Here is a 72,089-nt window from a genome sequence, read left to right as displayed (position 1 = left end):
GAAGATAAAAGGTGATTAATTTGACTGAAATTATTTTAAATCACTTGGAGACTATTTGTAATTTTGAGTAAATATTAAGGGATTGATTGCTCATTGTAAAGATTATGAGTCACATTCTAAATCAGGTGATTTTTTTTTTCCTTCCCTGTCTTTATAGACAATGTTATGAGTTTCGAATAATTGAGATGATAGAGAATAAATATATCAGTTGTGACTGGGTATTCAAGTTCCACAAAGGTGCCATCTTGCATCCTTGCTGGTTATACTGTAATATTTACTATTATATGCACAAAATCATAACTTGAATCTACATGCAGATGGATTGGAATTCTATTTATATCCCAATATTAGCTTATTTGATTTGATGATGATTACCACCAAAGAAGATATAAAAACGTAGTTTGAAGATGAGCTGATCAGCTAGCTACTTAAGGCCAATAGCTCGTGAGCACAGTATGGGTATGGCTACGAATACGTGTATGATGTGACTTTATGAGCATTTTTTGAAAAATTATAACATGACACAATGGTATAATACAGATATAACATAAGTACAATACTCCAAATGAAATGTTCGTCCTTCCTAGTCAGTAGTTAGTAGGCAATAACAAATTACAAATACGATGACCTATGTTTTAGTGCAAAAGCTGTCATGTTAGGTTAAAACACTCGAAGCAATTAAAAAATTAATTTTTATAAAGATGTAGTGTATATACAGACATTTACATTGTCCAACAAAAGAATGTCCCATAATTTTTTTCCCTCATGTATATAGAAGAACAGAAAATATCACATACAATCATAAGTTCATAACCATATTAAATGTTTATTTGCTATATAATATTTATATTTGTTTTAAAAAATATATGAATGAAGAAGAATTAGGGTAAGAAGGCTTAATTGGAGTTCATCTCACAATGAGGTGTTATATTGTAGGGATGTTAGGAAGATAATATCTATGGGAAGACTGTGATTAAGGAGTTAATATAAAACATACAGGGATGCTACATGACCAAAAAGTTTAAGATAATGAGTTTGAACCTAATTATGTTATATTAAGTTATTAGCCATTCTGTATCCAAAAAAAAAAGTTATTAGCCATTCACTCTTATTATTATTATCCAATGTTCGATTTCACTCTTATTAATACTATCGTCATCCCTCAAAAAATAATACACACACACACACACTTTCCATTGCTTAGTGTGCCTTATCTTTTAAGCATAATCGAAATGAAATGAGTGTATTTCTAAAAATTTCTAAAAATTCCTAAGTGAGAATGTTAAAATATTCTCCGCATTTTTATTTTGAGGTAAGAGAAGTACAGAACCAATTATTCATGTTTGTTAAACTAGAGCGATGTTCATCATTTAAATTCCAGGTAGTCATCAGTTGGCATTTGCACGAGAGGATCACCTCCAAAATTAAAACCTCCAGTTTCCTCTCATTTAAAAATAAATGAGTGACACGTGTATCTAAAATGATCCAATGGTTAGGAAAAACCCAACAATTTCTCATCTCTCTATTGCCTCTCCCTTCACCATCTCTAGAGCCAAACTGATCTACCAGACATCACCACCGTTCAACCTAAGACTCCCGCTGCCTTCACCACCTCCACAAAGCTTCTCCACCACTGCCTCGCCGCTATCAAAAGCCACAACCGTCACACCATCGAGTCCGAGCCTCCCTTCAAATTTGTTAGTTTTTCTTAATCCTTACACGAAACCAACGCCGCAAATCTCTTCTTCGGCCTCCGATATGCAAAACCCAAGAGTCCAATCTCCATCTTCCCACACACACTGTCACACGCGGTGGCCATCGATCCACGAGTCATCACAGTTTCTCTATCGACTGGTGTTTCTCGAAACCAACGCCATGGTTCTCTTCATCAGCCTCTGATATGTAAACCCAAGAAGCCAACCTCCATCTTCGATCTCATGTGCCTCCACGCGTGGCCTGATCTAAATTTGGCCACCAATCCACTCACTGTCAAAGGTTGCCATCAACAACTATTCTAACTCCAATGAGATCATGCCTTCTTCTTGCACTTTTTTATGTCAAAAAAGGTTCCTTTTGCATCTTTTTTTAAAAAAACACAAATTGCTAATTTTCTAACCGTTTGATCATTTTATTTACACGTGTCACTCATTTATTTTAAAACTTGAGGAAATTGGAGGTTTTAAAACTGGATTTCATTCTATTTCATTCTCATTCTTAGATTTTGAATCATAAATTTTGACCTTCAAAAATTGTGGAACACACATATATAGCAAATGGAACCAAATTTTTGTTTTTACAAGAAAAAAAAATTAATTTCGAAAGAAAAAATATTATATGATTAAAGGAATGTGTTGTTACATAAAACCGTCATCATAACATTACTCAATCGTATAACATACTTGTTCTCTCAATAGCATGAAATATATATTATATAATCATTATATACGTTTTTTCTTAAACACGTTTTTTCTTGAATTTATTCATTCATATGTTGGCTATATTCCGTGCCAAATTTGCTTGTATTTTAACAATTAGATACTCTGTATTTAGGTGGGAATTATTTAAGGGTAGTGTATGAGAGAGTGTGAAGAAACCTCAAATGTGTGAACTCAAGAAGAGCCTCGCGACTGGATCTTACAACTGGCTCGCAATTGGCAAATCGCCAAAGGTGGCATACATGTGGAGCATGCAGGGGAGCTGAAGGGTCATGACAACTGGAGCACTACAGAACAAAACTTCCAGTCTGGCCAGGCAATTAGCTCGCAACTCAAACTCGCAACTCGTTCTAGTCACGAGGTCAAGTCGCCAGAATGCCTTGTTTGGATAAAACCTGACGTTTCACATTCCTCATACGCTCTACTATAAATACCCTTATACCCACGAAATGTGGAAAGCTTCCACAGAGAATTTTGAAAGAGAAACCCTAGAGAAAAACAAGATTGACTCATCCACAATCTTCATCCTTCGATTCTCCAAATTCCTCTACTCTCACCATTTCTATTGATATATCCTTGAGAGGTACATTTAGCCAATTCCTTATCTCACCATACCCATATCAGTGATGAGGTATTTTGGTGCTTGGGAAGCAGTTCAAAAGGGACCAATTCATTTTGGTTGATACAATAGACGATTGCGGGATCCGGTAAGCTAAAGAAGACAAGGTTCAGCATTACCCTGTTGGAGCAAGAAGCTTGGAGGGTTTAGGTGCACTGGGTAGATTAGGCTTGGAGGGTCTTCTACTATTCATGTATCCCAACTTCATTCTCTAGTGGATTATTGACCACTTGGAGGGCGGCGGAGAGGTTTTTCGCCGAATTCTTCGGTTTTCTCCTCGATAACACATCGGCATGTTATCTTTGTGTTTGCATCCTTCTTCCCTCTCTCTCTTTACCTTTTAATTGCTGCTGTGTGATATGAACTTCACCAACAATTGTGATGAAACCCTATAACAATGATGGTTTAGAACCCCAAGATCGTGTAGACAAGATTTGTTGAGCCTTGACCCATCATCTAATCAGATGAAAAACCAAGACTACAATGGATTGAAAACGCCACACCAAGAATTCCCAAGAAACTTTCAAGAATCAAGGTGATAAGTTTGGTTGTTTGAATGCCACAAGATTAACTTGATAAGTTCAAGAGTTCTTTTAAGAACCAAGAGGAACACAAGACCTCACAAGGAGAATAATTTTTCTGAAAACCAAAAGTTGATTTTTAAAATTCGTACTACCCATCTATATACCTGGAACAACCCTCCAAGAATAGGCAAAGTCATAATTACAGCTTTAAAAACAGTACAAAAATTAACCTAAACAAGTTCTCACGTTTTTTTGGATTCTTGGACTTTTAAAGGCAGTCAAACATAGCTAAATGACTAGATTTACTATATTTTAACACCCTTTAATGGTCAGACCATGCTGGGTGTGAATTTACATGCTAATTAGCCTCTTCAATTGCTTTGATGACATGGACTAAGCCTTGATTATTATCTAAGCCCATCTTGGTCTTTTCAAAATCAGCCCAATTCTCTTGGACCAGCCCATTTAGTGCTTCCTTGAAACGTTTGGCTCTAAGTCTTGTAATTGGGCCACTAGGAAGTGACAAAGGGTCATGTGCAAATTCAACCCCATTTCCACGTGTATGATCAACATGACCAGCTCCTTGATTTGCATCACTGTGTTTGTGATTAAATATGATTTAGAGTGTGTTACCAAATTTTTTATAGCTTATATTTCATTTTCCACACATATATTGTTTGATTATAAGCTTGTGTTGGTTATTTTGTTTTTGGGGGTCTAAACGTTCATAGGTGTTTTACACACTATTTGAACTCTCAATAACATCACTCAATCATATGACATACTTGTTCTCTCAATAGCATGAAATATACATTATATAGTCATTACATACGTTTTTTCTGAAACACGTTTCTCAATCCGTTTTTTATTTAGTATTGTATTTTCTAGATTTGACTTTGTTTTGGTCTAATTTCATTCAACAGAAGAGACAACCAACGCTGATTTATATGATTTGTTGACCCCCTTTTATTGAGGGAGGAATTATAAAATTCCTCCACTATCAACAACAACCCATTCATCAATTCCTTTGAATTTAAAGTTAAAGAAAGTAAAAACGACCAAGAAATGTTGGAGGGGAAATATACTTTCCATTGGTTAGTATGAGAGACGCACATGAGTTTACAAATCAGCCTATCTTTTTCTATTTCCTGAATTCATGTCCATTTGATTGGTTTTTCTTGGACAAATTTGTAGAAATATAGCCAAAAAATTGATAGCTGAACCAACACCTCCAATTGTTTTCAACTGAGACAACAAGAGTTCAAATATTCTCATGTTTTTTTATTAATAAAAAATGAGAAGCTTTTTTACCGAAAAATATGGGAGCTTGGGAAAAAATGAAAACTTTTATCTAAACTTTCCATATTAAGCCCACTTATTAAGTTGAGTTGTAACACCCCCAACTTAATTGCATAATTAAATTTATGAGTTTATATGTTTGTTATTACCTTAATTATTTTAAGTGCATTAAAACTTTGCTATTGTGATATTATAGAAGACATATGCTCTTTTAATGTTGTAGAAAAGAAATTTTATAAAGATAAGGATATATATATATATATACACACACACATACATACATATATGCAAAGTTATATTGTCATTGGGCCTTTCTTGAAATATAAGTTTATATGAGGTGAAAAGTATAAATGCCAAAAAGTGGAAAAAAGTGGGTCTTGATCTTTTTCTCCTTTGCTATACACGTACACCCCCTCAAAGTCAATTCCTCATCTTTTCTTTTGCTGTACTAGAAGCTTCTTGCTTCATTTCTTTTGCTCTTTCTTTTCTTTCTCTCTTTGCTTTCACACGGCAAGACCTCTCTCTCTCCCTCTCTCACCAAAACAATAAATCTCACTCTAAAGAAGGAATTAAGAGCCTAAAACTAAAGTTTCAGCTTCAAATTTGTGGGTCAGTAATTAAAACCTTATTTGATTTTAGAGTATTTTGATAGGTTAATTGTTTTCCCTTCTTTGTTCTCAAATCTGATTTTAGGGGCTGAACTTGTGATTCTGTTTTTCTAAGTTGAAAGTTTGATGGTGTTATGGTCTATTGGATGCTTAATAAGTTATTTTAATGTTTATTGTATTGGTATAAAAATACCCAAATGAATTGAAGACCATTTGCATTTAGTTGATGAATTTTGTATCAACATGCACTGAAGCTGTCACTGTGACAGATTTGATGTTCACTACAAGAAAATTCTGTATTAAATCATTTGCTGTGAATTATGATGCTAGGAGTAGTTTTTATGAATCCTAAGACACATATGGTTGTTATGGAAGTAGTCTCACTGCATTTGGATTAATAAAAATAATAATGGTTTAATTTCTAAGTTGCATAAATTTCTGTCAGGACAGATTTGAGCACGTTTCCTTGTAAGATTTGTAATAAATTATGCTTTTATTATTTGACTTTGAAATTTATACGGTATATATTAGACATACAGGGTAGTAGCTCTGTAAAATTTCATGACAATTGGATGTGTTTTGACAGCCCATTCGTATTTTACAAATGGGGAATTTGCTACTAAAATGATCAGTAAACAGTGTACGATAACTATGACTTTGTAGATTTAATTTTGAAGTTAGGGTAAATGTTTTGAGCTATAATTTAATGTGCTTATCTTTTGGTATGTTTAGATCATATATGAATTTTTATGGCTTGTTTTCTCTGTGTTTTGGTATGTTATGAGTTTGGTGATTGTACCTTGTTTTAGGGGAAACTCTATGTGATGGGAATTAAGTTTTTACTAAGTTGAGAGTTAGGTTGTGTTTGAGGTATAAGTTTATATTTTAGGAAGAGTTGTTAGTAATAAGTTTTGGTCTTTCATTTAGGTGACGAGAACGAGAACACGGACACTTGAGCTCCTCTAGTACAAATCTCTCGCGTCTTCTGTTTTCAGGTAAGGGATTTGTGACATGTGTGTTTGATAAGTATAAGGACTATTTAGAAAACTATAATGCATTAAAACCTTTTAATTAGATATATTACATATAAGCATGATTCAAGTAAAGATTTATGTTCGTGACTTATTGAATCTTATATATATGATAATTGTAGCATATTGATGCTATTACTCATATCACGAACATAATGTTTAAAGAAAGAATTGGATATGCTACTGTTATTAAATAGTTATGTAAAAGTATAGTATCTAGAAAGTATAGTTTTTAGTTATTCCATTGTCATGATCTGAACTCAGCCAGTAGGGGTTATAGTACTAGTATTTCCATGGAGATTTTGTTTGGCCATTTAAAAGTGGGACTGGTTCTGCTGTACCCGCCCTTGTTGGTAACCGCCAACTTGTGGAGGATGTCAACCTACCCCCATGGTTGAAAGTATGTATTATGATATGATTCCGGAATTACCTAGCATTGTGGGGAATGTTGGATGCCTGACACTAAGTGCTGGAAGCCTCCCAAAGTTGTGACAGACTTACAATTTGACTAACTAATATGTATTATAAAAGAGCTATTAAGCTATTTGAAAGTTATAAGAAAAGTATGATGATAAGAAAAGTATGTTGAATTATGTTTAAGTTCTTTATCATGTTCTTTTATTATTATATGAAAGGAAAATGAAGTATTTTCATTTGAAAGTTCATAAGTTAATTTAAGAACAATATAAATTGTATGAAGGCTATTTTATCAAAGCTGGCATATCCATAAAGTATTTGATTTACATGCATTCTTATCAAAGGCCCATGGAGCTTAAAAACCTTACTGGGCTTCGCAGCTCACCCTATTATATTTCAGTGCACAGGTTCTTCCTGGAAGCAGCAAGAGTATTAGAGGTGGCAAGATTCTGTGATTCTCTTTTGTTTGGATTGTATAGTTTTTTTTTTTTTTTTTTTTGTATAGTAGTTTAGCTCTTTTGTTGTATAAAAGGAATCAAGATGTATTTGATCCTTTGAGCACAGATGTAATTCTGAACTTTAGTTTGGTTTGAACCCCAGTTGTATGTCTTTGGGGTTGGGTTTGTAAATAAGAGTTTTTGCTAAATGTTTAGCTATGTAATATTTGTACGAATACCTGAAGTTTCAGCCAAGTGGCAATCTTGCAAAGTTCAAATGAAATGAATTTTCAAGGTTTTCACATTTTTTGTATATTATGGCTTTTATGCAAGAAAATAAGCAGGTATACAGGAAACAATTCTTTATAAGCACCTTCTGTTTAAGTTGGTTCGTGTTAGTATTGAGGTAAACTTGATATTAACATGCCGGTCATGCTCTAAATTCTGAAGTACAGGTTTGGGTCGTGACATGAGTCATTTACCAAGCACACAGAACATGCCCAAAATACATTGGTTTGGTAGCGAAAGTCCCCAATGTAATAGCGTCCGGAGACCCTACTCCCAAGTAGGGCTATCCATCCAATTTGACGACTCGACCCACCCGAAAGATCCGATCGGATCCGACCCAAAAACGAGCGACCCGATCAAGTCACCGGTTGGCGGTGGGTCATTTGTTCCAAAAACCGACTCCGGCAGGTCGGTCTCAGTTTTCCTCCCCAAAACTCAAAAAAAAAACCCGATCCGACTAATATACTAAGAATTTCTAGCAAAAAAATTCCCGATTCCAATAGAAATTTCCAGATTCTAGTGAGATTTTCCCATATTCCGGCAAGATTTTCCAGATTTCGGTGAGATTTTCCAGATTCTGACTTCAAATTTTCAAATTCTGGTAAAAAATTTTCATATTTCGGCGACTTATCAAGTAGATCTAGTGATATTTCGTCCAAATTTAGTGAAATCTCACCGGATCTAGCAAAATCTCTCTAGATCTGGTGAGATCTCCACCGGATTTGGCTTTTTTTCACCTGAAATCAACTATTTTGGCTAGATTTTTCACCGTGGACGATTCCGACCGTGTTTTTGGTGCAAAACTGACCGCACCGATCCAAGTCCCTCGTCAGTTGGCGGTGGGTTAGGATTTCTTCAACCTGATTCTATCGGATTGGGTACAAACCCGACCCGTGGACACCCCTACTCCCAAGTATTGTTGGACATAGCCTCTATGTAGGGAGCACGTGTTTTCTGTACGGCTATACTGAATTCGTAATACAAATGTAGTCTTGACAACAATCGAATAAAATTGGAAGTTTGAACCTTTTATTGTGTTTGTTTGTTTGATTATATATATATATATATATATATATATATATATATATATATATATATATTTTTTTTTTTTTTTTTTTTTTTTAATATGCAAGAAAATGGTAAGACCGTGAGGCAAGTCACATCCTACCCAGTGAGATGCACTTTTGACACATATGATCTCATGGTCTCAAGTGTTAATTGTGATTTGGATCCAAGCATTAATTACGAGCAGGAAGAAGGACAAAGGTCAACCGCTAGACCTCCCACATGAGGTTGTTTGATGCTTAATGGTTAACTACTTGAGACAATATATCATATATTTAGTGGTTACATATACTGAATACATTTTCTTCTTCCTTGTTTTTTTTTTTTTTTAGAAACATATCCTTTTTCCTAATTACCCATTATTGAATTCAAGGTTTTTCATTTGTTTCTAGGTTCACTCCTCTTGTCTTTTCCTTCTTCTTTTTTCAAGAATATCATGCATTTATGAGGTTAAGGGTGTGATCTATGGTTTTAAAAACTGGACCAAACGGTTTAACCATAAACTGGATATTTATATATAGGATTAGTCCAGTTTAATTAGTAGTTCAGTTGTGAAAATTGATAGTTCAACCAATAAAAATTAGAAACTGAACCCATTTTCAGTTCATTGATCGTTCCAATATTTAAAACCTTGGTGTGATCACTTATGTATAAAATGGTAAGGATAGATTTTCCCAATTGTATTTACAAATAATTAAAGGTAGGAAGTTTTAAAAATGACAAAAATAAGGGATGAAATTGAATCAATTGAGTTGATAAAAAAAGAAATTGATTTATGTTCGTTTGTTAATAAACAAATCAAGCTTTAGCCTTTGTTTTAAAAAAACAAGCAAAGCCCAAACAAAAATAAGGTTCAATACAAAACAAGCTGAGTTTAAGCTTGTTATGGGCTAAATAATAAGATTTTATGGGTTTGATACTAAACCCATTACTCATATTTGCATATAGACAAGGCCCACTACTTGGACAATTTATCAAAACAACCCAATCACTCTAAAGCATTTGCATTAACTCATATAAAAATTTATGTATATTTTAGCTTAAGAATTTTTTTTAAATACTCACTTTTCAAAATAACTCACATCAAATTATCTATTTTACGTTACATTTCATTAAAATATTATTTCCTTACCAAAATTTTTTATTATTATTATCTCAAACCACATCCCTCTCTTCCTCATGGGGTAAAATAAAAAATGATTAAAATATGCATTTACAAAGCTACAATAACTGTATGTATTTACATGGTTACTATAGTAACAATATAAATATACACATTTATAGATTAATTAATACAAGTACTTTTAGGTTTAAATGCATAAACTTGAAAAAAATTTCAATTATACATACTCTAATGTGAGTGCTCTAATCATTGTCATTTTCTTTTTCTTTTCTCTCTTAAAAATTAAAAATTAAAATAAAAAAAAATCTTCCTAGCTAATTTAACTACATATTACAGGTGTGCAAAGGTGTTGATTTTGGTTTACTTAAGAAACTAAAAGGTGTCAATTAAAAAGTAATTAACAATGTCACTTATAATAGTTTCTAGATTTGGGTGGGTGGGGGAGGTGGAGAGAGATTATGAAGAGAAACCCTTCAAACTAGGGATGGCAATGGGGTGGGGTGGGGTAGGGCGGGTCCGAAGGATGGGGTCTTTGCCCCCACCCCGTATGGTTTTGTCTTATCCCATCCTTGCCCCACATGAAGGGAAAAATTTTCTTGCACCATCCCCACCCCTTAAGGCACCGCAAAGCCCACCCCACCCTATAAAACTCTACTTTTTGTTAATTTGCCTACAAGTATTGCAATTTTTTTTTTAAGAAAACTTGTTTTATTAATAAAAATATATTTGAAATTAAAAATAAATTTATCCCATCAAATCAAACTAATTTTTAGCAAAAATTGAATAGTATTATTAAAGTGTTTAACAAGACGATATCACAAAAAAAAAAATCTCATAATACAAAATCAATGATTCAATAGTATATAAATTTGTTTATAATAAAGACAAAAGAAAATATTAAAATTGGTACCCTATTTCCAACCTTGCTAGAGAAAGGAAAAAAAAAAAAAAAAGAGGCAAAAATCCTTGTTGAGTAGAATAAAATAAGTTTATGATATGTTTGATTAAATAGTAGGATTTTAGGGTTTGAAAATTTTATAATCTAACCCTTATCAATGCAGGGCGGGTTAGGTCTAAAAAGTCTAAACTTATCCTCATCCTACCCAGTGATGCATGTCTTTATTATGTATACAAAATAAATTTATTGATTGAATAGTGAATAACATCTAATTTGATTAAAATTTGATATGCATGTTAAGAACATAAAAAACATGCAATTCAACAATGGTTAAATTTTTAATATTCACATTCAATAATAAAAATGTGTGTGTATATATATATATATATATATATAAAAGAAGAATTTGAAGAAAAACCTTGTCCTTTTAGGGCACACCATCTCACTTAAACATGGTGTAATTTATAGTTGAAATAGGGAATTTTCATTCAAGATACCTTCTTCAAAAATATTAGAAAGTGTCACTTAAATTAGAAAGTTCTTAGAGCACTAGCATGAAGTGTGTTAAATGCCAAATATTTGGCATTTGGCAAACCAAACACCCCTCTATATATTAATTAAAATATTAATAACTTGTGTGCATGCAATAAGTTAAATATATTTTTACAATTATCCAAAATATGAATTATATTTGTATAAAAATTATAATAAATATTTTTTTAATCCCACTTTATTTAATTTTTTTAGATAAATTAAATTAAATTCATTATTTTATATAATAGTAACACTTCTTATATATATATATATATATAAAAGTTTTTTAAGAATTTCGAAATACCTTAAAACGTTACGCTGAAATAGGCCAAAACCGAAATATTCTATTCTACTAGACAAACCAAAACATGGTCCGAAACGGAATTAATAATATTATTTGACAAACCAAAACAGGATCCGGAACGAAATTAATAATATTATTTTTACCATTCTCTGGTCTTTATGGAAAATGAATGTTTTATTGGACCTTTGATGTTTGCAAGCCAATTCGCTCATGTTCGGCTTATACAATTTATTAGTATAAAATTTATGGATACAAAAAAAAAAAAAAAAAAACAAACAAACAAACAAACGCAATGAGGAAAAAAAAAAAGAAAAAAAAAGTCAGACTATCAAATATCAATTAACAACAACCATATCCCAAAATACTAAAACCGAAACATGTCCTGATATTCTTTTAATTCAATTAAATAAATAAATAAGGCATCCAGATTCAAAAACATAAGGCAAAAAACAAAGAAGCTAAAAAATGGAAGCAGGAGGGAGTAAAAAATAGAAAAGAAAATGAGTTAAAACTAGAAGTGAAGAAGAAAGAGTTGAAAAAAAATAAAAATAAAAAAACAAAACAAAACAAAAGATAGAAATTGAAGAAAGGAAGCAGGTTCACAGGAGCAAAAACTAAAGTAAAGAAAAACAAAAACAAAAACAAAAACAAAAAAGAGGAGTCAAAGTGAAGAAAGAAAGCAGGAAGACCAAAAAAAACAAAGGAGCCAAAGGACCAAATGGTCTTTACCTACACAACTTTTTATCTCTTGTTTTCTCACTATTTTGGAGAGATTGTGATTTGGTAGGAAAGAAAACAATCACTCACAAGTTTTATCTCTCCCTTCTTTCCAGCCAAATAATCTCATATAAACATCTACTTAGTATTAATAAATTATTAATAAATAAATAAAAAATCATTGTTCCACAATACATTACAAATTTATAATACAATTAAAATATATATGTATACTGGTTAGAGAGAGAGAGAGAGAGAGAGAGGAGTGTGTTTGGAGGAGATAGCTGATAGCTGGGCCCTGGGCGAGAGAGGCACAACACAGGAAGAGAAGATTGGATGATCTGTTGTTGGAAGAATTGGTTGATGGGTCTTCTTATAAGAAGCTCTCCAATGGCAAATACGCCTGCCTTGTTTGCTCCCACTTTCCCATCCTCGATTCTCCTCTCATTCTCTCTGCACGAACCTTTCTTTCAATTCTCAACTTTCATCTTCATCATCACCATTATATGTTGTACTATTTGCTTGTGTTCTTTCTTGGGTCGTAGTGGTAGTCACACCTTTTGTTTTTAACCTTTATTGCTAACAATTGTTCTAAGCTATGTAATTGATCGGACAATTTCCAAGCATGAGTATTGTGAAAAACCTTTTTTTTTTTTTAATTGTATTTTGGCTCTCTGCTCAAACTAGAATAAGTTTGTTGTTCTAAGGCTACTTACTAAGCCTTTAGTCATAACTTGGGGGTCGGCGATGGATTCTTTACAGATTAGTCCGAGTCTGCTGCATGTATTAACATGTGATGGATGATGAGGCAAATCCTTCTTAAAAGCACTATGAGTGGGGGGCACCATTTACTATATTTCTAGGATTTTAGAAGAGAAGTTAACGCCTAATGATAACACAATGGACAAGTGTCCTAGAAGTCAAGGATGATGCACCACATTGCACAAATAACCATTGAAATCTCTTAATCTCAAATATAGATAGAAGCCACATTCCATGCAAAAGATGTCTTCTCAGACTATGAACTCTTTTATTTTGCTTAGTTATTTATTGTTCAGTGCGCTTTGTAAATTTTTTTAAGGCATAGATGCAATTAAGCAGTTTTATGTATTGTAGTTAATTAGTTTATTATGTTCACCTTTATCAGTAGTAGTGACTTTGTCTAATCATTCTCATGATATGCAATTTCCTTAGTGCCACAAGCATTGTTCTAATGTTAGTTCCTAGCAAATCTTAGTATCAATATTGGTATTAGTAGATTATTTTATTTATTTGCTGAGTAGTGGAGTAGTTTATTATACTTGAGCATAGTTAAAGGTTTTGCATTTCATCAATTACTATAGCCTACCATCAACGTAGTTGTTGCATTATATTACAGGTAGCGTAGTTAATGTAACCATAGCATAATAATAAAGTCCTCTTCATGAGGCAAGTACGAACCTGTAGCCTTTTAGAGATGAGGTCAAATTATATGATTCAGACATACCAAGACTAATCTTAAGCAGTGTGCGATCCAAACAATGCATAAATTAAAAATAAGTGCAAACATGTACTGATCGATCGTCTTTGTGTACATACTTCTCATATACCTGTTGCATTGTGCCGTTGAGGATTTTCTACCCCCTGGGACCTTTTCTCTTCTCCCAAAGTTTCTTTCCTAAACTGTTGAAGATCCATATTGCAGATGCAGACCAAGGGATCATGCCATTGAGCTGCGGAGTCCAAGCTAAAGGAAACAGAGTTGATGAGACAAGACGAGATAAACAAGCGAGTAGCATTGTCAGACTCTTCTACTGGCACTACAAACTGTAATACCTACCATCAAAAGTTTAGGTCAGTTGGGAAACCATTGATTGAACAGACACGAAATGTGGCTTCGGAGATACTTAACAACAAAACTCCTCAGCAGAAATCCAGCAATTCAAACTGTGATTTACAGTTAATTCTGGATCGCCTTACTGATGGAATTCTAATGAGTCAAAATAGTTCTTGTCCTGCGATTCAAGCCACTGACAAGGTGGTTGTGCAGCCGCATTTGGATTTCCAAGAGCACCGAGAGAGGGAGCTCAAGTTTACAGCTGCAGGTTGGAAGCGTGATTGTCAGGGGAAGTGGTTCAGAGATGAAAATGTGAGCCTATTTTTTTTTGGCATCGTTCTTGATACTGCTTGCTGGTACTAAATTTGACAGGGTGTTTTGAGATTCTGAAGTCAACAAATAATTTTATTTTGGATTATACTATTTTGATTAAAGCAATTGATTAATTCTTTTATTTATGATATTATTTTTCATGATGTCAAATGTAGTGAATTATGCATATTATTGCTTGTGGGTTGAGTTTGACTCTGATGAGGATGATCCAAATGTATGCCTTGGATGAAAAGATGTGGAAGAATTTAGCTGATGGACATTCAATTTGATCATGATTGATGATGGTGGTATAGTTTGCTAACTTGGCATGTAAAGTTACTGCTAGTTTATTACTGAACAACCTAGAGTTGTACACTGATTAGCCTTTAGGGAGCCCAAGAGTTGCGTCTTTGTGAATATAGAAAGTTGGTGTACCAATGCTTGAATTAAGCACGGTTTCAAAAGGATTTTTCTTCAAAGGTGTATCACACAATTGCATTATTTATCAGAGGAATTCTGGCAGGTGTGCAGGGATATTTATGTGTTTTGGAAAATGTAAGAGAAAATTAATTGATTCTACATTTTTTTCTTATCTTGACCTTTGAAGTACCTATAGATTATTTATGTAAGAACCTATGGTGCTGGTTTTGTTATTTATGTAATTCAAATTCTCTTGGAATGGCAATTGTAAATGGGTTAAAAGTTCTAACTACTACTTCTTTGTGTTCCTTTGCTTGGATTTTACTCACAGGCATATATGCTTGTCACGGAACCAACTGCCTGTTTATGCTGATTTGTGACGGACTTGGGCCAACCCTCAGCTTGGTTTCACAAGGCCATTAGCATTAGCCTTAGATTAATGGATAAAACTAGAAGCTAAAAAGCCTCCTTGTTAATGAGAGACAAATTCGATAACATGATTTTGTCCTCCATCTTCTTGTTTTTTTATCTTAGGTGAAATTTGAATTACTGTGTTACAACCTTTTTTTGTTGTTGGATTAATGATTGAATTTTAATAAAGAAACTAGAACCTACAATAGAAAACATGCAATGAAGGAGCTGCCCACCAGTTACAGAGTTCAAGACCAGCAGCAGCAAGAAACTGCGTAACTACACAACACACCAGACCAAGTAACACCTATCACACCTTACACAATCATTATTGAAAACAGAAAAGTTGATACTCCAATTACAACAGAGAACTTAATTAACTAAAGAGTTCTTTACTCTCATTCCAAACTCAATCTGGGCCTTGAGCCTTGAGGTCTCTCCTGATTAGAGCAAGGATAGTCTCATCGGATTTGATATCTTTGCAAAACACGAGCGCTCCTTTGGAGCCAGAGGTGGTACACAGCAGCAGTTGGTTGAACACCCTAAACTTTTTCCTTTCCAATTATCAATCCTCCATTGAACAATCTTTTCCCAACATTAGTCTAGATTCTTCACTAGACATCTCTTCTTAACTTGCCAAGTCCTCTTAGCAAAAGGGCTCTAGAAGCACCAAGTTTAATAAACACCAGCATGTAATCTACGCAAGGATCACAACGGTAATGGGAGGCTGGTACAACTTCTCCCTTGTTGCAGCAAGCCGGCAACACATGCCATGATCTTTTTTCTTTTGGTTTTTCTATCGAACACTGTCTCATATTGATGAGTTCTAGTTCAAATGGTATTTCCTTTCCTTGTAAGAGCAAGGTATGGGATGAGAGTGCATGAATAGCTTATCCCAAAACAAACAAAGACAGAGAAACAAACATCACATCATTGTGTTCTTAGAAAAAACATACTGGAGGGAGGGGTGCATACCATGACCATAGAACTTCAGAAGACCTATGAGGCATATGGAAGCAATTTCTGTATTCCTTAAGGGACAAAACTTAGATACAGTACCTTAGGTATTGTTCTTTAGGTTCTTCTTTTAAGATTCAGCCATATAATTACTTAATTAAAAAATATACTTTCATCTCATGAGCAAAAATATACATGACAGAATCTTAAAAAATGAACCTAAAGAACAGCACCTAAGTCTTGCCCTTCCTTAATATAGTAATTGACCTTGATTAAATAATATTAGAAATTATTATCCCAAAATTTTGGGACTAAACTATTACTATTTGGTAGAATTCTATATAGCATATCTACTTTCTATTCTTATTATCTTAAGATGCTTCTTTCTAAAAAAGTTAGAAAAAAGATTCATAAGCTTAAGGAATGTATTATTAATGTGTTAATTGCAACTATTTACCTTAGAAAAATATAAATGATTTGAATATCCAACCTGTGACATATATATATATATATATATGTGTGTGTGTGTGTGTGTGTGTGTGTGTGTTTATTCAAGATTTATTTATAATATTCATCATGGTATCTAAAATTGGTGTCATAGTTAACAAATTAAAAGATTGATTGGACGATGCAATGCAATGTATTGGCAAAGTAAAGGAGTTCCACAAATTTTTCTAGAGAATTATCTCGTTTATGGGGGGTTTGAAAAGCTCAATTTTTTAAAAATTTTGTCCTAAAACCCTTTAAAGACCCATTTAGGTTTTTACCCTAAAAAGAAACATGATGCTTAACGACAACAACAAAACATTAACCATAGATCGGATTAAGAAAATATCAATCATTAGTAGTAATATTGTAATGTCTTCTTCTCTATATTTCTCACATCAAAAGCTTTTTATTGGTTTGGTTACCAATTGAATACAAAATTATTAAAGAGCTTTATAACAGTAGTTTACCCAGTGATAACATCATTCGTAATAAATCTTTTTTCACAAAAAATTTTACAATTAAAATTACTCTACTCTTGGCACGAAGGTCACTCCATAAGTATAAGTATTTGTGGAGTATGGAGAGCAAGGTTAGGGTTCAACTTTCTAGGAGGGAGTTTTACACACATATAAATTTAGATTAGAATAAAGTACAATTTTTATCTTGTATTAAAAAAAAAAACTTTCGAAAAATGCTATGTCCACAATATTTTTCTAACAAATTCTAAATGAGACTGCTGTGGATTGGTAAAAAAATAATTTTAGTGGTTGGTTCAAATTAGAATCAATTACAATTTACCACTTATGATTTATCGTCAAAATGTTGTGAAAGTAGTAGCACTTCTTAAAACTTTTTACAGTCTCTATCTTTTATCTTAAAAAAAAAAAACATTTTACAGTCAAAACTCTACTTCCTAGTTACTTCTCAAAACTTTTTACAGTCAAAACTCTACTTCCTAATTCCTACTACAATCTCAAATGGATAGTAAATATCTAACAAAAAATTGAACAGCTCCATCTAATATTTGATTCTACAATTTACTGAGGTATCCAGTTATTTGGAGTAAAATTTGAGAATTATTCTAAAATCCATGAAAATTTTCAATTCACTTAATAATGAAAGGGCTCTCGGATATTTGTAGTAAAATTTGAGAATTTTTTAAATCAAATAATAATGAAATGGATCTCGGCTAGATATGCTTTGTTTAGTTTCAGTCTGAAAAAATAGTTCCTTAAAAATGCTAAGCAGTTCTAGGCTTAAAAATTATGAGCAAAATATTCAACACATCTATTGATCTAATTTGATATTGGCTGGGGTTCCTATAGAGTATAGAATTCAAGTAAAGATTTAAAAAGAGAAATTGGAAAAGCAAAAAAAAAAAAAAAAAACATAAGGACATGAGACATTCAAGTTAATTTTGGCCCAACAGATACAATAATTAAACAAATGAGTCATTTTAAATTTTGATTATTTTATAAGAAAAGTAATTGAACACGTGATTGGTGAAATTACACAGAAAATTTTTATTCATATGACAATATTATACTCCAAACCCCGAAACTAAAATCTCATAACAAAGCAACAGATGAACCAATTGCATACAATCTTGGTTGTATATTGTTCTTTTTCCCCGAAGTTTCATTTTCCAAATTCCAAGTATCAAATCTAAACAAATCTCTTAGTTGGTTGGTTGGCTATCGGAAAATTGTACGTGGACCATATTTGTGATTACAATTTACAGCAAATACGTACATGGTACCTATCAATATTTTGTGGATAGTTTTCTTTCTTTATCAATCCAAGTTATCTTGAAGTTAATGCAAATGGAAGCTTCCGAGAAGATTTTGTTACCTAATTGTCAAGCTATCTAGAAAACTAGATTACTTGTTACTCGTTAATTATGGGCGGTGATTTTAAAACTTTTATCAATATAAACTTTATGTATTCGTCAATTTTAATTAATTCTTTAAGAGGAAAGATATTAGCCTGAAATTTACATTTTTTATTTTTTAACTCCATTTTATATACCAGTATAACTTCAACACTTAACAAAAGACATTATTGAAAAGAATTGTTTCTATACATGTGTAGCGCCTACCAAAACATTATGAATCCTATATAATAGAGCAAAACTTAGGTCAAGTGTCTAGTTACACTAGACTCATCATGATGATAACACATATCTATTTTTAGTCACATATTTTCATCTCTAGAGGTTCAATGCACTAAATATTACTAATTCAAGCCAAGTAATATGTACTATTAATTTGTATAATAAATTAATTAAGCCAGTAGCCGTATTTTTTCTTAGGTATGATATTTTAAATTTTAAAGCCTTATTAATGATTGATTTAATGACTTGTGACTTCCTCAAGAGAGTCACCATCGATCTCCAATACTCCAATGATAAGACTTCTTCAAGGGTTTCTCTATCTCCAAATAAGGACTAAAAAGAAAATAAGGCTAAGCAACAACAATGGTTATTGATGAAGCAGAAACTCGTCAGTTGTAAATGAGTTCGTCCAGATGGAGTCGGATGTTCCCTTGCGTCGCAGTCGAAGCAACAATTCCCTAGAATGGACACCGATGTGGTGCTTGACACAACGCCTCCGATGCCAAAGTCAGTATATGGAAGGCTTAAAATAATATTCAAGAAATATGACAAGTAGTGTTTTTTGTAATGTTCGTACCTCTTGCTAGTATTAGTGAGAGCCTTATATATGTTCCCATGGCCTCTAGTTGTTGCAGCAGTGATTGCATCTATAATATCTCTGTTGGTAACACCTTATACTCTTTTAATGCGGCTTTTAATGGGCGACCAACGGTCTGTACAGTTGTCTTTTGTAACCGCTCGAGACGTTATTGCTTTATTGAATGGCTGACTATCTTCGTCACTAATGTGGATGCTTTGATATGCTCGTCACAGGGGATGACTCCATCGGTTACATTAACATCATCCATATAAGCTGAAGGTGTCAGTCCCATCAGTTGCCCCCTCGAGTTCCGTGGTCGTTGTGTCGTGTCAAGACGATCATGGAAGTTTAAAAGTTTTCTGCGGCTTTTGGGGTTTTGTTCCGTATTTAAAGCGTAGTGGCGGCGTTCTGTATCTTGTGGCCACATGGCGTGTTTTGAATGGGGCGCTTTAATGCTCCCATTGTGGCCCTTGGTTTTCCCGCTGGTTTTCAGTTTCTGGTGTTTATCTTTTTAAACTTCTTCCTTTCTCCTTTACTTTCTTATTTTCTCCTTTGCTTTGTGGTTTCCGAGTCACCACCGCTGTCGCCATTGTTGCCGTTTTCCTTCTGCGATTTTGCTTTCTCTCTCCGTTGCTTCTTGAGGTATGGCCTTTTTCTTCGTTGTTTGCCTTCCTTTGGGTAGATAATATTGCAGTAATTTCTGATTTTTCTTTTGCTTTTTCGTGTTTTCTCTTCTTCTCCTTTTTTTTTATAGCTCGTTTTGAGTCCTATGCTTAGTAGTTCTGAGGTTAGGGCCCTCTGTCCTTCCATTTCTTTCCTTTTTGCCCATTTAGGGGGGTTCTTAGGAGCTTTCGCTCACTTTGAGAAATACGTTTTAGAGGGTAATAGGCTGAGCGTAGTGTTAAGTGATTTGCTGCCATTGCTACGTCAATCCCTTAATTGGTTTGAGGACTTGGTGAAGGAACGGGGTGTGATGTTGGAGGTGAGGTCGAGTGAATTAAAGACCGGGCTTTCGTCTAGCGATAGACCCGTAGAGCGTGATACGGCCGTCTCTGCCTCTCGGGAGATTAGGGCTTTTCATGCTCTTGAGGCTGTGTGTAGTTTAGACGACGAGACACTTTCTAGGTTCAGGGATAGATTTCAATTCCCAGATAGGGTTAGGGTTTGTCTGCCGAGTGAAGAGGATCGGGATTGCCATTTTTACCCTGGGGAGGTGTGCTTCTACGAGGCTGCCTTCCTTTGTGGTCTTAGGTTCCCCGTCCATCCTTTTCTTATGGAATTGTTGGGTCATTTTGGTATCGCCCCGGGGCAACTTATGCCCAATCCGTGGAGGATTGTGGTCAGCTGTATGGGAATATGGCTGGCCATTACAGACGGAGACATGATTAGGGTGGACGAGCTCGTTTACCTATATCTTTTGAAAGCGTCTAAAGAACATGGGTATTATGAGCTGGTGCCGTGGGAGAGGAGAACTAGGATCGTCCAGGATTTGCCCTCATCATTTAGATATTAGAAGTCCCGATTCTTTTTCGTGTCTGGGGACGATTGGGAGACTCCCTCTAACGAGGTTTAGGGTGATCTCCCAAGGATGCTCCGTCGGTGGAGTACCCTGAACCTAGGTGCGTCATTATTCTTCCCAACCTTTCAGCTTTCTGTTTATTTGTCGTCATTTAACTTTTACGTCGTTGTGTTGTGCAATTAAGAGACGACCTAAGCTCAAGAGCAAGTACAAGGATCGGGTTAAGAAAGCGATCAAATACGCCCAAACGATCGAGGATTTTGACGACCTGGTAAATCCTCGCACCCTTGGCTTCTACTTTCTCCGTCCCGAACCATCCGCCTACATTCTGCGAAACTTGGAAATAGAAGAGAAAAAGAGTAAGTATTGAATTTGTCCATATTGATGACTTTGCTTTTTCTTTTTCTTTTTTTAATTGTTTCTCTTTCGCAAGAATGACTACAAAATTCAAACGAGGAATGTATGCCCAAATGAGGGCTAAGAACAATGAGCCCTTTTGGACAAGGGGTGTGCGGGTGATGGAGAAGGGAACTCATGTTGTTACAGCCTCGCCGTCTACTCCTGCCATCAAGTCTGCGAGGATCGCTTCTCCAGACGTTTCGATCAAGGAGATTCCTTCTCAAGGACAAAAAGGCAGAAGACTGGGGATTGGTAGAAGGAGAAAGTCAACTCCCGATCTTCTAGCGTCTAGGACGATGCTGAGGTGGCACAGGCTCGGGTGCAGGACTTTTTTACTGATGACGACATGAGAGCATTTTCGGGAGTGCCAGCTAACGAAGTTGTGGGTCGTCATATCCACAAGCTAGTTCAGGTACCAAACTTGTAAGATTTTACCTTTTTCGTCCTTGGGTGTTGTTTCCTGATATGGGTTTATTTTCAGGTGCTCGGGGAAAGTCTTCACATCACCTCTGAGTACCTTGCTCAAGATGCAAAGGTTGTTTCATTTGCGTCTAGAATTGAGGCCCTAGAGGCAGAGAACTCTAAGTTGAGGAAGGATTTAATCTCCTCCATGGACGAGGCCAATTCTGCCTAGGAGAAAGCTAAGACTCTTGAGGATGATCTTCAGGTGGAGAGGCAGCTCATTTTGGAGAAGGACGAAAAACTATCCACTGCTTGGGAAAAGCTGAAGGTTATTGCTGCTAAGGCCATTGAGGGCTTTTAGCAAACAGAAGAGTATAACTCCATGCTCTTCAGTTGGTACTTAAGGGGTTCGAGCTTCTTCGTCGGTACATGCTCAAGCATCCCTCAGGAGTAGACCTTGAAGGCCTCGATATGGAGGTGGTCAACATTGAGATGGCGGTAGATGAGGCAACCCAATCTGCAGCTTCTGAAGACGCTCCCGGGGATACACCTTTGCCCCCTCCAGATGGTGAAGACGCTACCGCTAATGTTTGATCCTGTTTCAAGTTTGAAAAACTGTTGTTTGTTCTCTTCTTCTTTCTTCTTTTTTTTTTTTTTTTTGCTTGCCCGGTGTGTTTTAGGCTTTTTAGTTAAATTTCCAGAACAATATTTCTGGTCTAACAACAATGTTCTTTGCCCAGCGTTTATGGGCTCTTTATTGTTAAAGCAATGGTATTGACTTTTTATTTTTTGGGCTTTCAAGTTTACGATTGCAGACTTACCTATACATATCAGTAGTTTACGCTAGTCTAGGTGGACTTGCACTCCTTTGGAGATCCTGTCCATAGCTTGCATCTGCCCTTAGTAGCTTTCCGTCTAAGCGGAAGCTTGCTAGTTTTGTTGTCGTGAGTAACTTACATCCGTCGAAGCGGAATCTTGTTACTTAGCCATTTTTGAGATTACCTTTTGGTCTTGTCAGTAATGTACATCCGTCAAAGCGGAATCTTATTACCTAGCCATTTTTGAGATTTTTTTTTTTTTTGGCTTCGTCAGTAATGTACATCCGTCTAGGCAGAATCCTATTACCTAGTCATTTGGCTTCGTCAGTAATGTACATCCGTCTAGGAGGAATCTTATTACTTAGCCATTTTTTAGATAATCTTTTGGCTTCGTCAGTAATGTACATCCGTCTGGGCGGAATCTTATTACTTGGCCATTTTTTATTTTTGTAACTTACATCTATGATCCGACCTGTTTACACGAAGACATTAGATGAACAATGCTTTTATTAATTTCAAGAATGGATATATTAACTTGTTACATCCTTTGGGGGTACTTCTTCAAGTGCTCAATGTTCCATGGTCGAGGGAGCCTTTGTCCGCCTACGGTTTCCAGGTGACAGCTGCCTTGCCTGGAATAATGGATGACTCGGTATGGTCCTTCCCATGTGAAGCCGAGTTTTCCTTGGGCGGAGTCTTTAGTCACTGTAGTGACCTTACGCAGGACAAAGTAGCCTATGTCAAGTCGTCTGAGCTTCACCCTCCTGTTGTAGTATTCAGCCATCTTCTGCTAGTACTTCGTTATCCTGTTGGAAGCTTTGTCTCTTACTTCATCAAGGCATTCTAGGTTGACACGCAACTGGTCGTCATTATTTCCTTCGTGGAATGCCTCTCGCCTAATGCTGGTCACTCCTACTTCGACCGGGATTACTGCCTCAGTGCCGTAAGTAAGCTTGAAAGGGGTTTTGCTCGTCGGGGTTCTCGCCGTGGTTCTATAGGCCCACAAGACATTGGGCAATTCTTCTGACCAGGCACCCTTCGCGTCATCCAACTTGGCTTTAATTATCTTGAGCAGTGTTCGATTCGTCACCTCCGTCTGTCCGTTCGCTTGCGGATGCCCTGGGGATGAGAACTGGTTCCTTATGCCTAGGCCTGAGAAGAAGTCCCTGAAGCCTTGGCTGTCGAACTACTGCCCATTATCTAATATGATCTTCATTGGGATCCCGAATCTGCAAATTATATTCTTCCACACGAAGCTTCGGATTCGTGCTTCGGTGATAGTTGCTATCGCTTCTACTTCAACCCATTTTGTGAAGTAATCAATTGCAACCAATAGGAATCTTACCTGACCTTTACTTAGGGGTAGTGGACTGACGATGTCGATTTCCCATTATGCGAATGGCCACGAGGATGATATCGTCGTCAGTCTCTCTGCTGGAAGTCGTTGGACATTCTTGAACCTCTGATACTTGTCACAATTCTTGACAAGTTCCACCGCGTCAGCTTGTATAGTTGGCCAGAAATAACCTGTTCGAACGACTTTGCTTACCAAGGATCTAGGGCCAGTATGGTCTCCACAAATTCCTTCATGGATTTCTTCCAGGATGTATCTGGCTTCTTCTTTGTCGACACACTTCAGGTAAGGCATGGAATAGCCCCTCTTGTATAAGTTGTCATTTAGGATCATGAACCTAGTTGCTCTCTGCTTGATTTTCCTAGCCTCCTTGGCGTCCTATGGGAGGTGCCCATCTTGGAGGAAAGACACGATTGGTGTCATCCAGCTGTTTATGCCCTGGATTGCAAACGTTGGGACTTCTTCGATGCTGGGGCGTTTTTGGATCTCCATGCTTAGCTCCGTGCCTGTTGGCTCTTCCTCTGACGAGGCCATTTTCGCAATTTGGTCCGCTGCCACATTCTGGCCTCTTGGGATCTACACGAACTCCAATTTATCAAACTCCCAGGCTAGATGTTTCGTCAGCTTGAGGTATTTCTGCATTCTTTCCTCCTTTGCTTCATACTTCTCTTTGATCTGCCTTATTACTAACTTTGACTCGCTCTGGACGAGCAGGTGTTTTGCTCTAAGTGCCTTCCCAAGTCTCAACCCCGTCAATATTCCTTCGTACTCCGCTTCGTTATTGGTGGCTGGAAACTTCAGTTGAACTCCGTACCTGAGCTTTTCTCCTCCAGGGGTGACTATGATGACCCCTACTCCCCCCCTTTTTTGGGCTGATGAGCCATCAATCTGGATTGTCCACTATCCTGCATCGTCGTTGCGATAGTCATCTTCCAGAAGGGTGAATTCGGCAATGAAGTTTGCTAGAGCTTGCGCCTTGATGGCTGTTTTGGGATGATACTCGATGTCGAATTGGCTGAGTTTGATTGCCCACTGGACCATTCTCCCTACTGCCTCAGGTTTGTTCATGGACTTCCTGATTGGTTGGTCTGTCATCACCAGGATGGGGTGTGCTTTGAAGTACGGCCATAGCTTCCGTGAAGCCACTATTAAAGCGAATGCAATCTTCTCAATCCTGGGATACATGGCTTCTGCTCCTTGGAGAGCTTGACTGATGTAGTAAACTGGGAGCTGCTTCTTTTCCTTCTCTCAAATCAGGGTTGTGCTCACGGCCATGGCTAATGCCGCCAGGTATAAATAAAGATTTTCTCCCTCCTTCAATGGACTCAAGAGGGGTGGATTGCTCAAGTAACATTTGAGATCCTGAAATGCAGCTTCGCATTCGTCAGTCTAAGCGAAAGCTTGCTTTAAAGTCTTGAAGAAGGGTAAGCATTTGTCCGTTGCTTTGGAGACGAACCTATTGAGTGCAGCAACCCTCCCTGTGAGCTTTTGGACTTCTTTGACAGTCTTCAGCGACGTCATGTTGAGTATTGCTTGTACCTTCTCCGAATTTGCTTCTATCCCTCTCTGGGATATCATGAATCCCAAGAATTTTCCCGAAGCTACCCCGAAAACACACTTGCTGGGATTCAACTTCATCTGATATTTTCTAAGGGTGGCAAACGTCTCTTTCAAATCGTCCAAATGCGTCAGTTCCTTCTTACTCTTGACGAAGCATATCGTCCACATACACCTCCATGTTTCTGTCAATCTGCTTATTAAACATCTTGTTTACTAGCCTTTGGTACGTTGCCCCTACGTTCTTTAGTCCAAAGGGCATCACCCTATAGCAATAGAGCCTTTGGCTTGTGATGAAAGCAGTTTTTTCTTGATCTTCCTCAGCCATCTTTATCTGGTTGTATCCTGAAAAAGCATCCATGAACATCAGTAGCTTATGCCCGGCCGTAGAATCTACTAGCTGGTCTATCCTAGGCAGAGGGAAACTATCCTTTGGGCAAGACTTGTTCAGGCCCGTGAAATCCACACACATTCTCCATTTCCCATTTTCTTTTTTTACCAGCACGACGTTGGCCAGCCACTCAGGATAATAAACCTCCCGAATGAAGCCTGCTTGCAACAGCTTGTTAACTTCGTCAGTGATCGCTTGGTTTCGTACGGGGGCAAAGACTCGTCGTCTTTGTTGGATGGGCTTTCTCCCAGGATCCACGTTTAGCTTGTGTTAGATGACTTCAGGTGATATACCAGGAATATCCTCGTGACTCCATGCGAAGACATCCAGGTTTTCCCTGAGGAATTGAATGAGTTTTGTCCTCATCTCGGGGCTTAAGGTTGTTCCTATCCTCGTCATCTTGGCTGTCTCTCCTTCAACGAGTTCCACTGCTTCCAAGGCTTCTACTTTGTCTTCTTTTTCCTCCTCAATTATCCACGTATGGTTTTGCTTTACAGCCAGCACAGCCTGGTAGCATTCCCTGGCCAAGACCTGATCCCCTTTCACCTTACCGACACCGTCTTCAGTTGGGAATTTCACTTTCAGGCAGTAGGTGGACGTAGCCACCTTCCACCAGTTAAGTGTAGGCCTTCCAATGATTACATTATAAGAGTAGGGGCAATCTACCACCAGAAAGTCCAATTGACGGGTCAACTGTCTCAGGTAGGTCCCTACTGTGACTTTTAGCGTCATTATGCCCTTGGGGTATACCCTGTCCCCACTAAAGTTGACAAGGGGGGAGTTAAATAGGCGCAATCTCCTAGGATCTAACTTCAGCAGCTGGAAGGCCGGTAAGTACATGATGTCTGCAGAGCTACCGTTATCTACAAGGATCCTCTTGGTATTGAACCCTTCAATTGTGAGCGTTATAACCAAGGGGTCATTATGTGGCTGCTTCACTCCCCTAGCATCTTCTTCGTTGAAAGACAGGTCCTGATTTGTCCATCTCTGCTTGAACGAGGGTACCATATGAACGCTATTCACTTGTCTCTGGCATGCTTTCTTGAAGGATTTGTATGATCCCCCCGCGAGCGGCTCCCCTGCGATCGTACTTATCTCCCCGATCACATCCTGGGGTAGTTAGGATGGACGATTCTCAATTTTAGACTAGGATTCGCGCTGGCTCTGATTGCCATCTCTGAATTTGCTGGACTTTCCCTTCTTCACATACTTCTGCAGTTTTCCTTTCTGTATCAGCTCCTCTATTTTTCCTTTCAGGTCTCGGCAATCCTCCATGTAGTGTACATGATCCTTGTGGAACCGGTAGTATTTGTTCTTGTCACGCACGTTAGGGGACGAATGTAAAGGTCTCGGCCACTGGAGGTAGTGTTGATCCTGAATCTGCGTCAAGATTTTGTCAACAGGCATAATTAGAGGGGTGAATTTTACCGTCCGTAGAGCTTTTTTGTCTTTCCGTTTATCTCCATCACTGCTCCGACAGCCTAGGCATTCCCTTTTTTGCCCCCTGCGGTAGTCCTCATTTCTTCCCTCCTTTGCTGGTTTTCCTTCGTCAACTATGGCTGCTAATGCATCTTCTGCGTTCATGTACTTTTGCGCCTTTAGGAGCATTTCTACCATCGTCTTGGGTGGATTCTTTGCCAGCGAGACCACAAACTCTCTAGACTTCAGCCCTGCTTTAAAGGTCATCAGCTGCGTTTTGTCGTCAACGTCATCTACTTCTAGGGTTTCTCGAGTGAAGCGCTTCATGTACGACCGCAGGGTCTCTTTCTCCCTTTGCTTAATAGTGAGTAGGTGGTCCACTGGTCTCTTAGGACGTTGTCCTCCAACGAAATGGCGCAGAAAGGCGCTACTTAACTGCTCGAAGCTATCAATGGACGAAGTGGGCAATTTGGTAAACCACTCTCTTGCAGCTCCCTTAAGCGTGGTAGGGAAAGAATGACACATTATTTCATCAGGGGGCTGCTGGAGGCCCAATGTCGTTTTGAAGGTATTAATGTGATCCTGGGGGTCCTTAAGCCTGTCAAAAGACTCAAGCTGGGGCAACCGAAACTTCGCCGGCACTGGTCATTCCAAGACTGCCATGGTGAAAGGAGAATCTATGGCCCTAACCATTCTATTAAGGCTCCAATCTGTCTTTTCTTTAATGGCATTTCTCAGCTCGTCCATCTCCTTCCTCATATCTTGAAGAAGATCATAATTTTGGTCGTCTAGAGTAGTGGTCCTTCGTCGGTTGCTTCTCCCATGGCTATCTCCTTCATCCTCCTGGACAGCTTTGGACCGATTCTCTTCCTACTGAAGCCTTTGTCTCATTTCCTGATTCTGCCTAGTGAGCTCTTCAACAGTGGCCGCAAAGGCTTGGACTTGCTGAGCCAAGGCTACTGAATCTTGAGTGGATTCCATCTGAATATTGCAGTTGGTAGAAACTATGTTTTCGAACTGAAGTACGAAAATGTAATTCCCGCAGACGGCGCCAAACTGATGAAGCAGAAACTCATCAGTTGTAAATGAGTTCGTCCAGATGGAGTCAGATGTTCCCTTGCGTCGCAGTCGAAGCAATTCCTAGAATGGACACTGGTGTGGTGCCTGCCACAACGCCTCCAATGCCAAAGTCAATATATGGAAGGCTTAAAATAATATTCAAGAAATATGACAAGTAGTGTTTTCTGTAATGTTTGTACCTCTTGCTAGTGTTAGTGAGAGCCTTATATATGTTCCCATGGCCTCTAGCCGTTGCAACAGTGATTGCATCTATAATATCTCTGTTGGTAACGCCTTATGCTCTTTTAATGCGGCCTTTAATGGGCAACCAACGGTTTGTACAGTTGTCTTTTGTAACTGCCCGAGACGTTATTGCTTTATTGAATGGCTGACTATCTTCATCACTAATGTGGATGCTTTGATATGCTCGTCACAGGGGATGACTTCGTCGGTTACATTAACATCGTCCATATAAGCTGAAGGCGTCAGTCCCATAAGTTATTCTTCACATTACAGCATTTTAAGACTAATTCTAATTGGCTACACATATATAGCTTACTCCTATTAATTTACTAATTCAGCAGTCCAACCCAAGTTAGGTTTGTTTGCTGCATTTTTTAGCTTCTCTCCAGTTCCTAACATCCTACTTTCATAAAAAAAATTTTATTAAAATTAGCTTGTAACCCATGTATATGTATGGAGACATTTTAAAATATTAAATTCATTGATAATTCCTATATAAGTTAAATATGGTCATTATATAATTTTGTTGACTCTTAAAAAATTCTTGAAATAATACTCTTCAGTAGAAAATGCAAATTGTTCATACTTGTGTATTTTATTTTAGAAAAATATATATTATTTTACTTCTTAACCTAACTTTTTGTTATTGTGATACAATAAATTTAACATGTGTGCATTTTTAAAATAAATAAATAAAAAACCAAGATGCTATCGAGAGAGAAAACCATGTCGTCTAGAGGTGTAATAGAGAGGAGTAGAAGACCATGTCTTTGTATGTTGGGCTGCCTAGAACCAATTAACGGCAAGATGAACAATAGCAACCACAATAAATATTGTGGTGTGGTGGAGAGCACATCAAGGACAAGATGGGTTCGCTCTCTAACTCCAAAGTCAATGCTAGAAATACGAACACTGATACCATTTGAGACCACACTCATGATATCAAACATTTAACTCTATCTCCTAACTTAGTTGAACCATAATTGTCAGCATAGTTAAATTAGACCAACTGTCACAATTGATATCTAGCTTATTTGGGATGGCCATGTCACTAGCTAACATGAATGGATGGAATCATGGAAGTATAACATTCAAAGAATATTTTCAAAATAAATTTTATGTGGCAAACACTATTACTTGTGGGTAAAAAAATTGATGTCAATGATAATCTCATATTATAACTAATAATAATCCATGACCTAAGATTTATTATAAAAATATTTTTAAAAGGTTGTGGATGTAACATTACAATATTAAAATTTTAAAGCATTAGAATATAAATTCAAATTTAAAACTTTACAGACCAAAATTAAAAGCAAGCTTAGAGGATGAATTTTTTTTTTTTTATTTTATATCAAAATTCATTCACAAACTCATCTCTTATCTCTATTCTTTTTGCCACATCACAATCATCAAATCTAGGTTTCATGTTTGTGACAATAGCAATATTGTATGATTTCGTATCCTACCAATATATCAGAAAAAAAGAAAGAAAGATATAAAAATCTTTGTAATAATAGGGTTAATTAGAGACTGTTTGGTCAAATTTGTGAATTGCATTTTTTACGTGGGGTTTGTGCATCACACGTATACCCATCATTGAGTGGACCCATTCATGGACATCTTGCATCATTCATGAACGTGGGGTGGCAATGGTGCCTAATTTCCGTAAGATCGAGTATCACCCTCTTTGCACTTTTATCGTCATCTTTCATTGATGGTGTTCTTTCGGTATATTTATTGGGTAGGTAGGTTTTTTCTTGAGAGTCAGATTGATCATTGCTTTTTCTTTTGTTTCTGTTTTTTTTATAATTGTTTTCCTTTTACTGTTCTGAAAGCAACCATGCAATTGGTGTACGATGAGTTCCTTTCGTTGTAAGGATAACGAAGAAGAATGTTACACAAAAGCAAGAAATTGTTGTCGTTTGTGGTTTGCCTACATTAGAGAGAGTATTATTCACAAACTAGTCTAGCTCTTGTGACTTTGTAAGTTCAAATCTTGCTTTTTATTTTCGTCAAAAAAGAAGTTCTAGCTTCTAATTAAATGGGACCAACAAAGTAAATTACCACGAGGAAAGCAATGATTTTTTTAACCAAGTGCGCTGCTCAAGTATACACACTATGGAGGTCAAATTTGCTTCTCATGTCAAAAACATCTTGATGAAAAAGTGATTGCTCCTATTCCTTAACAATGGAGTTTAGTGGGGAACCCACTCATCTTGGTATATATACAATGATGGGCAAGAGGAAAAAGATATATCAAAGTCATTTTAACTTGGTATGAATAATTTTGAGGACCCTTTAAGAAACAGAAAAGTGGGAGATAAAAAGGGGCTGAACAATAAGAAGGAGAAAGATCAAAGAATTATAAGTGGGGTTTCTACGGAGATTATAGTTTGGATATGTATTAAAAGTCATAGACAGACCACCGTTCAAATGGTCACATTCTTCAGAACCCATCATTCTTTATGGACATTGGCCACGTTGGCCATGCCTTTCCAAAGCTCTCAAAATTCTTTTACATACCCTTGATTTTTGTTTTTACTTTTTACGTCCCCTTAATTTAGTTCTAACGTATGTTTATAGATAGAATGGGAAACAAAGTTTGAACCCTAAATGTTTTGTATGGAAAGACTCAAAGATGTCAATTGAATTGTAAGGTTTTTTGCTCAATAATTTAAATTTTTAGAATACTTAATAAGGTCTAGCGTATTTCTATCATAGATACAATAAGTTTCGAAATTTATAGATATATTCCATAAATTTCGAAATTATGAAGATGCTACATAAACATTGAAATCTTTTCAATATTAATTATAGATATATTATTTTTATTCATATAGAAATTAATATGTACGTTACAATAATATTTTTTTTTTAAAAAAATTTCTTAAGTTTATTAACAAATAAACAACACAAATTTATGGTAATTAGTTGCCATCACACAAAAGTTCAAAATAATTAAAAATATATTTTTTAAATTAAGTATTCATAAATAAAGAGTCAACTAGAAATTTATGAACAAGAACATACCAAATTTAAATTAGGTTTGTTTTAGAGAAAAACAAAACTAATTTAATCATTGTTTAGTGTAGATTGCTTTATCTAAATATACGGTAAGTTCAAATTAGTTTAAAGTTTAAACTAACATAGTTTAACAGTATTGGTAACTCTGAAAGTAATATTATAAAATATATATTGACATAAAAAAATGTGGGTTTTCAAAACTTGTGTGACAAATTAGTATAATCGACAAAAAGTTAATGAATTTTTCTTTTTTCTTTTTTCTTTTTTGTTATTAATAAGGGTGTTCAGAGCTCTTCGAATGCTTAAATATTCTTCCAAATGTGTGTAGTACTCCCATCTTGGCCACACACTAAATAATTACATAAATAAATCTCTTAAGGGTGGTTTTAAAATATTAGCCAGAGATTTTAAATTCATGACCGCGTGAATTTTGTGAGGCCTTAACAATCAGTACAACAACTTTTTGGTTCACAGCACGTCTGTGGCTCAATCACTGTTTATGGAATTCAATTTTTACTATTAGAGCGTTGAATTTGGATGAAGTCCATGTGGGAGGCTGGGGTGCATTCATGGTGCTATTTTTACTGCTATTAATGGGATTTTGGGGTGTTGGCAATGCATTGCATGCATGTAGCTATTGCGCATATTATGTGCAGTAAACTGTAAAAGTAAGATTTTTGTTTGAGGGTCCTTAGAGCATCCACAGCAATGGATCTAAAATTTTAGCAATTTAGCTATACAAAAAGTTACTTTATCTATTTTACCTATACACTTTACAAAACATGCTGCAGCAGTGCATCTATTTTAGCTTTCAACACAATAAAATAATATATTTCCTACAATAAAATAATATATCCCACAACTCAAAAAATATTCATACAACCAACCACAACCACCTTTACCATCAGCCACAGTCACAACAACCACCACCACCACCACCACCACCAGCAGTCCACAGCAGCAAAAAAAAAAAAAAAAACCAACCGAAATCTCCAATCTTTTTCCTCAACCCAGACCAAACAAAATCACCAATTATAAACAAAATAAAAATCATCAATCATAGAACTGGGCTTCGGTGAGGAGGACAATGTCAGCGTGGGTCTGATCGGCGGCGAGCTTGCGTGGAGCTGAATCGGCATGGGTCTGATCGGCGGCGAGCTTGCGTGGAGCTGAATCGGCCTGGGTCTGATCGGCGGCGAGCTTGCGTGGAGCTAATCGGCCTGGGTCTGATCGGCGGCGAGCATGCGTGGTGCTGACTCGGCCTGGGTCTGATCGGCGGCGAGCTTGCGTGGAGCTGAATCGGCCTGGGTCTGATCGGCGGCGAGCTTGCGTGGAGCTGAATCGGCCTGGGTCTGATCGGCGGCGAGCTTGCGTGGAGCTGAATCGGCCTGGGCCTGATCGGCGGCGAGCTTGCGTGGAGCTGAATCGGCCTGGGTCTGATCGGCGGCGAGCTTGCGTGGGTCTCAGCTGATCGGCGTCGGCGTGGGTCTCAGCTGATCGGCGTCGACGTGGGTGAGCTTCAGAGTGTGAAATGGAAATGGAGAGGAGAGGAGAGAGTGAAATGAAAATGGAGAGGAGAGGAGAGAGTGAAATGGGAGAGAGTGCTTCAGTGCCCGAATAAAATTTTTTTTTTTTTTTATAACTTTCAGCTACAGTGCTCATGTATTGATACATGAGCACTGTAGCGCAAAGCTAAAATTTTTTAGCTTTGCCTCCACTGCTGCATGTGGGTTTTTGGGGTTTGAGTGGAGCTAAAATAGCAATATAGCTATTTAGCTCCACTGCTGTGAATGCTCTTAAGGTCTTTCCATTAATGTACTGTGCATATGCTATAATTAATAAATACGGCGTTTAGGTTATCATTATGAATTTTTCTACAAAAAGGTTTACAAATTAACGTGGTAAAAAATGTTTTTTTTAGAAAGAACGTGGTAAGAAATGTGATTGGCTCAACAACATATATAATATATAAATGTCCGAATTACTTTTCCGTGATGGTTAACATATCAGTGTGTAAAGTTCATGTGGTTTACTTACGTCTCATGTTTATCATGGGTTTAAGATTTAAATCTTATCAAGAAACATATTGATCATAATTTATCATGGAAATATCATTCTAATATATAGATTCCTTGAATAAAATTAAAATTTGTGGAAAACAAGACAGAAATTTGAAATATATCAATAATCAATCAAAATATCTTTTTTTATTTTTAAGTCTTATATAATAATTGTGGGGAGTAAAAAGACCCTGATGGGAATGTGGGCCTTTGGGCCATGCTAAGGAAGGCCGACCTGCTCTTGGGTTTGGAATTTGTTAGTACTACGGGTCGGCCCATACGCCGAGGATCCGAGAGTACAGCCGAGGGTGAATTTCTCCTCGGACAGACACTGGAGAACCAGGGACTTCATGGTAAAGGTTGGGGAATGACACGGCCAAGACCAATGGTTAAAAGGGGTGAACCCTTGAATGTCCTGGAAGCACCGATGTTAGGGAAATACCAAAGGTAAAGGCTGCCACATCCGCATTAAAGACCCTGCACCTACCACCCTGACCGCATTAATGGGGAAGTGACACCTGAACAGTGGAAGGGAAACTTCTGGTTACTATTCAAAGGCACTGAGAAAAGAAATATCTAGGCTAAGAGGGAGTTAGGGCAACACGTGTACAAAGTATCAAAAAGAAGAGTATTTAAGGAGCAACCTAGAACAGAAAAAGAGGGGGGGACGACTTTGTAATCTAAAAGGAAAAGAAGAAAGAGAAAGAGATAATATAAGAACAACTCTTGGCTTCGTCCGAGGAGGTTGATTTACAAGATTCCCCGTTGTTTTTGAGTGTTTGCAATCTTTGGCTTGTCATTTAATCCTCACACCCTTCTAACCTGGGTTTCAAGCCCACACTCTACAAATTCATATTGTTTAAGGCTCATTGGGCCTGAGCCCGTAACTGTTCTTGGGGCCAGGTGCAATTGTGCACTTACAATTGGCGCCGTCTGTGGGAAATCTAGTCTAGAAGAGGTAGGGATATTATGGCAGGCTTAGGTGCTCACCATGCAGAGTCACAGGGATCACAGCCGGAAGATCAATTCGAACGTTTTGAACATCGAAGGGATCGTGAGGGGAGTGTCCATACTGAATACCCAGGTGCTAGCCATATTCGTGAGGGGAGTAGCACCACCCACGATGAGGGTTCTAAATCCATGCAGAAGGAAATCAACCGTTTAAAGAGAAAGCTACGCCGCGCCAAGCGTAGGTTTTCACCGTCCTCATCTAATTCTTCCTCAAAGGAGGATAGGGGAGCTGGCTACAGCTCAAGGTCGCGCTCTCCCACCAGTGCAACATCCTCCGGTGAGGAGGACGACTAGCCAACTCGCAGACGTAAGAAGCCTCATTCTAGGGGCTTAGGCAACGATGCTATGAGTAGGGCGTTACACCAGCTCTCCAAATCTCCATTGGCACGGAGGATTGAGAAAGGAAGGCTTCCCAGAAGGTTTACCCAGCCCTCTTTCACCATCTATAATAGCCGAACTGATCCGGTGGAGCATGTGAGTCACTTTAACCAGAGGATGGCGGTGCACTCTCACAACGAGACCCTGATGTGTAAAGTTTTCCCCTCTAGCCTGGGACCTGTTGCTATGAGGTGGTTCAACGGCCTTAAGTCGGGGTCTATAAGTTCGTTTGGGGAGCTCACTAGAGCATTCGCATCACGGTTCATTACGTGTAGTAGAGTACCTCGGCCATTGGACTCGCTGTTATCCATGACCATGAGGGAAGGGGAGACGTTGAAAGCATACTCCGATCGTTATTGGGAGATGTTTAATGAAATAGATGGCGACTTTGATGAGGTTGCGCTTAATACCTTTAAGGTAGGCCTCCCTACAGATCACGACCTGAGAAAGTCTTTGACTAAAAAGCCTGTTCGCAGTGTACGTCGCCTCATGGACCGTATTGACGAGTATAAGAGAGTGGAGGAAGACCAACAGCAAGGAAAGGGAAAGGAGAAGGCTATCCCGTAGGAGAGAAGGGATTTCAGGTCGGACAGATACCACAATAATAGGCCGAGGAGAGATTACGTTGGACAGTCCGCCTCGGCAGCACCTCAGGCCGTGAACACCGTATTTCGGGAACCAGTACATCAGCTGCTGGAGAAAGTTCGTAAGGAACCCTTTTTTAAATGGCCTGATAAGATGGCAGGAGACCCTGCGAAGAGGAATCGTAACCTCTTTTGCCAGTACCACCGGGATGTGGGCCACACTACAGAGAACTGTCGGACCCTGTGGAACCATCTGGAGCAGCTCGTCAGTGAGGGAAAATTAAAGCAGCACTTGTGTTAGCCCACTGGGCAGGTCAGTCAAGTTGGCTCGAACAACCAGAGGAACAATACATCTCGGCCAGCATTGGGAACAATTAATGTTATCTTCGCTGCCCCTGGTAGGACCGGCTCAAGTCCCACTAGGGTAATGGCGGTTTCCCATCCTTCGGCCGAGGATGTGGGTCGCAGGCCGAAGAGATTGAGGGGCACTTTGCCCGTCTTAGATTTCTCCGAGGAGGATAAGGTGGGGACTATCCAGCCCCATGACGATGCTCTTGTGGTCACCCTCAGAATAGGGAACTATGATGTGAGGAGGGTGATGATAGATCAGGGCAGCGGTGCAGATATCATGTACCCTGATCTGTTTAAGGGGTTAAGGTTGAAGTTGGAAGACCTTACTCCTTATGATTCGCCGCTTATAAGCTTCGAAGGGAGAGCCGTTGTGCAGAAGGGACAGATCCGTTTGCCCGTTCAATCCGGCTCAGAAACGGTTGAGGTGGATTTCATTGTGGTTGACGCGTACTCACCATATACAGCCATCCTCGCCAGGCCTTGGCTGCACGCGCTTGGAGCCGTCTCCTCTACCTTACATGTTAAAGTTAAGTTCCCCTCGGGGGAATGTGTTGGGGAAATCCTCGGCAGCCAATCGGTAGCCAGGCAGTGCATATCGGCTGCAGTATTGCATCAGACAGAAGCCGAGACTTCAGCTTTAATCACCAAAGACTTATAGCAGTTAACGGCTCCTAATTCATCTGGAGTGGTGACAGGAGATGAGACACATTGCGAGGGGTTGGAGAAGTTTCCAGTAGCCGATGACCCGGAGAGATTCTTCCAAGTCGGAGTACTTTTGCCACCCCAAGAGAAGATGGAATTGTTAGAATTCTTAAAGGACAATGTTGATGTTTTCGCGTGGGATCCTTATGAAGCTCCAGGTGTGGACCCGGGCTTCATTTGTCATCACTTAAATGTCAACCCAGCTATTATTCCGAGAAGGCAGCCACCTCGGCGCTCCTCCAGAGAACATTCCGAGGCTGTGAAGGAAGAGGTGCTTAAACTCAAGAGGGCTGGTGCTATCAAAGAGGTTTTCTACCCCGAGTGGTTGGCCCATACGGTTGTTGTCAAAAAGAAGAATGGAACGTGGAGGGTATGTGTGGACTTCACTGATCTGAACAAGGCCTGTCCTAAAGATTCGTTCCCAATGCTACGTATTGATCAACTGGTGGATGCCACTGTCGGACATCCTCGGATGAGTTTTTTGGACGCCTTCCAGGGTTACCACCAGATTCCCTTAGCATTAGAGGACCAGGAGAAAACTGCCTTCATTACACCGACGGGGAATTATCATTATAAGGTCATGCCATTCGGCTTAAAGAATGCTGGGGCTACCTATCAAAGAATGATGACCAGAATGTTCGAACAGCAAATGGGGAAAACCATTGAGGTATATGTTGACGATATGGTGGTGAAAAGCAAAACAATACCCTCACACGTGAAAGATTTGGCCGACACTTTTCAGATATTGAGAAAGTACAAGTTGCGCCTCAACGCCTCAAAGTGCTCTTTCGGCTTGGGGTCTGGAAAATTTTTGGGATACATGATTACTCATAGAGGCATAGAGGTAAATCCGGTGCAGGTCAAGGCTATTCAGGACTTGCAGTCTCCTCGAAATCCAAAAGAAATCCAGAAGCTAACGGGAATGATTGCCGCCTTGAATAGATTCATATCTCGGTCAGCTGACCGGTGTCGTCCTTTCTTCCAACTGTTGAATAAGTGGAAAGGGTTTCAATGGACCGAGGACTGCGAGTCAGCTTTTCAACAGCTCAAGCAATATCTTTCTCGGCCACCCATTTTGTCTCGTCCGGAGGCACATGAGATTTTGTTTGCTTATCTGGCAGTGGCCGTCCACGTGGTCAGCTTGGTCCTGATAAGAGATGATAACGGGGTGCAAAGACCGGTATATTATGTTAGTAAGTCTTTAGGTGAAGCCGAGGTGCGTTATCAACCCTTAGAGAAAGCGCTCCTAGCCGTGGTTCATGCCACGCGAAAGCTTCCCCATTATTTTCAGTCTCACACAGTGGTTGTTCTGACCCAATTGCCCCTCAAGGCAGTGCTACGTAGTGCCGACTACTCGGGCAGCATAGCAAAGTGGGGGACCATCCTGGGGGCTTTTGGTGTTAAATACAAGCCTTGCACCTCGGTGAAGGGCCAGGTCCTCGCTGACTTGGGGGCGGAATTTGCCGAGCCATTGCTGGAAGAAACTCTGAAAGAGGCCCACATGGGTGAAAAATCGGTTGGTGTGATCACGAGTTTGCGGTGTCTCCGATTTGGGAAGTGTATGTGGATGGGGCTGCTAATCAGAGAGGGTCTGGTATTGGACTTGTTCTAATGTCCCCTGAAGGAATTGTCTTTGAAAAATCTTTAAGATTGGCCTTCTCGGCCACTAACAATGAGGCCGAGTATGAAGCAGTCTTGGCAGGCATGCAGATGGTACGTAAAATGGGTGGAAAGGAAGTTCATGTCTTCTCGGACTCTCAACTGGTGGTCGGCCAGGTCATGGGGACCATGGAGGCTAGAGACCCCAGAATGCAGGAATATTTGGCCCAAATCAAGCGCCAGCAACCTGAATTTGACTCCTTCGCCTTAACTCATATCTCTCGGAGCGGAAACACCCATGCAGACTCCTTAGCTACGCTGGCAACTACCTCGGCTCAAGGTTTACCTAGGGTCATCCTCGTTGAGGATTTACTAGAACCCTCTGTTGTTATTGCCAACGCGCCTCACATCCATCTAATAAGGCCGGGACCTAGTTGGATTGACCCGGTCATATCTTTTCTTAGGAATGACGTCCTTCCTGAGGACAAATCCAAAGCAGATAAGATACGCCGAAAGGCGCCGCGTTTCTGGTTGTCCGAGGACCAGAAACTGTATAAACGATCCTTTTTAGGACCGTACTTGTTGTGTGTACACCCTGACTCAACGGAAGGGCTTCTGGAAGAACTGCATGAAGGGATTTGTGGTAGCCACACCGAGGGAAGATCCTTAGCCCACAGAGCTCTAACTCAGGGTTATTGGTGGCCCAATATGCAAAGGGAGGCTCAAGACTATGCCAGGAAATGCGATCAGTGTCAGAGGTTCGCCCCTAATATTCATCAACCTGGAGGAGTTCTTAACCCCCTTTCCAGTCCTTGGCCCTTCGCACAGTGGGGATTAGACATAGTTGGGCCATTCCCAAAGGCAACAGATAACAAAAGATGGCTTCTCGTGGGAACAGACTATTTCACTAAATGGATTGAGGCCGAGCCCTTAGCAAATATTAGAGATGTTGACTCCAAGAAGTTCGTCTGGAAAAACATCGTCACTAGATTCGGAATACCACACACACTCATCTCAGACAATGGTGTCCAGTTCAATAGTAAGGCTTTTAGGAAGTATTGTGGTGACATGGGTATCATAAATAGATATTCCACACCAGTTTATCCTCAAGGAAATGGGCAAGCCGAGGCCATCAACAAGGTCATTGTCAGTGGGCTGAAGAAAAGGTTGGACGATGCGAAAGGCAAATGGGTAGAAGAGCTCCCTCATGTTCTGTGGACGTATCGGACCATACCGCGCAGGTCCACTGGAGAAACGCCATTCTCTATGACTTATGGGGCCGAGGCGGTGATACCTTTGGAATACGGTTTTCCTACCCTAAAGACAAGTTCTTTTAGCCTGGAGAACAACGATGGACTCCTGGAGAAAGGTCTCGATTTACTTGAGGAACGACGCGAGGCAGCTATGGTTCAAATGGCTTACTATCAACAGAAGCTGAAACGAGGATATGATGCCCACGTAAGGCTAAGGCCACTTGCACCTGGTGGTCTTGTGCTAAGAAAAGTTGTTGGCACCTCTAAAAACCCAGCCTGGGGTAAGCTAGGACCCAACTGGGAAGGCCCCTATCGCATTGTGTCAGTAGCAGGCATAGGGTCATATCGGCTAGCTGACCTAGATGAGAGAGTTGTACCACGCCCATGGAATGTAAATAATCTTAGAAGATATTATTATTAATGAAATGTGCTTTTATCAGTGAACGTTTCAAAGTTATGAGTACCTCTGACGCATGCAGCTACTATCTTTAAGAATCAAACAGAAACTTGGTTAAGTGCAGTCCTCGGACCACAAACCTTGTGGAAATTGATGTCTTGTCATTTGTTAAACAGAACCTTAGTTATGTCGGGTCTTCGGACCTCCTACTTTGGGAAAATTAACATTTGAAGCTACTATCTTTAAGAATCAAACAGAAACTTGGTTAAGTGCAGTCCTCGGACTACAAACCTTGTGGAAATTGATGTCTTGTCATTTGTTAAACAGAACCTTAGTTATGCCGGGTCTTCGGACCTCCTACTTTGGGAAAATTAACATTTGAAGCTACCTACTGTTCTTAAGAGTCAAACAGAAACTTGGTTAAGTGCAGTCCTCGGACCACAAACCTTGTGGAAATTGATGTCTTGTCATTTGTTAAACAGAACCTTAGTTATGCCAGGTCTTCGGACCTCCTACTTTGGGAAAATTAACATTTGAAGCTACTATCTTTAAGAATCAAACAGAAACTTGGTTAAGTGCAGTCCTCGGACCACAAACCTTGTGGAAATTGATGTCTTGCCATTTGTTAAACAGAACCTTAGTTATGCCGGGTCTTCGGACCTCCTACTTTGGGAAAATTAACATTTGAAGCTACTGTTCTTAAGAGTCAAACAGAAACTTAGTTAAGTGCAGTCCTCGGACCACAAACCTTGTGGAAATTGATGTCTTGTCATTTGTTAAACAGAACCTTAGTTATGCCGGGTCTTCGAACCTCCTACTTTGGGAAAATTAACATTTGAAGCTACTGTTCTTAAGAGTCAAACAGAAACTTGGTTAAGTGCAGTCCTCGGACCACAAACCTTGTGAAAATTGATTTCTTGTCATTTGTTAAACAGAACCTTAGTTATGCCGGGTCTTCGGACCTCCTACTTTGGGGAAATTAACATTTGAAGCTACTGTTCTTAAGAGTCAAACAGAAACTTGGTTAAGTGCAGTCCTCGGACCACAAACCTTGTGGAAATTGATGTCTTGTCATTTGTTAAACAGAACCTTAGTTAGGTCGGGTCCTCGGACCTCCTGCTTTGGGAAAATTAACATTTGAGATTATCATTTTTAAGAATCAAACAAAAACTTGGTTAAGTGCAGTCCTCGGACCACAAACCTTGTGGAAATTGATGTCTTGTCATTTGTTAAACAGAACCTTAGTTATGCCGGGTCTTCGGACCTCCTACTTTGGGGAAATTAACATTTGAAGCTACTATCTTTAAGAATCAAACAGAAACTTGGTTAAGTGCAGTCCTCGGACCACAAACCTTGTGGAAATTGATGTCTTGTCATTTGTTAAACAGAACCTTAGTTATGCCGGGTCTTCGGACCTCCTACTTTGGGGAAATTAACATTTGAAGCTACTGTTCTTAAGAGTCAAACAGAAACTTGGTTAAGTGCAGTCCTCGGACCACAAACCTTGTGGAAATTGATGTCTTGTCATTTGTTAAACAGAACCTTAGTTAGGTCGGGTCCTCGGACCTCCTGCTTTGGGAAAATTAACATTTGAGATTATCATTTTTAAGAATCAAACAGAAACTTGGTTAAGTGCAGTCTTCGGACCACAAACCTTGTAGAAATTGATGTCTTGTCATTTGTTAAACAGAACCTTAGTTATGCCGGGTCTTCGGACCTCCTACTTTGGGAAAATTAACATTTGAAGCTACTATCTTTAAGAATCAAACAGAAACTTGGTTAAGTGCAGTCCTCGGACCACAAACCTTGTGGAAATTGATGTCTTGTCATTTGTTAAACAGAACCTTAGTTATGCCGGGTCTTCGGACCTCCTACTTTGAGGAAATTAACATTTGAAGCTACTGTTCTTAAGAGTCAAACAGAAACTTGGTTAAGTGCAGTCCTCGGACCACAAACCTTGTGGAAATTGATGTCTTGTCATTTGTTAAACAGAACCTTAGTTAGGTCGGGTACTCGGACCTCCTGCTTTGGGAAAATTAACATTTGAGATTATCATTTTTAAGAATCAAACAGAAACTTGGTTAAGTGCAGTCCTCGGACCACAAACCTTGGGGAAATTGATGTCTTGTCATTTGTTAAACAGAACCTTAGTTATGTCGGGTCTTCGGACTTCCTGCTTTGGGAAATTTAACATTTGAAGTTACAATTTTTAAGAATCAAACGAAAAATTGGTTAAGTCTTATCTTCGGACCACGACTTTGATCAAAGTTAACTCCTTATTATGTCTGGGTGTTAATGCATTACTGTTTATTAACTCGGATCTTAAGTTTTATATCTTTAAGTGATAAGCAAATTTGTGTAAGGAATGGTCCTCGGACCTTACATCCTACTAGAAACGGTGCTATACATTACAAGGGTTTGATCGTTATATGAGGTCTTTTCTTCTTTTTAATCGAGGCATTGTTTAAATATCTCAACCATGTCACCTTCTGTTAAATCTTTAATAACATGCGCGTGATTATGTGGAAGTTATGATTGTGCAATCCTTGGAGTTAGGTTTGTTTACTCTGAGAAACTTTTGCTATGTATTAATGGGAAACTTTTGCGATAAGTATAAAAAGAATAAAGTAAAAACAGGTGCAACACGGGTGAAATTCAAATAAAGTTGTTCTTCATTAATCATTTGGACATGCATTACATATAAAGGCTGAACATGGAGAAAGAGAAGCCCTAAGCTAGGTCCTAAGCTTTTGGAGGAGGATCTTGCTGAGAAGTGCTGGTTCCCTCTGTCTCTTTCAGCTCCGATTCAAAAGGAGACAGAACCTTTTTTCCTTTGTCTGCTACTTTCGTTGGAGGGGCATTGGCTTCCATGGTTTGGCTAAGGCCCTTCTCGGCATCTCCGCCTCCTTCCTTGTCTTTATTGGAACCCGAAGGTTCGTTAGGATCTGGAATTGGCTTCGGGACCATGGGAGGAAGAGCAGGAAGAGTTATCTCGGGGGTAGGAGTAGCAGCAAGAGCCTCTTCAATCTCCTGTATCTCCAGGGGAAGCCAAACGTTCTCGGACTTCCTCAGATCCGAGGATAGAGAAACTCCTGCTACGTTTAAAGCTTCCCCCCAGACTTTCTAACAGTACTCCCGGCACAAAGCCGCGAAGTCCTCTGTCAGCTGCTCCTCGGTGGTTGCTACCCCTTCCTCGAAACTCGCCTGCTTGGCCTTGTAAAGAGAGTTGGAATGAGCTGGCTTCTTCCTTCATCAGCGCAAGTTCTTTTTCCAAATCCGAGCGTTCCCGTTGGGCTCGGGCGAGCTCATCATCTTTTTCGCGAAGGAGCTTGCGCTACCCTTCTATCTGGGTCTTCATAGTCTTCAAGTTTGACTCGACCCCATTTTTCTCTCTCCTCAGCTCAGCCACCTCCGAGGTAAGCTTTTCATTCTCAGCAAGAGTTGTGCCCAAGGACTTCTCTGTCTCCAGCCTAATCTCCAGCTCAGTCCTGGCCTTCTTCCGAGTGTCTTCTATAAATTTCTCGGCTACAAAGACCTCCTGAATGGCCTGTAACAAAGTGTGATGGAATCAGGAGTAGTAAACAAACTTATGAATATTGTTAAAAGTGGAATCTTTTTAAAAAGGGGTAAACTTACCAGCGCTAAATCCCTTTTTAAAGAGAGGAATAGTTGTGGCTGGCTCATTTTTTCCAAGGTCTCTATGTCCTTGGGCAACAGAAGAGGGCGCTCCAACACTTCGGCCAAGTGGTGGGCATGGCCTTGTTGAACTGCCCTTATACTGGATTGGCAGGAGATGGGTGCGCCGTCCAGTCTTAAGTCGGGGGACCAGGTGGTCGGTGCTCGGCGCACCTCGGCCTCTTCCCTGATTTCCCCGCTTTCAACTGAGCGGGCCCTACCCTTGCCTTTGTCCAGCTTCTGCTGCTGAACCGGTGGAAGTTGTTGTCGTGGTTTCTTGGGGTCCTTACTGATCGTCCCCTCAATATCCCCCTTCCTCTTCTTCTTGGGATCCTCGGCTGGAAGTTTTGGCTCAGCTGGAGGAGGGGGAGGTGGCAAAGATGGGGGAACTTGGGACGTCCCCGGGTAGGGCAACTACAAACCCTGCAATTCCAGAGGCCTCGGTGGCTTCTTCCTCCTCGTCGGAAAGTACGACGAACTGATTCCCTCGAGGTCTCTCGGTGTCTTCAAAATGGAATTGATCTATCTCCTCGTCTAGTGTATGTGAAGAAGACACATGCTCTTCTGGAATAATAGTTGCCTGAGAGTGCACGGCGAGGGGAATTGCCGCTATGGGTTGGTTGAACAAAACGGTGTGGGGGGCGTCAGGGATCTCGCGGTCGTCCAAAAAGTGGGGCCGGGCTATGTTTATTCTCCTACGTCTTCGGTCACCCGCAATTATGGCGTTCTCTATCTCCTGGAAGTCTGAGGATATGGGAGTGTACCCCAGAATGAGATGAGCAGCCCTGAGTTGTAAGTCTTCGCTAACGAACACCTCGGAGCGAAGTACTCGGTTTAGGTCTGCGATGTTACAGTGACTCAAACGAGGGCGCACGTGTTGCTTATCTGCAAAAAAGACGTCAAAACAAACAAGCCTGATCAGATTCACACAGATATGTAATAAGTTTAAGTAATTATGAATACTCATTTTTGTGTGTGTTAGAGGAAGTTGGGTTGTGGGGAGATTAATCCTATGGCATCGCACCTGGGTCCCCCCACTCAACTGGACAGTGGAGGCCGTCGTACCAGTTCCCAGAAACGATCAAGTAGTCATCCTTCGTGCCTTTGTTGGATTTAGGCAGACAGGAGATTAGCCTAACGACGCTGGAACGGGATTTAATATAGTAACCTACCTTGGAGAGTTTGTGGGACTCATACAGAAAGACGACGTCGTGCCAGGTGAGGGTTAGACCCATTTGCTCGTTTAGAGCATCGACACTACCCAAAACTCTAAAAACGTTTGGGAGGCACTAATCGGGACACAACCGGTGGTTGCGAAGGTATTCCCTAGTTACAGGTTTCATTGGGAGGGTCATCCCACCCTCTATGAAGGCTATCATTGGGATGATAACCTCTCCCTCTTTCCTAGAACCGGCCACGGCTTCTGCCGGGCAATACTTTAAACCCACATCGCCGGGAATGTGATACTTGGCTCTGAAGCCTTCCATTCCGGCGGCGGTATCAACTAGACACTTAAACCTACCCATTGGAAAGAAATGAAAGATTAAACTCTAAGAGGGAGAATGCTTATAGTGACAGCCGAGGACAAGGACCGAGGAGAAAAGGTTAAGAATAGAAAGAACAAAAACTTACAAAGTTGAAGATGTGCAAATTTCCACGGTTTTCTGCAGGTAAAGTATGATGGCTGATGTTTTGATGGGATTAATCCCTGGGGAATTAAATGAAGGCGCAGGTTCCCGAAGCGTCACGGCGTGCGGAAAAGCGGCCTCGAAATTATATTTATCCCGCCCAAATTTTCGTGGAGTAATGAGGGCCGTTGGATGCCCATCTCGCCGTTGAATGTGGGGGACAAAGTGTAACTGGCAGTAATAAATGCGCGTGTTTTTGAAAATAAAACCGCCAAGTGGCATCTTCTGGGACGCGAAACGATTTCCACACGTGCCATCACTCACAAAGTGTGTGGAGCAAGTTCTCGTCGGATCAAAACCCTATTTTTCTCCTCGGACGTTGAAAATTAGAGTTTTGAGGGGCTATTGTGGGGAGTAAAAAGACCCTGATGGGAATGTGGGCCTTTGGGCCATGCTAAGGAAGGCCGACCTGCTCTTGGGTTTGGAATTTGTTAGTACTACGGGTCGGCCCATACGCCGAGGATCCGAGAGTACAGCCGAGGGTGAATTTCTCCTCGGACGGACACTGGAGCAACCTAGAACAGAAAAAGAGGGGGGGACGACTTTGTAATCTAAAAGGAAAAGAAGAAAGAGAAAGAGATAATATAAGAACAACTCTTGGCTTCGTCCGAGGAGGTTGATTTACAAGATTCCCCGTTGTTTTTGAGTGTTTGCAATCTTTGGCTTGTCATTTAATCCTCACACCCTTCTAACCTGGGATTCAAGCCCACACTCTACAAATTCATATTGTTTAAGGCTCATTGGGCCTGAGCCCGTAACTGTTCTTGGGGCCAAGTGCAATTGTGCACTTACAATAATGACTTATTTTGAATGAGTGTTGATATAATTGTGTTTGCTTTTTTTATTTAAGTTCTTGAGAATTGTATTATTTTGTAATGTGTATGAATTGTAATTTGTTTGTTTCTGTTTGTTTCCTTGGAAACACAAAATGGTTTTTTTTAGTTAGAAAGATATTAAATATAAAGTGCGTGTCTAGAGGCTTTTTTTTTTAATTAAGAAATTATTTGTAATTCTATATTGCATGGACTGTTCTTTCTTTATATTTCCATGTACAAAAAGACAATTTGAAATTATTGCATGAACTATTCTTTCTTTTTAATTCTATATACAAAAAGACAATTTGAAATATACACCAATTCAAGTGTAAAAGAGTATTTTAAATTTGAAAACCTAAAGAGAGTTAAGAAAAATCTTTTTAGAACTATAAACTTGTGTAAAATAAAGACAAACATGCAAACATGAGAGGAAGAAAATAAAAAATATTGAGTATTTAGAAAATTACCTCTACTTATGCCTTAAAGAGAAAAAGGAGGGGAGGAGAAGAAAGAAGATATTTATTTATATTTTGTTTTGGCAATTGGGTTGCAGTTCAGAAAAAATAAAGATATATAGTAGTACCTAAATTTATGGATGAAAAGTTATAGTAACAGTTTTATAGTAGATGTATTTTTTTTAAAATTTAAAATAAAAAAGAAGAGAATTGAAAAAATTGAAAACAAAACATAAAAAAGTGGAATTGGAAATAAGGAAAGTAGGAAATTGCAAATTCGAGAGAGAGAGAGAGAGAGAGAGAGAGAGAGAGAGAGAGAGAAGAAGAAGAAGAAGAAGAAAAAGAAAAAGAAATGGTTAAGACTTTTTTTTTTTTTGAGAAACAAACACGCGCACACATACACACACACACAAGGGAGAGGGGAAGAGGTTCTAACATAAAGGCACACCACAACTCCACTTAAAAGTCATGGTAACTTTTAAAGGAGGGTAGGGCAAGTTATACTACACACAACACACTCTCTTAAGTAACGTGGAGCAATTACCCATTCTTTTTTTTTATATAGAAACAAACACACACACACACACAAGGGAGAGGGAAATGGATTCTAACACAAAGGCACACCACAACTCCACTCAAAAGTCATGGTAACTTTTAAAGGAGGGTGGGGCAAGTTATACTACACACAACACACTCTCTTAAACAATATGGGACAATTACCCATTCTTTTTTTTTTTTTAGAAACAAACACACTCTCTTAAGAAATGGTTAAGATTTGATAAAGGTAAAAAAAAAAAAAAAAAGTTTGAAATAAAAATTGAAAACGTGGGCTAGGATTGAAGGAACATGGGTAGCTGGGGGCCTTTTTTTTTTTCGAGCAGGAGTTTGAGCATTTTAAATCTCTTAGTAAAGAATGGTCCTATTTTTGCAACCAATATTTTAGTAAGAGCTAGAATTGTATTTTTGCTGGATTATTTTTCAGTTTTGTCTCTATTAAAACCTAATGATTTAGGGGTATTTTTAGACCAATGAAATGTTTATCCCAAACAGGAAAGCCTCTTAAACAATAAACTGGCCTCATCATACGCGTTTTGCGCATGTGATGAGTTTTTTTTTTTTTTTGTCCAATGTCATAATTTTTTTTTTTATATAATTTTGGATAAGTTTATTTTGAAGACATGTATTAGTAGGAGAGTGTCCTATTTTGTAGGCATTTTAAGTGGAGTTGGAGATATATTTTTATCGAGTTGTCTAATCCAAAGAGAAGATTCCTCTTATAGATAGTATAGATTATATATATATATATATATATAGTCACACTTGCCTCATCACATGCGCTTTGTGCATGCGAGGAGGCTTTTTCTTTTCTAGTTTAGTGTCATAATTTTCCTTTTTAAAAAAATTGGATAAGTTTGTTTTGAAAATATAGATTAGTAGGAGAATGTCCTGTTTTGTAAGCATTTTTAGTGGAATTTAAGATATATTTTTACTAGGTTGTCCTTAAATTTTTCCCCTATTAATATGAGATTTAAAGGTATTTCTGAACCACATAAAAATCCAATTCAAGGAGAGAAATCCTCTTATAGATAGTATATACTCCTATATATATATATATATATATATATATATATATATATATATATATATATATATATATATATATATATATATATATATATATATATATATATATATATATTGTGAGGACCGAGAATCAAACACTGATCTAAAACCCAGGCCCACAACAATGAATTTGTAGAGAAGGAACATTACAATAAAGGACAGTGTCCTCTTGAGGATTACAGTTTGACAATAGCTCTTTAATCTATGTAGTCTCTCCAAAAAGTCCTGGTTACATTCAATTATCAATATCCTCTCCCGATGCTTTTTCCTCCCTCTTCCTTTTAGCCACCTTTTTCCCTATTTATACTCCCTGCCTTCGTTATCTCAGCCCTTCATCTCTCACCTAACTACCTTCCTTTGCTGACATTTGTACACTTGCTTGTAGTCAGTAATGGAAAGAAGTTCCTTAGCTGTAATTTGCACTATTCAGGTCACCTCCACATCAATGCTACTGATAAAGCTGTTGTTCCCCATTTAATGCGGCCAAAAAGCTTGGTGCAGAGCATTCAATGCAGCGTCCACGGATACCTACCCTTAAACACGATGTTTTCAATGTCTTTGTCATATACCATCACTTTATGCCTTGTACTTTTCCCGGCCATCACACTTTCCCGTCTTTGGGTTCCCGAGTCCTTGAACTTCATCTTTGGGGTTCGTATCTTTATCCTTGTTCCTTGGGCTTCCATCTATGATCCTCGGGCTTTCACCCTGGTTCTCGGGCTCCCACAATAGCCCCTTAAAACTTAAGCTGGTAATTCCGAATTAACAGCCGAGTTTTAATTTCAAAAAATGATTATCCACGTGCCCCTTGCTTTCCCACGTGCTAATGTCTTTTCACTTCCCATGACGCGCTCCTGACGCTTCGGAATCCACGTTCAGCCATTTATGGTGTCAGGCGGCTCCCTGTCTCCTCACGTTCTGCGGCTCGATCAACTATGTACGGTCCAGATCTTCCTCTTAATTATGAGCGGGAAAGTTACCGCATGTTTTTACCTCTATATAAACAGGACCTAAAGCTGGCTAGAGTTCATTTTGGGTATTTTGAAGGAAAAGAACCTCCCAAGGAGCACTTTAGCATTCACTCAAAGGTGTGTTAGTTTTCTCATTAACTTTTCTTTGCTAATTATTTTTTCTTTATTCATCTTGTAAACCTTAATGGGTCGATACACTAAATTAGTGAAAACTAATGAGGCGAGGGCGAATTTTAAAGCCCAATATAGAATTCCCGCCAATGTTGATATTCAACATTGTGAGGAGGGAGAGTGGTTAGTCCTGCCACGACCTCCCGAGTCAGTAATAATTCCGATGATCGCCTTCATTGAAGGTGGAATGGAAATTCCTATGGGGAGGGTAACTCAGGATTTTCTTTTAAATTATAGATTAACCCCAACTCAATGCTCACCCAATGTCCTTAGGATGTGTAGACGCCATAAACCGTAAAATGGGGACTAATCTTTCTTGGCATGATGTAAATTGGGTGTACAATTGCCAAAAATGGGAGAAAACCAAATACTATATGAAGTGTAGAGTTCCCGCAGTTAGATTAATCTCTTGCCTGCCTGACTCAAGCAAGGGCATGGACAAGGACTTTCTTATTGTCTCAGGGAATTGGTACGACGAGTTACATTGCCCCACCCAAGAAGGGATCCAGGTAGGGTTCCCAATGACCAAAGCATTTCTTGGGATTTTTATTCACTTTCCTTTACCCTATAGTTTTTTCTTTATTAAATTTTCTTAAAGATATATATATATATATATATATATATATATATATATATATATATATATATATATTTATTTTTACAGACGAATATCATACAGCCCCCGACAAACACTTGGTAAATTTTACAGATTTGAACAGGATCCTCAGATCAGAAATATTCCTGCACAAAGACGGTCAGCTTAGAGCAGCACATGTCATTCTCAGTTACAAACCCTCCACTAAGCGTTTTCAAAGCCCGAAAAATGTTATTCGAGCCAAAGATTTGCGTTTAGCAAGGATTGACATGGTCGTATCAGGGTTCTTGTTAACCGGGCCTCCTTCAGTAGGAACTCAAGACACCCAACTTCCCGCACCCGTAGCAGCCAGACTTATCTCCTCACAAGAACCTCATATTCCCCCCGAAGACGAGGATAAGGAGACTACACCTGAGCCCCTTCATCCCGAGGTAACAGAAAAAGACTTCGAAGTCTTCTATCGCTCGGACACTCTCATTTCCTCCACAATGGGTTTCCAAGAGAAAGAGCCCGATCTCCTTGCTTTACTGAAAGCCCACACTGGAGATTCCTCACCAGCCGTAGTAGTACCTCCTCGGCCGGCTACTCCATCAGTACCCCGTACCTCGCCTACTAAAGTCGTAGACAATAAAAGGAAACGCGTCCAAGAAGGAAAACACTCCAAGGAGACCAAAGAGGGGGAAACTGCTGAGCCACCCACCAAAGAGCCTCGGACAAGAAAATGGCAGTAGAAGAAATCCACCCACACCGGGACTTCTAAAGATACGAGCGGGGACCAAGCTAAAAGAGCGTCGATATGGAGACCTATCTTCACTCTGAGCTCAGGTAGTCCAGTACTTGACGATGCTAACTTGAGGGACCCCACAAATGGCAGCTCAAGCTTAGTAGCTGAATGCTTGGAACAGGCATTATGTTTACTTGCAGACATGACTGAACTGCGAACCTTCAGAAAAAGAGAAGTCTTTCTATCTTTAAAACAAGACTTAGCCAAGGTACCAATTAATAGGTTAACACCAATGACTTTGTTTTTACACATACATCCTTTGCATTATCATTGTTCTTACTATCTCTATGCTTCACAGGCTGTTCAGACTGCCTTTATGGCCGAAGAATGGGTGGACCATTCCTTGGACCTAGCAAGGAAGGCAGAGAATGTGCAAGAAGCAGCAGCACAAGCCCAAGCTGAAGCTGAGCAGAAACTAAAAGATGCCCTCTTCCAACTATCCGAGGTTGAGAAAGCTCATAAGAATGCTGAGTCTGCCCTTCAAAGCTATGAAACCCAAGCAGCTAATGCCTTGGAGGCTTAGAAAAAAGCCCAAAACAGACTGGCGCTTACCGTGGTGGAATTAAAACTGACACAAAAACAACTAGAGGATAAAGAGAAGGAAAAAGCTGTGGCCGAGCAAGCAGCCTATGACACCTACATGAAGAAAACAGCTGAGAGCCTCACCGCTCAACTCAAAGACGTTACTCGTGCCTTTTGCCTTGAAGTGTGGGGCCAGGCCTTGGATGCCGTGGGAATATCTGCTGAATCTGAGCTTCGAGCCCCAGACAGAGTATATTACCCCTCCGCCTTACAATTGGCCCCCACTCCTCCTAAACCTCTAGTTAACTCTAACACTGTCCCTCCTACTTCAACAATCACCCCACATCCCGATCCTTCCTCCGCTCCTGCCAAAGGCAAAGGAAAAAAGGGAACCTCGCCGCCTACAACTGACATAGTAGCCGTAGGGACTGACGAAGACATGGTTGAGGTAGTGCCCTCCAAAAAAAAGAAGAAGGACAAAGACCCAGAGAAAAGTGACCTCACAGAAAAACAACCCGCAGCTTAAGTCTTTAGCTTAAGGAAAAAATTTTTGTTTCCATCCCATCTAGAATGATCCTGTAATGTTGACACTTATGGATGTTGATGGTTGTTAGATTTTTTTTTTTTTTTTTTTTTTTAGTTCATTGCGTGACATGCCCGTTCTGAACTATTAATGAACAGTATTTTATTATTTCTTTGCTTAGTAATTAACCCAAATGGTAGCGCAAACTTGTTTCTATTGTTTTTTTTTTTTTTACTGTATTGTCTCGTAACATTATAACACAACCAGCCATAGCTTTTTATCTATTACTTAGAAACTTTTGCCACCATTTTCATTTGTTTTAGGCTTATGGCCTAAGAAAATGTTTGCCCCTATGTGAATTCTTCTTAGACTTGTGGCCCGAAGAGTCGAACAAAGGCCAAGGTCAGCTTAACATTTAGAAGATTTTTCCACTGTGTTAATTTTTCTTAGACTTATGGCCCGAGGAGCCGAACAAAGGCTAAGTTCAGTTTAACACTTAGAAGATTTTTCCACCGTGTTAATTTTCCTTAGACTTGTGGCCCGAGGAGCCGAACAAAGACTAAGTTCAGCTTAACACTTAGAAGATTTTTCCACCGTGTTAATTTTCCTTGGACTTGTGGCCCGAGGAGCCGAACAAAGGCTAAGCTCAGCTTAACACTTAGAAGATTTTGTTGCAATGATATGTCAAGAAAGTAATATGAACTTAAGAAAATAAGACAAGGTTACAATTTACACAAAAAGAGACCTTATATTCAATAATAATAACGTCGTAAATTATTTACATTCTAGGGGCGAAGGACTGGTTTTTCATCTAAGTCCTGCAAGTGATAAGCCCCAATACCTGCTACAGACATGATTCTATATGGCCCTTCCCAGTTAGGTCCCAACTTGCCTCAGGCAAGATTCCTTGTTGTGCCTACTACTTTTCTCAAAACCAAATCTCTTAGCATGAAGGGCCTCGGCTTCACCCCCTTATCATAGGTTTGTTTGAGCTTCTGTTGGTAATTGGTCATCCTCACGCTAGCTACTTCCCTTCTTTCCTCAATGGTATCAAGATTATCAAGCAACATGTGATGGTTTCCCTTAACACTATACTGTTCAGATTTCAAGGTAGGGAAGCCTGACTCCAAAGGGATTACTGCCTCCATTCCGTATGTCATTGAGAAGGGTGTCTCTCCAGTTGACCTACGGGGAGTAGTACGATAAGTCCATAACACATGAGGCAACTCCTCTACCCATCTCCCTTTAGCATCATCTAACCTCTTCTTCAAACCAGTCAGAATGACCTTATTAGTGGCCTCGGCTTGGCCATTTCCTTGAGGATATGCCGGCGTTGAATACCCATTTCTTATTCCTAGATCCCCGCAATACCGTCGGAAACCTTTGCCATCAAATTGCAGTCCATTATTTGAGATCAAAGTATGCGGGATTCCAAAACGAGTCACAATATTCTTCCAAATGAACCTCTTAACATCCGCATCCCTAATATTAGCTAATGGTTCGGCCTCTACCCATTTAGTAAAATAATCTGTGTCGACAAGGAGCCATCTTCTATTACCAACCGCCCGAGGAAAAGGTCCGACAATGTCTAAGCCCCATTGAGCAAACGGCCATGGATTGGATAATGGATTTAAGACTCCCCCTGGTTGATGAATGTTTTGCGCAAACCTTTGACACTGGTCACATTTTTGTACATATTCTTGGGAAGTTTTCTGTATATTTGGCCACCAATATCCCTGGGTTATGGCCCTGTGAGCTAAGGACCTCCCTTCAGTGTGACTTCCACATATGCCTTCATGCAACTCTTCCAGCATAGGCTCCATGGCATCAGGATGTAAGCATAATAGATAGGGTCCTGAATAAGAACATTTGTATAACCTCTGCTCTTCTGAGAGCCAATAACGGGGAGCACTTCTTCATACTTTTTTTGCTTCTACTTTGTCTTCGGGTAAGATACCATGTTTTAAAAAGTTAACAACTGGGTCCATCCAACTCGGCCCCACATGAATGCTATGAACTCCAATTGCCGGGACGTTGGCGAGACTAGAAGTCATCAACTCTTCTACCAACACGACCCGTGGAAGCTTCGACCCTAAGGACGTAGCCAACATGGCTAATGAGTCAACATGGGCATTTTGTCCTCTAGGGATTTGTCTCACCTTAACACTCTTAAACATGTTTAAAGCACATTTCACCCTGTGGAGATACTTTTGCATTCTCTCATTTCTAGCTTCAAATTCCCCATTAACTTGTCCCACAATTAGCCGAGAATCACAATAGAAGTCTACCACATCTCCCCCCAATTGCTTGACCATCTGAGCTACTGCCAAAAGAGCTTCATGCTCGGCTTCATTGTTAATAGCTATAAATCCCAGTCGTAGAGATTTCTCCATGATTAACTTCTCAAGAGTAATCAACACAATCCCAACTCCTGCTCCTTTTCGGTTAGCTGCCCCATCTGTATAGACTTCCCAATGAAGAACCTTAACGGGCTCAGTAGACATCACTGTCAACATTATTTTTTCTTTCTTAACGCTACCCTTCGTAAACTCTGCTACAAAATTGGCGAGAACCTATCCTTTGATAGCTGTCCGAGGCATATACTTAACATCATAGGCTCCAAGCCTCGTTCCCCATTTTGCCACTCGGCCGATGTAATAAGATTTTCTCATGAGAGCTTGTAAAGGCAATTGAGTTAGTACTATCACTGTGTGGGCCTGAAAATAATGTGGAAGTTTTCTTGTTCATGCACTACGGCAAGCACAACCTTTTATAAAGGCAAATAACGCTTTTCTGCCTCCTGCAAAGATTTACTAATATAGTATACGGGCTTTTGAGTTCCGTCATCATTTCGTACAAGGACCAGACTAACAGCATACTCCGTGATTGCCAAGTAAGTGTACAACACTTCCTCCTTCTCAGGTCTAGATAATATCAGCGGGCTTGCCAAATAGTGCTTTAAATCTTCAAAGGCCAGATCACATTCATCAGTCCACTGAAAATCTTTCCACTTATGTAAGAGTTAATAGAAAGGCCGACACCTGTCCGCAGATCGAGAAATGAATTGATTCAATGCTGCCGCCATACCAGTCAACTTCTACACTTCCTTGGGATTCCAAGACGGATGTAAGCTCACGATAGCCTTAATTTGATCGGGATTAACTTCAATTCCACGATGGGTTATCACATAACCAAGAAACTTTCCTGAACTCACCCCAAAAGAACACTTAGAAGCATTTAGAAGCAGCTTGTGCCTCCTTAAGACCGAGAAGGTTTCTTCCAAATCTATTAAATGGTCTTCTACCCTTTTGCTTTTAATCACCATGTCATTAATATAAGCTTCCATATTATGCCCTAACTGCAACTCAAACATTCTGGTCACCATTCTCTGATAAGTGGATATCGCATTCTTGAGACCAAAAGGCATTACTCAGTAATGATAATTGTCATTAGGAGTTCGAAAGGCTGTCTTCTCCTGGTCAGCTAATGACAAAGGTATCTGATGATAACCTTGAAAAGCGTCCAAGAAGCTCATCCGAGGATGCCCAACGGTAGCATCCACTAGTTGATCAATTCTCGGAATAGGAAAAGGATCCTTTGGACATACCTTGTTCAGATCAGTGAAATCCACACAGACTCTCCACTTCCCGTTCTTCTTGTTTACCACCACAGTGTTAGCAAGCCATTCAGGATAAAAAAATCTCTTTAATGGCCCCAACTTGCTTTAACTCATTGACCTCTTACTTTACAGCCTCGGCATGATCCTGAGACGCACGCTGAGGAGGCTGTTTGCGGGGCATTGCCTCAGGACTAACGTTCAATTGGTGAAAAATAAACTCTGGGTCAACCCCCGAGACATCATACGTCGTCCATGCAAAAACATCAATATTAGCCTCTAAGAACTTAATCAGCTCCGTTTTTTCCAATGTTGGTAACTGGGATCCCACTTGGAAGTACCTCTCCTTATCCTCCCCTATAAATACCCTGTCAAGCTCTTCAGTCGACTCTCCATCCAAGTCAGCGTCCTTTCCCAAGGTAGGTTTCTTTAATTGCTATAAAGTTTCCTAAATTGCCCCCACTTCTGAATTCTCAGCTGTTCTAATAACCGTGGACATCGCACACTATCTGGCCACTGACTGACTACCATGCAACACTCCCACCCTTCCACGAATGGGATACTTAACTTTTACATGTAAAGTGGATGAAACCGCACCCATGGCATGTAGCCATGGCCTTGCCAATATAGCCGTGTAGGGTGAATAGGCCTTTACCACTATGAAGTTAACCTGGACCTCCTCATCCTCAATCTGCCCGGGCAATCTAATCATTCCCTGCAGCATCACCGGCTTCCCATCAAAACCTACTAATGGTGAGTCATACTTTTCCAGGTCCTCAGTTTTCAGATTCAACCCATTAAATAAATCAGGATACATAATCTCTGCTCCACTTCCATCATCAACCAATACTCATTTCACATCATACCCCCCAATCCGAATAGTTACCACCAAAGCATCATCATGCGGTTGGCTTGTTCCCTCCTTATCCTCTTTAGAAAAACCCAAGACGGGGGTTGCCGACAACTTCACCCTTTTAGCCATTTGATTGCCCCTTCTCGCAGCCTCATCCCCCAGACCACCCCACACAAATAGGATCCTAGAAGACATCCCGGGCTCTCTCCCTAGATTTGCCAAAATGACATTAATGGTACCCAATGCTGGTCAGGGCGAATTTCCATGGTGTTGTCCCACCCCTTGACGCCCGAATTGCCCTTTTGACCGAGATAAGAAATGATTAAGCTTCCCCGCCCTGGCCAACTGATTCAAATGATCACACAACGTCCTACACTCTTCTGTGGTATGTCCCTTATCTTGGTGATAATGACAATGCAGACTCTGGTTTCTTTGGGATGCATCTCCACTCATTTTATTAGGCCATCTAAAATAAGGCTCATCTCATATCTTCTCCAGTATTTGATGTACTGGTTCTTTAAATAATGAATTAACCAAATGAGCCCCTACTGGCGATGAAGGACCTGGGAAATCTCGCTTAGGACGATTACCTTGATACCCAATACCCCGAGGATCTTTTCTCTCCGAAAACACTTTTGCTTTACCCTTGCCTTGAATTTGATCCTCCTCAACTCGTTTATACTTATCTATGCAATCCATGAGTTGACGCATGTTTAAAGTAGCTTTCATTATCAAGGACTTCCGTAGACCGTGTTCAGTAGGGAACCCTACCTTAAACGTCCTTACAACCACATCCTCAACATCTCCATCCATTTCATTATAGGTTTCCCAGTATCGATCTGAATAAATTTTAAGAGTCTCTCCTTCCCTCATTGCCATGGATAACAATGCAGCTAAAGGTTTAGGGACCCTACTGCACGTTATGAATCTAGCCCTAAACGCCCTCGTCAACTCTTCAGAGGACCCTATGAACCCCTCTTCCAATGCGTCAAACCATCGCATGGCTACCGGCCCAAGGCTGGAAGGAAACACCTTGCACATCAAAGCTTCATTATTCTAATGTACTGCCATCTTTTGATTAAAATGACTAACATGTTCCACCGAATCAGTCCTACCATTATAGATAGTAAACATGGGTTGAGAGAACCTATGAGAGAGTTTTACCTTGTTTATTCATTTTACGAAAGGAGATTTAGAAATTTGCCTCAAAGCCATACTCATTGCATCATTTCCTGTGCCTTGATATGACCATCCCCTGACTGGTTTTCCCTCCCTTTTCTTAGATTTCCCCATAGGAAAGGAAGTAAGATAGGATTCACCAGGAGAGAACCTAGACACCTGATGATCATCCCTACCTTGTCCTTCCTCAAAACTATCACTGGACAAGAATGAGGGACTTCGCCGATCATTGCTTCGTCGTTTAAGCCTTTTACGTAAATAATCTATCTCTAACTGCATCTTCTGCAACTCATCATCACGAGAAACTTGATCCCTAGTATGTGACCTTCCTCGTCCTGCACGATCACTATGATTCGATTCCACCACCACACTTGGGGTGCGTTGCTTATGTTTCTCCGTTGCATGCTTATGGATTGGTTCTCCCTCTGTGAACCAACCGACTCTTCCCTTTCTTGGCTTGCATCCACCATTTATCCTCAAGACAGAACTCCTACTTTGTTGTTCCCACAATCGGCGCCAATTGTGAGGACCGAGAATCAAACACTGATTTAAAACCCAGGCCCACAACAATGAATTTATAGAGAAGGAACGTTACAATAAAGGACAGTGTCCTCTTGAGGATTACAGTTTGACAATAGCTCTTTAATCTATGTAGTCTCTCCAGAAAGTCCTGGTTACATTCAATTATCAATATCCTCTCCCGATGCTTTTTCCTCCCTCTTCCTCTTAGCCACCTTTGTCTCTATTTATACTTCCTGCCTTCGTTATCTCAGCCCTTCATCTCTCACCTAACTACCTTCCTTTGCTGACATTTGTACACTTGCTTGTAGTCGGTAATGGAAAGAAGTTCCTTAGCTGTAATTTGCACTATTCAGGTCACCTCCACATCAATGTTACTGATAAAACTGTTGTTCCCCATTTAATGCGGCCAAAAAGCTTGGTGCAGAGCATTCAATGCGGCGTCCACGGATACCTACCCTTAAACACGATGTTTTCAATGTCTTTGTCATATACCATCACTTTATGCCTTGTACTTTTCCCGGCCATCACACTTTCCCGTCTTCGGGTTCCCGAATCCTTGAACTTCATCTTTGGTATTCGGATCTTTATCCTTGTTCCTTGGGCTTCCATCTATGATCCTCGGGCTTTCACCCTGGTCTTCGGGCTTTCACCCTGGTTCTCAGGCTCCCACATATATATATAAAAGATAAAGATGACTTTCATTTGATTTATAAATTATGGGAAAGTCACTTACAATATTTGACAATTTAAATTTGTACATTAAAAGGAAAATTATTGTGAAATATAATATAGAATCAATTTCGGAATTTGAAGAAATTAAGTGTAGTACCATGTTAATAGATGATCAATCATGATTGAATTGAAATATATTAGTAAAAGACAATTATGTTGTATGCATTTAGTCTTTGATTTTTATTTTTTTTTTTGATAGGAAGTCTTTGATCTTAATATAACTTCTTCTCCTTTTTGAGAAACTGATCTTAATTAACATAACCTAATAATATGTCTCAGTGAAATTTTTGTTTGCTCATATTTGGATCCCAAAAATTAAATCTTGTCCTATTCTACTTTTGCATGACTAAGGTTAAATATTTCTAACAAATACGTAGTTCAAATTCCTTATCTTCCATTTAAAATGTTTATAAAAAATAAAAAAATAAAAAAGAGAGCTAATAATGTAGTTGTTGCCCAAATCACAAATGACTCAAATACAAAATTTGTGAAAGTTTGCTTCAGACTCCCGCCAATTCCAGGAAAGAATAAAGTCCAAAAACAAAAAAGAAATCTCGAAAGTTAAGAACAAGACAAGGAATTGCTTAAAGTTAAAAATGAGAGAAAGAAAGAGAGAGAACCGTTGGACTAACACTAACACTGATTTGTAGTTGGTCAAAAATCAAAATGTGCATTGGGATGCCAATTTCAAGCTCTTCAATCTTCTTCAATCACCTTTGGCCTTTGTTGAGAAGGTCCATTCTGTAGGTTATAGGTGTGAGTGAGGGCATAGGCAAGCAAATTGAAATGGGATTATATCTTTGAGAGAGGAGGGATTGTTTATCTTCTTCTTTGGAAAGAAAATAAAGGGGGAAAGTTTGCTGGCCTCTTTGATCTATATTTGACCCAAAATAAAATTATAAAAAAAAATTATCTTTTATACTATTAATAAGAAGATTCTCCTGTTTTGTTTTCAATTTTTGGCATATCAAAATATTCTCATACAAATTATGAAATAATATAACCTTTAATTAATTTATTTTTTCCCACAAAAAAGTTTAAAACAGTAATACTATCTTACGTACAAAAGGAAAAATAAAAAGTAAAAATAAAAAAACCGTTATTCTCGCCACCCATTTATAATCAAATGTCTAATTTCTATCCGTATTTGTTATTTATTTGAATTCAAATTCTTCAATTATCTTTATTAAAAAAAAAACAAAATTACTTCTTTCAAAAAAAAACCTACCTCACGTACAAAGTAAAAAATACTCATTCTTATCCCGAAATTTCTATGGTTTTTTTTTTAAAAATTCTTTAAACATTCCAAAATTTTTGTTATCCAAATTCTATACAGTTATCACAAATCCTCATCCATCCACACTAACTTATATCAATCTTTCTTTTGTTCAAATCTCAAATTTTTTTACTTATCATGATTCTTATCCCAATCAATAAATTCAAATTTCCCATTGGGTTTCAACTTCTTATAGTTCTCTATCTCATTTTGAAACATTATTTCACTTTACCTTACCACTTTCTTTATAAAAAAAATACACACAGTTGTTTATGTATCACTTTTAAACATTATAACACTAAACCAAAAAAACAAATAAATAAATAAAAAATCATTATTGCAAGCACAAAACTCGTGTGATGAGTTTAGTTTCCAATATTTGATTGCAAATATGTTTATAAGCATCTAAATTCCGATCCTATTTTTAGAAAAGATATTTGATATCAAATGATACTATGTCAACAATACCAAAATCTAATAAGTGTGAGATATGTCAGCAAAAAATAATTACCCCACTAACAAATAAAAGACATGTGTTAATGTGTAGTTATTTTTATATGCATGTCTCTCATTTATTGAAGTTTGATATGGATGGCGTTGTATCATTTGATACAAAATATTTTTTTCCCTATTTTCCTTAGTTGGATTTGATTATGGATTTTCAGCAAATTAATCAAGGTTGGCCACATGTATTCTTTTCGTTCATTTATTTTTTTTGAAGTCATACTTTTTATTAAATTTTTTTTAGAGATAATTACAACATGCTACTAATCCCGCAGCTCGAACTCTTTTCCCCTAGACCCCCAAGCACTTTGTGCATGGGAGGTGCAAATTTAGCTATAAGACCTTTGACCTCCTTATTAATTTCTTGATAAGACACTCTTGTGAGATGTAGATTTTTATTTTTGAGTAAATTACACATACCATACGTGGTATGCCCTTTAAATATGAAACTATCATATGGTTTATTTTATAACACTTACTTCCCTTGTGGTTTACTTTTCACCTAATTTTAATAGAATTTAATGATGCGACAAGTGCCAACATCACATTTAAAGGAAAAAATTGAAGACATATTATTTTGGAAAATTATTAAGTACTTCCAGAGTAACATAAATGTGTACTCCCCTCTCTCACATGAATGGTGGGTCTCACCATGAATTTAATTAGTGAGACCCACTATTCATGTGAGAGGAGAGAATACGCATTTATGGTACTCCAGGAGTACACAATAATTTCTCTATCATTTTACCCTCACATTCATTGTTCCCTCTCCAACTTTCACATTCAATTCTCTTTTGAATTGCTAAAGGCCTTGTAGTTGAATTGACACCTCTCTATGTACAAAGTGCTTGGGGGTCTAAGGGGAAAAGGGTTCAAGCTGCAGGCTTAACAGCATATTGTAATTATTTCTCAAAAAAAAAAAAATTCTCTTTTGAGTTTGTGCTTATTTTAAGGTAGACCAATCTTTTTTATTTAATTATTTCCTAATAGGCATTGTTGGCACTTGGTACATCATAAAATTCCGTAAAATTAGTGGAATGTATCATATTTAAAGGTATACCACAAGGATGGTATATGTCATTTTTCCTTTTATTTTTGAAAGGTTGATACCAAATTATGATCATCTGGAGTAGTTAGGTAAATTTGCCATACAGTTGACAGTTCTCATAATTTTATCTATTTATTTTGAAATGGGTATATTGAATTTTTTTTTTCACGCCATTAAGAACATTCACATTATTGTAGCTATTTTAATATTTCAGCAAATATATAGTTAAAGACTTAAAAAAAAAAAAAATACATGTATCTGTTTTAACATTTTCTCCTACAATTATAACATTATTGAGTGCACTTGCTATAACTGCCTTTGCATTATTCCTTGCTACCCGATAAAGAAGGAAAAAGCATTTCTCTCTCTCTCTCTCTCTCTCTCTCTCTCTCTCTGGAGTTTGTTTTCAATTTATTCAGTTCGTTTGGTTTTTTTATACAAATTTTTAAAGTCTTACTTTTTAAAGAGATATAGTTATTATATTTTTATTACTTTATTTTTCAAAACCTAATAAATCAATATAAAAACAAACTCTCCGAAGATACACATAAACATGTTTTATCCATGCAAGTATCAGCTATATGCGGAAGAGTGTCATCGCCATTCATCGTCAACGACCCACACAACTATAGTGGAAATACTTTTTTTTTTTTTTTTGATAAACAACTATGGTGGAAATAAAACTAATGGAAGTGGGACCTAAATATAGAAGAATATTTTGAAATGACAACTCCAAAGGTGTCAATATAGGTCATACCTAATATAATTTACTTTTATATAAAAAATAATAATATAGGTCTTTGAAACTGAAATTTTTTTGTTAAAAGTACGGTAGATAAAAGTAAAATTTAGCTAAAATGGTACAATGAGACTTATGAATAGTAACAAAAAGTGCAATAAAGTTCATAATAATAACACAAATAAACTGAATAGTGAAATAAATTGACAAAAATAATTGTTGCCAAACACACCGCATAAACTCTCAGCACCAGCAAAGTAGGTTCCACACGGTACGTTTTAAATTGAATAAAATATCAAAAAAGCAAGTCTATTTCCAAATGTAACCTGTTCTGAGTCTTCTGACTACTGAATATATAAAACATTTAATTCTCATTGTATATTTCTATTCTTGTTTTTTCTTTATGATTTATTTGGCCTTGGAAGTTAAGATAATCTTTGCCTTTATTTTTTTTTTAAATGAATTGAAAACGTTAATTTTATATAAATTAGAATAATTTAGATGACCTATATTTGTAAATAATAATAACAAGTACAGTAAATTTGTAATCAAGAATATTGTATGGGTTTGTGTATTTTTGGAGAAAAATGGGTTTGTGTATTTTAACATAAAATTCTAACCTATTTTTACCTTTACTAGTATAATGTCTATGAGACGACTTAACAAAAAATAGACAAAACTTATGTACAGTATCTTACGTGTTGTTCTTTAGGTTCCTCTTCTAAATTTTGTCATGTGACCACTTAACTAAAAAATGCACTTTTATCCTATGAGAAAAAAGCCATATGACAGAATTTTAAAAGAAAAACTTAAAAAATAGCACCTAAGTACTGTACTTAAGTCTTGCCCATAAAAAATTATATATAAACTAAAGAAAATAATTCAATGATATAATTCAAAATTTATTAAAAAAAATAGATAGTAGAAATAGAAGAAAAAATATTACTCTAACCTACTTAATGAATATACATCATATAAGGCCAGTTTTTATAAAAAAAAATAAATAAAGATAAAAATATATTCATACAGTTTTGGTGTTGGCGTGTGAGTATATTCACTTATCTCATCTCCCTTCCCCTATATGTGTGTGTGTGTGTTTGTTTCTCAAAAAAAAGATACTCAGTATTGTTGAATTGTCCCACATTGGTAAGGTGTGATATTGAGAAGGGGTTTATCATTTGCTCCGCGACACTAACTGTTGCATGCAGTTTTGGTGTTGGCATGTGAGTGTATTCACTTATCTCATCCCCCTTCCCCTATATATATGTGTGTGTGTGTTTGTTTCTCAAAAATAAAAAAAAAGTAATGTAATTCTTTTTTAAATTATTGAAATTTTTATAATTGAGTTTTAATTGGATTAAATCTTTGGAAATAAAGTTCATTTATGGTAAATTATATTAATGGCGAAATTATATTGTATAATATGTAATACTCACATTGAGCTAAATAGTAAATAGTGCAACTACAACTACAACGTATATGAACCAATTTATATTATTAAAAAAAAAACTGTGATAGACTAGTATTGAAATCATACAGTATAATTAAATAATTTTAAAGGGAGTAGTATTTTATAAGACTTTCCAAATTTTTAACAATAGAGTTTCATATTATTTTTAATGTGTAGTAACAAATGGAGAGGTCATCTACTTTTCTTTTTTCTTTTTTGAGTAAAAATACTGCTTTGAATTTTATTAAGAAGCTAGAAAATCAGCATAAACAAAAGCATCAACATCCAATAGAACAGTCTGTAAGTGCACAATTGCACCTGGACCCAAGAACAGTTATGGGCTCAGGCCCAATGAGCCTTAAACAATACGATTTGTAGAGTGTGGGCTTGAAACCTAGGTTAGAAATGGATGGGACTTAGATGACAAACCAAAGACTGCCAATACTTGGAAACAACAAGGAATATTGTAAATAGGCTTCCTCGGACGTAAGCCGAGAGCTGTTCTTATATTATATCTCTCTCTTTGTCTTTTTTCTTTTTTTAGGTTACAAAAGGTTCTCTCCCTTTTTCTGTCTTAAATTGCTCTTTAAATACTACTCTTTTGAATGCTCTGTACACGTGTTACCTCATCTCCCCCTTAAACTAGATATTTCTTTTCTCAGTGCCTTTGAATAGTGACCAGAAGTTTCTCTTCCACTGTTCAGATGTCACTTCCCCATCAATGCGGCCAAGGTGGTAGATGCAGGGTCTTTAATGTGGAGGTAGCAGCCTTTATCTTTGACTTTTCTTCAACACCGGTGCTTCTGGGGCGTTCTAAGGTTCACCCCTTTTTAACCATTGGTCTTGACCGTGTCATATCCCAACCTTTACTATGAAATCCCGAGTTCTTCAACATTTATCCGAGGATAAGGTCACCCTCGGCTGGATCTTCGGATCCTCGGCGCATGGGCCGACCCATAGTACTAACAATTTCTAAACCCAGGATCAGGTCGGCCTTCCTTAACACGGCCCACAAGGCCCACGTTCCCATCGGGATCTTTTTGCCCCCCACAATAGCCCCTCAAAACTCTAATTTTCAACGTCCGAGGAGAAAAATAGGGTTTTGATCCGACGAGAACCTTCTCCAATCACTTTGTGAGTAATGGCACGTGTGGAAATCGTTTCACGTCCCAGAAGATGCCATTTGGCGGTTTTATTTTGAACAACGCGCGTATTCAATACTGACAGTTACATTTTGTCCCTCACGTTCAACGGTGAGATGGACATCCAACGGCCCACATCACCCCACGAAATTTTAGGCGGGACAAACATAATTTCAAGGCCGCCTTTTCGCACGTCGTGACGCTTCGGGAACCTGCGCCTTCATTTAAGTCTTCAGGGATCAATCCCATCAAAACAACAACAATTATTCTTTACCAGCAGAAAACCGTGGAAACCTGTACCTTCAACTTTGTAAGTTCTTGCTCTCTCTCTATTCTTAACCCTTTCTCCTCGGATACAGTCCTCGGCTATCTTCGTAAACACCCTCCCCTTTAGAGTTTAACCTTTCGTTCTTTTCTAATGGGTAAGTTTAAGTGTCTAGTTGATTCCGCCGCTGGGATGGAAGGCTTTAGAGCCAAATACCATATTCCCAGCGACGTAGGATTAGAATATTGCCCGGCAACAGCTGTGGCCGGTTCTAAGAAGGAGGGAGAGGTTATCATTCCCATGATAGCCTTCATAGAGGGTGGGATGACCCTTCCAATGAAACCCGTAATGAGGGAGTACCTTCGCAACCACCGGTTGTGTCCCGATCAATGCCTCCCAAACGTTTTTAGAGTTCTAGGTAGCGTAGATGCTCTAAACGAGCAAATGGGTTTAAACCTCACATGGCACGATGTCGTGTTTCTATATGAGTCCCATAAACTTTCTAAGGTAGGTTATTATATTAAATCTCGGTCCAGCACCGTTAGACTAATCTCCTGTCTGCCCAAGTCAAACAAAGGCATGAAGGACGACTACTTGATCGTGTCTGGGAACTGGCACAACGGCCTCCACTGCCCAGTTCAGTGGGGAGATCCAGGTGCGATGCCGTAGGATTAATCTTCCCACAACACAACTTCTCACACACACAGAAAAGCGTATTCACACTTGCTTAAATTTGTTAAACATCTATGTAAATCTGACCAAGTTTGTTTGTATTGATGTCTTTTTTGCAGATAAGCAACACGTGCGTCCTCGTCTGAGTCACTGTAACGTCGCAGATCTAAACCGGGTACTTCGCTCCGAGGTGTTCGTTAGTGAAGACCTACAACTCCGGGCTGCTCACCTTATTCTTGGGTACACCCCCCTTTCCAAAGACTTCCAGGAGATAGAGAACGCCATAATTGCGGGCGACCGAAGACGAAAGAGGATAAACGTAGCTCGGCCCCACTTTTTGGACGACCGTGACCTCCCAGACGCTCCTAACACCATTTTGTACAACCGGCCGATAGCAGCAGTCCCCCTCGCCGTGCACTCACAAGCAACTGTCGTTCCAGAAGAGCAGGTGTCTTCTTCACACACACTCGACGACGAGATAGACCAATTCCATCTCGAAGACACCGAGAGACCTCGCGGAAACCAGTTTGTGGTACTTTCCGACGAGGAGGAAGAAGCCACCGAGGCTTCTGGAATCGCAGGGTTTGTAGTTGCCCTTCCCGAGGACGAATTTGAAGAAGACATGGGAAGAATGGAGGGCCTCCTCACCAATAGGGCTGCTAAGGTTGCAGAAAAGAAGAAAATGGGGACGCCCCAAGTTCCCCCAGCTTTACCTCCTCCTCCTCCTCCAGCTGAGCCAAAACTGCCAGCCGAGGATCCCAAGAAGAAGAGGAAGGGGGATAATGAGGGGACAATTAATAAAGACCCCAAGAAACCACGCCAACAACTCCCACCGGCCCAGCAGCAGAAGCTGGACAAGGGCAAGGGTAGAGCCCGTTCAGTTGAACCCGGGGAAATCAGGGATGAGGCTGTAGTGCGCCGAGCACCGACCACCTGGTCCCCCGATCTAAGACTGGACGGCGCTCCCATCTCCTGCCAGTCCAGTATAAGGGCAGTTCAACAAGGCCATGCCCACCACCTAGCCGAGGTCTTGGAACGCCCTCTTCTGCTGCCCAAAGACATGGAGACTTTGGAAAAGATGGGCCAGCCACAACTATTTCTCTCACTGAAAAGAGACTTAGCGCTGGTAAGTTTTTCTCCTTTTTAGGTAGATTCCACTTTTGATAATATTTATAGATAAGTTTATTTTTCATTATTCCTAACTCCATCATACTTTGTTACAGGCTATTCAGGAGGTCTTTGTAGCTGAAAAGTTTATTGAAGACGCTCGGAAAGTAGCCAGAACTGAGCTCGAAATTAGGATGGAGACTGAGAAGTCCTTGGGTACAGCCCTTGCCGAGAACGAGAAGCTGACCTCGGAGGTAGCAGATCTGAGGAGAGAGAAAAATGGGGTCGAGTCAAACTTGAAGACCATGAAGACCCAGATAGAAGGACAGCGCAAGCTCCTTCATGAAAGAGATGAAGAACTCTCCCAAGCCCAAAGGGAGTGCTCGGATCTGAAGAAGCAACTGGCTCTGATGAAGGAAGAAGCCAGCTCCTTCAAACTCTCTCTTCAGGCTGCCAAACAGGCAAGTTTCGATGAAGGGGTAGCAGCCACAGAGGAGCAACTGACAGAGGAGTTCGCGGCTCTGTGCCGTGAATACTGTCAAAAAGTATGGGGGGAAGCTTTAAACGTAGCAGGAGTTCCCCAATCTTCGGATTTGAGGAAGTCCGAGAACGTTTGGCTTCCCCTAGAAATACAGGAGATTGAAGAGGCTCCTGCTGTTACTCCCACCCCTGAGTCAACTCTTCCTGCTGTACCTCCAATGGTCCCACAGCAAATTCCTGATCCTACAGAACCTTCTGGTTCCAATAAAGAAAAGGAAGGAGGAGTGGATGCAGAGAAGGACTTGAACCAGACAGTGGAACCCAACGTCCTTCCAACAAAGACAGCGGATAAAGGAAAGCAGGTTATGACTCCTTTTGAGCTGGAGTTGAGAAAGACCGAGGGTACTAGTACCTCTCAGCAAGATCCTCCTCCAACAGCTTAGGACTTAGCTTAGGGCTTCTCTTTTTCCATTCTTTTTTTGTTTTTGAATTATATATTGTAATGCATATTCAACTGATTAATGAAGAACGATTTCGTTTACTTTTCACTTGGATTGTGTCTGCTTTTACTTTATTCTTTTTGTACTTATTATAAAAGTTTCCCATTAAGTCATATCAAAAGTTTCTCAGAGTATAAAAATCTAACTCCAAGGATTGCACAATCATAACTTCCACATAATCATGCGTATATTATTAAAGATTTAATACAAGGTGACATGGTTAATTCATTTGAATAATGCTTCAATTAAGAAGCAGAGAGGGCCTCATAAGAAGAAGAGAGGGCCTCATATAACGATTAAACCCTTGTAATGCATAGCTCTGTTTCTAGTAAGATGTAAGAGCCGAGGACCATTCCTTACACAATCAAATGTTAATTTTCCCAAAGTAGGAGGTCCGAAGACCCGGCATAACTAAGGTTCTGTTTAACAAATGACAAGACATCAATTTCCACAAGGTTTGTGGTCCGAGGACTGCACTTAACCAGGTTTCTGTTTGATTCTTAAAAATTATCACTTCAAATGTTAATTTTCCCAAAGTAGGAGGTCCGAAGACCCGGCATAACTAAGGTTCTGTTTAACAAATGACAAGACATCAATTTCCACAAGGTTTGTGATCCGAGGACTGCACTTAACCAAGTTTCTGTTTGATTCTTAAAAATTATCACTTCAAGCATCAGAGCTACTCATAACTTTGAAAAACAAACTGAGAAAAGCTCATTTTATTAATAATAATACCTTCTAAGATTATTTACATTCCATGGACGTGGTACAATCCGTTCGTCTAGATCGGCTAGCCTATATGACCCTATGCCTGCTACTGAAACAATGCGATAGGGGCCTTCCCAATTAGGTCCCAGCTTACCCCAAGCCGGGTTCTTAGAAGTGCCTACAACTTTCCTTAACACAAGATCACCAGGTGCAAGTGGTCTTAGCTTCACATGGGCATCATATCCTCGTTTTAGCTTCTGCTGATAATAGGCCATCTGGACCATAGCTGCCTCACGCCGTTCCTCAAGTAAATCAAGATCTTTCTCTAGAAGTCCCTCGTTATTCTCTAGGCTAAAAGAACTTGTCTTTAGAGTAGGAAAACCAGATTCCAAAGGTATCACCGCCTCGGCTCCATAAGTCATAGAGAATGGCGTTTCTCCAGTGGATCTGCGCGGTGTGGTCCGATACGTCCACAGGACATGAGGGAGCTCCTCTACCCATCTACCTTTCGCATCGTCCAACCTCTTCTTGAGCCCGTTAACTATAACCTTGTTAACGGCCTCGGCTTGTCCATTTCCCTGAGGATAAACAGGGGTGGAATATCTGTTTGTGATACCCATGTCACCACAATACCTCCTAAAAGCCTTACTATCGAACTGGACACCATTGTCAGAGATGAGTGTGTGTGGTACACCAAATCTAGTAACAATGTTTTTCCATATGAATTTCTTCGAATCGACATCTCGGATATTGGCTAAGGGCTCAGCTTCAACCCATTTAGTGAAGTAGTCTGTTCCCACCAGCAGCCATCTTTTGTTGCCAGCAGCCCTCGGAAATGGCCCTACAATGTCCAAGCCCCACTGTGCGAAAGGCCAAGGGCTGGAGAGAGGGTTAAGAACCCCTCCTGGTTGGTGGATATTAGGGGCGAACCTCTGACATTGATCGCATTTTCTAGCATAGTCCTGAGCTTCCCTCTGCATATTAGGCCACCAATAACCCTGCGTCAGGGCTCTATGGGCTAGAGACCTTCCCCCGGTGTGGCTCCCACAAATTCCCTCATGCAATTCCTCCAGTAATGTCTCTGTTGATTCAGGGTGCACACATAACAAATACGGTCCTGAGAAGGATCGTTTGTACAGCTTCTGGTCCTCGGACAACCAGAAACGCGGCGCCTTTCGACGTATCTTTTCTGCTTCAACCTTGGCCTCGGGGAGAATGTCATTTTTAAGAAAAGATATGATCGAATCCATCCAACTAGGACCAGGCCTTATTAGATGGATGCGAGGTGCGTTAGCAGCTACAAGAGAAGGTTCTACCAAATCCTGAACGAGGATCACCCTTGGTAACCCTTGAGCCGAGGACGTTGCCAAAGTGGCCAAGGAGTCTGCATGAGTGTTTCCACTCCTAGAAACGTGAGCTAAGGAAAAGGAGTCGAATTCAGCCTGCTGGCGTTTGACCTGGGCCAAATATTCCTGCATTCTGGGGTCTCTAGCCTCCATGGTTCCCATGACCTGGCCGACCACTAACTGAGAGTCCGAGAACACGTGGATTTCCTTGCCACCCATCTTATGTACCATTTGCATGCCTACCAAGACTGCTTCATACTCGGCCTCGTTATTAGTAGCCGAGAAGGCCAATCTCAAAGATTTTTCGAAGACAATTCCTTCAGGGGACATTAGAACAAGTCCAACACCAGACCCTCTTTGATTAGCAGCCCCATCCACATGAACTCTCCAGACCGAGGGCGATACGTCTGTGATCACACCAACTGATTTCTCGCCCATGTGTGCTTCTTTTGAAGTTTCTTCTATCAATGGTTCAGTAAACTCTGCCACCAAATCTGCGAGGACCTGTCCCTTTACCGATGTGCGAGGCCTGTATTTAACATCAAAGGCTCCCAAAATGGTTCCCCATTTTGCCACCCTGCCAGAGTAATCAGCACTACGCAACACAGCCTTAAGAGGCAACTGGGTCAAGACAACCACAGTATGAGATTGGAAATAATGAGGAAGTTTGCGCGTGGCGTGGACTACAGCCAGTCGTGCTTGGTCCAAGGGCAGATAGCGCACCTCGGCCTCATTCAAGGACTTACTAACGTAGTAGATCGGTCTCTGTACCCCGCTTTCATTCCTTATAAGGACTAAGCTCACCGCGTGAATAGCCACGGCCAGATAAGCGAATAGAACCTCGTCCACTTCAGGGCGAGATAAAATAGGTGGCCGAGAAAGATATTGCTTAAGCTGTTGGAAAGCTAATTCGCAGTCTTCGGTCCATTGAAACCCTTTCCACCTGTGCAACAACTGAAAGAAAGGATGACACCGATCTGCTGACCGAGAAATAAATCTATTCAACGCAGCAATCATTCCAGTCAATTTCTGAATCTCTTTTGGGTTCCTAGGCGGCTGCAAATTCTGAATAGCCTTAACTTGCACTGGGTTTACCTCTATGCCCCTATGAGTAATCATAAATCCCAAGAACTTCCCAGATCCTACGCCAAACGAACACTTAGAGGCGTTAAGGCGCAATTTATACTTCCTTAGCACCTGGAATGTGTCGGCCAGATCTGTCATGTGTGAAGGTACTGTCTTACTCTTCACGACCATATCATCCACGTACACTTCGATGGTTTTCCCCGATTCTTTGTTCAAACATTCGGGTCATCATTCTTTGATAAGTAGCCCCAGCATTTTTTAATCCAAATGGCATGACCTTATAATGATAGTTCCCGGTTGGCGTAATGAACGCAGTTTTCTCCTGATCCTCTAACGCCAAGGGAATTTGATGGTAACCCTGGAAGGCGTCCAAGAAACTCATCCGAGGATGTCCAACAGTAGCATCTACCAGTTGATCAATCCGTGGCATTGGGAACGAATCTTTAGGACAGGCCTTGTTCAGATCAGTGAAGTCCACACATACTCTCCACTTGTCGTTCTTCTTCTTAACAACAACTGTATGGGCCAGCCATTCAGGGTAGAAAACCTCTTTGATAGCCCCCGCCCTTTTGAGTTTAAGAACCTCTTCCTTCACAGCCTCAGAATGTTCTCGGGAAGATCGCCGAGGTGGCTGCCTCCTCGGAACAATGGCAGGATTGACGTTTAAACGATGACAAATAAAGTTCGGATCTACGCCTGGAGCCTCATAGGGGTCCCACGCAAAGACATCTAAATTATCTTTCAGAAATTCCAACAACTCCATCTTCTCTTGGTGTGGCAAAAGTATGCCAATTTGGAAAAACCTCTCCGGATCATCTGTTATTATAAACTTCTCTAACTCCTCACAAATAGCCTCGTCTCCCGCCATCGCCCCAGGTGCCTCCGGAGCTGTTAATTGCTATGACTCCTGGATGGGCAAGGTTGATGACTCAATTTCTGACTGACGAAGCACCGCAGCGGATATGCACTGCCTAGCCACTACCTGGCTGCCGAGGATTTCCTCAACGTGCTCCCCCGAGGGGAATTTCACCTTAACATGTAAGGTAGAGGAGACAGCTCCCAAGGCGTGTAACCATGGCCTGGCGAGGATGGCTGTATATGGAGAGTACGCGTCAACCACAA

General features: G+C 39.5%; 2 protein-coding genes and 2 long non-coding RNA genes across 4 annotated transcripts; 2 read left to right on the top strand and 2 right to left on the bottom strand.

The window, feature by feature from the left end:
* The first annotated feature begins 5,296 nt into the window (after positions 1 to 5,296).
* LOC142642663 (uncharacterized) lies at positions 5,297 to 7,679 on the top strand. The gene is made up of 3 exons (XR_012845708.1): positions 5,297 to 5,486; positions 6,413 to 6,480; positions 7,334 to 7,679. It is a non-coding gene; the product is annotated as an uncharacterized LOC142642663 (long non-coding RNA).
* A 4,701-nt stretch (positions 7,680 to 12,380) lies between these two features.
* On the top strand, positions 12,381 to 15,139 carry LOC142642387 (uncharacterized). The gene is made up of 2 exons (XR_012845653.1): positions 12,381 to 14,427; positions 14,604 to 15,139. It is a non-coding gene; the product is annotated as an uncharacterized LOC142642387 (long non-coding RNA).
* An 11,844-nt stretch (positions 15,140 to 26,983) lies between these two features.
* On the bottom strand, positions 26,984 to 48,862 carry LOC142644330 (uncharacterized). The gene is made up of 2 exons (XM_075818967.1): positions 48,709 to 48,862; positions 26,984 to 27,897 (listed from the first exon to the last, which is right to left on the bottom strand). The coding sequence occupies exons 1-2, from the start codon at positions 48,860 to 48,862 to the stop codon at positions 26,984 to 26,986; spliced, it is 1,068 nt and encodes a 355-aa protein (XP_075675082.1).
* Positions 48,863 to 56,208: 7,346 nt separating this feature from the next.
* LOC142644329 (uncharacterized) lies at positions 56,209 to 57,213 on the bottom strand. Its single transcript, XM_075818966.1, has 2 exons — positions 56,802 to 57,213; positions 56,209 to 56,420 (listed from the first exon to the last, which is right to left on the bottom strand). The coding sequence occupies exons 1-2, from the start codon at positions 57,211 to 57,213 to the stop codon at positions 56,209 to 56,211; spliced, it is 624 nt and encodes a 207-aa protein (XP_075675081.1).
* Positions 57,214 to 72,089: the final 14,876 nt, after the last annotated feature.

Source organism: Castanea sativa, chromosome 7 (genome assembly GCF_040712315.1).
Source record: "Castanea sativa cultivar Marrone di Chiusa Pesio chromosome 7, ASM4071231v1".
In the NCBI taxonomy this organism is placed as follows: Eukaryota; Viridiplantae; Streptophyta; class Magnoliopsida; order Fagales; family Fagaceae; genus Castanea; species Castanea sativa.
Note: the sequence above shows the minus strand (reverse complement) of the source record. Positions and strands in the feature narration are given on the sequence as shown.

Excerpts from the sequence above, each read along its gene's own strand:
- LOC142644330 (XM_075818967.1), bottom strand. The coding sequence starts at position 48,862 with ATGGAAGCCCAAGGAACAAGGATAAAGATACGAACCCCAAAGATGAAG. Across the intron at positions 27,898-48,708 it reads TGAAAACATCGTGTTTAAGG|TGCCGGCGAAGTTTCGGTTG; the intron begins GTAGGTATCCGT and ends TGGAATGACCAG.
- LOC142644329 (XM_075818966.1), bottom strand. The coding sequence starts at position 57,213 with ATGCGATGGTTTGACGCATTGGAAGAGGGGTTCATAGGGTCCTCTGAA. Across the intron at positions 56,421-56,801 it reads TCGGGGTATTGGGTATCAAG|GGAGAGAGCCCGGGATGTCT; the intron begins GTAATCGTCCTA and ends TGGCAAATCTAG.